At 41.6% G+C, this 70,892-nt stretch overlaps 5 protein-coding genes across 9 annotated transcripts in view; 1 reads left to right on the top strand and 4 right to left on the bottom strand.

Annotated features, from left to right (window-relative positions):
• nova1 (NOVA alternative splicing regulator 1) overlaps nt 1-12,892 on the bottom strand; it is an 18,993-nt gene extending 6,101 nt beyond the window's left edge. Inside the window, exons 1-2 of the mRNA XM_054626505.1 lie at nt 12,790-12,892; nt 4,123-4,266 (exon numbers count right to left, since the gene is read on the bottom strand). Coding sequence (XP_054482480.1) covers nt 4,123-4,266; nt 12,790-12,877 — 232 coding nt within the window. The 5' untranslated portion in view covers nt 12,878-12,892. The remainder of the gene's footprint in view (nt 1-4,122; nt 4,267-12,789) is intronic.
• A 1,432-nt stretch (nt 12,893-14,324) lies between these two features.
• On the bottom strand, nt 14,325-26,098 carry kptn (kaptin (actin binding protein)). 2 transcript variants are annotated; one of them, XM_054625788.1, is made up of 13 exons: nt 26,067-26,098; nt 25,263-25,465; nt 21,692-21,774; nt 21,491-21,575; nt 20,596-20,650; nt 19,840-19,918; nt 18,964-19,037; nt 18,212-18,318; nt 17,052-17,156; nt 16,875-16,938; nt 16,629-16,764; nt 15,615-15,788; nt 14,325-14,994 (listed from the first exon to the last, which is right to left on the bottom strand). In XM_054625788.1, exons 2-13 carry the CDS (start codon nt 25,462-25,464, stop codon nt 14,830-14,832), a joined length of 1,329 nt encoding a protein of 442 aa, XP_054481763.1. In that variant the 5' UTR covers nt 25,465; nt 26,067-26,098; the 3' UTR covers nt 14,325-14,829. The 2 variants fall into 2 exon arrangements, with proteins under 2 accessions (XP_054481763.1, XP_054481762.1); XM_054625787.1 differs by lacking the exon at nt 26,067-26,098 and having other exon boundaries at nt 25,263-25,718.
• Nucleotides 26,099-35,683: 9,585 nt separating this feature from the next.
• On the top strand, nt 35,684-37,849 carry crx (cone-rod homeobox). The gene is made up of 4 exons (XM_054626224.1): nt 35,684-35,771; nt 35,860-35,978; nt 36,911-37,062; nt 37,211-37,849. Exons 2-4 carry the CDS (start codon nt 35,882-35,884, stop codon nt 37,847-37,849), a joined length of 888 nt encoding a protein of 295 aa, XP_054482199.1. The 5' UTR covers nt 35,684-35,771; nt 35,860-35,881.
• A 5,135-nt stretch (nt 37,850-42,984) lies between these two features.
• On the bottom strand, nt 42,985-47,905 carry LOC129113530 (histone H3.3A-like). Its single transcript, XM_054625883.1, has 4 exons — nt 47,799-47,905; nt 44,918-45,061; nt 44,643-44,796; nt 42,985-44,423 (listed from the first exon to the last, which is right to left on the bottom strand). Exons 2-4 carry the CDS (start codon nt 45,043-45,045, stop codon nt 44,295-44,297), a joined length of 411 nt encoding a protein of 136 aa, XP_054481858.1. The 5' UTR covers nt 45,046-45,061; nt 47,799-47,905; the 3' UTR covers nt 42,985-44,294.
• A 5,888-nt stretch (nt 47,906-53,793) lies between these two features.
• The window catches only part of arhgap32b (Rho GTPase activating protein 32b), a 112,471-nt gene continuing 95,372 nt past the window's right edge, over nt 53,794-70,892 (bottom strand). For all 4 annotated transcript variants that reach the window (XM_054625649.1, XM_054625650.1, XM_054625648.1 and 1 more), the window contains 12 exons: nt 70,145-70,294; nt 66,321-66,423; nt 65,222-65,366; nt 63,902-63,984; nt 63,432-63,539; nt 62,841-62,986; nt 62,537-62,738; nt 61,464-61,609; nt 60,663-60,737; nt 59,663-60,496; nt 58,671-59,350; nt 53,794-57,518 (listed from right to left, as the gene is read on the bottom strand). In XM_054625649.1, the coding sequence (XP_054481624.1) occupies nt 55,317-57,518; nt 58,671-59,350; nt 59,663-60,496; nt 60,663-60,737; nt 61,464-61,609; nt 62,537-62,738; nt 62,841-62,986; nt 63,432-63,539; nt 63,902-63,984; nt 65,222-65,366; nt 66,321-66,423; nt 70,145-70,294 (4,874 nt within the window). In that variant the 3' untranslated portion in view covers nt 53,794-55,316. The remainder of the gene's footprint in view (nt 57,519-58,670; nt 59,351-59,662; nt 60,497-60,662; nt 60,738-61,463; nt 61,610-62,536; nt 62,739-62,840; nt 62,987-63,431; nt 63,540-63,901; nt 63,985-65,221; nt 65,367-66,320; nt 66,424-70,144; nt 70,295-70,892) is intronic.

Consider the following 70,892-nt stretch of genomic DNA (forward strand, 5'->3'; position numbering starts at 1 on the left):
ACACAACCTCTCGCGTTTAACGGGTTGAAATGACGTTCAGGTCGCACCTAAACCAGAGAACAACCAGACTTACAAACATTTGAGATGTTATTGAATATAAAGTCATTCATAACAGTGTTATAGAGTACTTTTATTTGTAACCTGTCAAGCCTCCAGCTCATCACAATGCTTGAACCAGCCAGTTACAGTGAAGTGCAACTGAGCTTGGTTACACTGGATTTTGGTGAAAAAAGACAGTTGTTCAAAATACATGCCAGGATATAGATATGGAATCATTTTAAAAGTTGAAGATTGCAAGTTGTGACGACGTCCACGTTGCAACTTTCTGTTATTGCTATATATTTCAAACCCTAACGACGTCTAGGTTTGGTTTAGGTCTAGGACTACGACTTTTTGTTCATAGCCGGAATGTTTGCTGGGTGTCGTTAAACATGTATAGTCAATAACCCCAAGTTAAAATAACCCTAATTGCTCATCATCTTTAGCCACAGGCGGATCACTACTCCTTGCGACGAGTAAACAAAACCTCCCTTAGTAACATCGGGTATTGTGCTTGCAGAGAAAAATAGCATCGTAATGCAGAACAGTACTAATACTACCAGAATACTACAGCGTAACAACTGTTCCTGGTGGTAGTTGATCACCAGGAACAAATGTTGTTCAGCGAGGCACAGACATGATTCTGCAGAGAAAAAGACTGCAGTTCCCATTACTTTAAAATCCCCGCCCATGATGTCATCCCAGAGAGATGTGATACTGTCCTATAGGGAGCATTGGTGAGTACAGCATATACTGCACATGAAGAAACAGCTGAAAAACTGCAAACTGCGCCTTTGCTGTAGTTTGTCTGTCTGCTACTTTTTGATGGAAGTGGAACAGTGGTGTTTTCCAGTATGAGGTAACACATTGCGATTTGGTATTTTAATGATCACATAATGGAAAACATACACCCAGTGTTTCTATGACATCACAACACCCTGATCTGTTCGTGCTGTCCAAAGTAACTCAATACACGTACTTGGTCGGAGGCCAGCTGCACCAAGCGAAGGGTTTGAAGTTTAGTTTCTAAGTTTGTGTGTGAATCGTGAACTCCCACGGCTCTCTCTGCAGCTGCTTTAGTATGCGGATGTGTGTAAGTAGGCGTGAGTAGGTGTGTGTGTGTGTGTGTGTGTGTGCTGAATGCCCGGTAGAGTGGGTGAACGCATAGCACGCTGCGTTGACGGGGGCTCGAGTAGATCCAGTCGCCCAACAGTTGAGGTGGGTTCAAACCGAATAGTGAAAACAAAAACAGTCACTGCCCATGCGTTAGGAGGCGAGCACGCAAACAGAATTTTAAAAGAAGTATGATGTCATCTTATCTGGCCTGAACTCGCCCAACTACCAGTAACCAAATGTGAGAGAAAGAGTGACGGGGAGGAGTAAAGAGGGAACTTGGCCTGCGTCGGAGCAGCTTGCCTACAGCTGGGAGATGGGGTCATGTCCATGGAGAGAGATTGAAACGGGCTATTTCTGGGCCCGCTCCCCCTTGTCACACAATCATGCCTCAACCGCACAACCCTTCACCGTCCCCGCTCATCCATCTCAGCCCGCCACAGTTGCACCGCCCCCATCAAGAACCTTTGTATTCATGGTCTCATCGCGGTTTACGTTGACGGATGGGAGACGCGAGGTGGCTGTCTCAAACCAAGCTGTCACAGAGCGGATTGCAGAGGAAAATGGCTGCATCGGTCGTTGTCCCTTGATTTCTCTAGTGTGCGTTTGTGCTGTGGTTGGAGTCTGCTTGGGCTGCTGCAGGATGAGAGATGAGGGCGTGAACTGTGTGTAATGGCATTAGCATGCTGTAGTAGCCCGAATTGCAGCTGATTCAACAATGATCGGTGGATAAAACAGATGTAGCTGAGAACTTTGACATGCTGAATTGCTTGCCTCTAAAACTCTGTATATCTTACAGTTTCAAACTTCACCAACTTGCCCAATACTTAACAAGGCCAGAGCATTTTTTTCTTTTTTAAAGCTTTAGCTTCTACGGACTTCTCAGCTATTGTGCAGTGTACAGTAGCACTCCTTTCATTTTACAAGTGTGGGCCCGAGCAACCGGCCAATCAAATCATTGCCAGCACCCTCTCCCTGAACTCCTCTTCTCACTCATCACGATAATGAGTAGGGGGATGGGCAGAGCAGGTGGTGGCCTATGAACACATCCACAATCCAAAGAGAGAAATAAGGATACATATTGCTCCTTTTCATTTGTTGCCATGACAATGGAGTAGCCATGTTTTATTCCCCTTGTACATAGTTGGCCTTGTATGTGGAGAATTTCGGGGCTGTGCCCTTTCTGAACGTGCGTCCTTTCATCACGGCTAGCAGAAACATGGTTGGAAGAGAGAAGTACAGGAGAAATATTTGCTCGCACATGCTTCTTTTCCTCTCCCCCGGTGCTCCGTCGGCTACTTCTTAGCCACGATTCTGTCAGTTCAATATATCACACGTAAAACCCTACAGAACACTTCAAATTCAAACCATGTTGTGTTTATTTTTCCTGTAGGTAGCGTGATATCTTGTGCTCTAAATGATCTTAAGACGGAAATTGCAGAGGTCACAAGACATATTCAATAATGAAGGTAGCCATTATGATGGGAAATCGAGTTCAATCTTTCTGTTTTATAGTTATAATAGTTGAATAAGGCAAGAGGACTACCTGTGGACCCTATAAATAAAAATAAACATGTCTATTCCTCTTGCATATTTTGTGTAACTTATATTTCATAGGTCATGTGCACGCTAACTATGTCCTATATAAAGAGGTGATTATATATTCAAAATGTCCATACAGTAAAAACTATTCAACTACACAGGGATTATTCGCTTGCATTAGTTATCACAGAAACATCTGGACCTAATAAGCAGCGAGACGCTCAGCACCTGTTATTTTTCAGCAGGTCGGAGCCTCCTCTGAGGCATGAAGGACAAACGGCCAGACTCCCGTACGGCTCAGGCGTTTGTGTTCGGAGGATAAGATGGTTCGGCTTTGACCTCTGTGTGATGGGGGTCACCAAGCTGCACGAGTGCCCTTCCCCTGTTGCCATTTTTGAGCGAGACTCTCCTCGGCAGAATTACTGCCTTCGATGCATGCCGTGTCCTCTGCGTCACAGAGCTTGTTCTCATTTTCTGGGGGGGGGGAATAAATGGCACCCCTGTGCAATTTTCCCAGAAAAGAGTTTATGCATTCGACATGAAACCATGAATGCTTTAAACAAACCCCGCAATGAAGGAGTGCAATCCAGTGTTTGACACCTGAGAGCCCCTAAAATGCGCAACAGCTTCATTTTGGCTGGTCTCCGTAAAAATTATTTAGCACAAAAAAAGCATTTTAAAAGCGTACTATGTCCAGCAGTCTTCACAAGTATGAATACAGTAAAAAAAAGTGATGTTTTCTCTTATATTGCCATTGAACACCCTCTTTTTTTCTGCTTGACCTACTGTGCATAAGGTAAAAAGTAAGGCTGCCCCTCTTTGTCGACTAATCGGCTGTTTTGTTCTCAGTTGACGAACATTTCTTTAGTCGACTAGTTGTTTTTTATATTTATTCATTTCTTATTTCCAAGTAACTTCTAAGCACATCTCTGGTAAACATGGGATTTAAAGTTTATAACGATATTAGCCTTGGTGATGTTTGTGCGAAGCTTGTATGGTAGAGTTGATTGTCTTGGCTTGGGTCCATGAAATCTAATAGGTGTACATTGCGTATGAAGTCTGTGCAAGACATCTGCATTCCAACGAGGCGCCAGGTAGGGAGAACCGCCCGATGCCACCTGGTATGTCGCACAGTGGCGCAACCTGCTAGCCAAGCAACTTAAAAATGGCCTTCAGACCTAAATGCTGCATCTGACAGCTCTAACATCTGAAGTCCCCCAAACATAAGGATACTCAAGCTCAAGGCATTAACGAACGGTCAATGATTAAAATGGATTGCAATTATTTACCAAATGAAGAGGACATATCAAATACTCCCTCTCACACCAAAGCGTCACCCCTTCAGCAAGGTAATGAGTCGGACAGCTCCTCTCATAAATATATTAATATATGCTCATCGTTTTTGAGTAGTGAGGGATTCATTCTTACCTGGGTAGAAGTCTTTGGATTTGGACAGCTTAATGGTGGCACCCGTCTCTTTCTGCAGTTGTACGATGGTCTGGCCGCCCTTGCCGATTATAGAGCCGGCTGCATAGCTGGGGATCAGCACCTTCAGGAAGTACTCGCCCTCCTCTGGGAGGGGGGACACATAAAGTGGGAAAGAGTCACGTCTCGTAAAGCAGCTCTGCACATCATCATACACACCAAAGTGGTGCCCAGCCCCCCTCCCCACCCCCAATACCCTGAACAAGCAGAAAATTCACAATGGGGACATGTAGCTGGGACTTATATGGGGAAAGGCAATCATATATCTTGTGTCTGTGTTCCCCTGGTGAAGGGAACATATCTGGAAGAAGCCCTTTGAGCAGTTTTCAGTGCATTCACATTTTATCAGAGACTGTGACTGTGACACTGTGACGTTCTGTGTCCTGTCCCAGTTTTCCTCGTAGAGTAAATTATGACCTCCTTTCCAGTTTGCAGAGGTCTAATTTTAACTGTTTTCAAGGAGTTTTAGGAAACATCTGACTGAATACAAAACCAGGGTCCAGTTTTACGGATCGTCCTCCACGCATGACCAGACGAGTTTGGAATTAACGGTCCAATCTGACTGCAAAAGGTAGCCTGTATATTCTGAGACAGAAAGGTACACACAGAAGGCTACATACATACACATGAAGTCATTAACCATGCTACACATGGATGCCAATGCGTAGTGATCCCTCGTAATTAACAGACGTAAGAAGAACATATGGGAACCAATCCCAAAGATTTGTTCATAGGGTATACTGCCAAGATGGTCTAAATCTCCTCCATTTTGGAAGGGGCTTCTGTGGCTTACAGTGGCTTGTAGCAGTCAGTGATTGACAGCCCGTCAGTGTGCAGAATTTGCAGGCAAACATGGTTCTCCCCCTCAGTTTAGGAAAGTTCTTCTCTCCTACGATGCTAATTAAGAATTAATCAGCACCAAAGTGGGAAAAGCGTCCCGTCCAAGAAAACCCTGATCACGTTCAGTGCGCTAATCTAGTAAAAAGCAATCAGCCACATATTGAGCTCGGTCCGCAATATGATTAAAGAACCTGCCAACAATACATCAGAACCGTTTTATTTATAGATTTGTGGAGCGGACGTGATTCTCCTCCGAATTCCGAGTATCACATTGATGACATCATTGTAAACACTTGGCAGAGGTGCGTTCTCAGCACTGGTTACAAATGATCTCCTCTGCATGCTGATTCCGATGCAATGACGTCATGTTTGATCCTTTTTGCAGCTGCCTCAAGGGTGACGTCACTCGAGCGGGCAGAGAAGTGAAAAAGGCATTGTCCATCTTTGCAGGACGAGATCTCTTACACGCTTTTTGAGCGTAACCGGATATGGTTTTCGATCTGAAGCAGCACGGTTCGTCACAGTTTCCCTGCATCTTATGTTTTCGTGGAGGGTATGGAATTGGGGGGGGGGGCTTGACCGGCATGGTGTGGAGGAAAGAAGGATGGATGGAGGTGGACCGACCGCCCTGCACTGAGACCTGTTGCCTCAGTAAAGCACTCATTAGATTCAGATGTGAATGGTGAATGAACATGGCACTGTGACATTAAGCCATTTCAGAGCCCACAAGGAGCTCTTCTCCTTATTGCATTAACATGCCCTTCATGTTGCATTCAGCCACAGGCTTGTTTTTGTGCATGTAATCAATGGCTCTGACAAGTATGCAGATAGTGAAACGATTGTTAATGGAATTTCAGTTTTGATTTGGATTAATTATCCACAGTTGTGAAGACAATCCCAGAACAAATCCTACGTACATTTACCTAAAAGCACAGATATCACCACCATCGGAGGCTAGTAAATATGTCAGGTGCTGGTCAGCATGTTATTTTTCTGATAAGGTCTTCAAAAAATAAATAAAGATAAACCTGTACAAAGACATCAAGCAGCTTTGTTCATCTCTGACCATCTGATCTTTGCATTTCCTGCTATTTTGCAGTCAGCTCTAAGCTTTTCTCACAACGAATAACAATAAAATGACCTTGGTGAGAAAATAAAGATCATGCATGTCTGACACGGTCGCCGTAAAGCTTCTGAGCCCTCGCTCCTATCCCGAGATATCTGATACCGTAGCCGCACAAAGAATATAATTTGAGCGGCGCTGATTGCAGGATGCAAACAACCAAAGACCTGTTGTTGACAGACAAGCAAAAACCTACTGCGTAACTTTCTACTCATCTTCAACCAGAGTAAACCCAGCAGGGGAAGAAGCCACTGAGATTCCCTCCGTTGCCCTCACAGCCACGTTTGCTGTCATTAGTCAATAATTAATTCTGTCCTAGTGTCTGAGATCACAGTAACAGGTTTTAATGGCGTCATGTGGTAGAGTAAACATGGCAATCTGTTGCTGATATCCGCCAGGGAACGGGAGCAGTGGGGCACATTTGGGAAGCCGAGCCAGTGGGGTGTTAGTTCAAACCCCTGCTTCCAATACTGGAAGGATGGCTTGGAGGAGAGACGCGGACGCTGAGCCAAATGTGTTTAGTTAAGTCACTCAAGGGGGGTGGGTCAGGAAGAAAATGCCTTGTGACCGTCCTCCCTCCTTCCCACTACCCCTCCAAGTACCCATTCTGCATTTCAATGGACTAACCTGCTGCTGACAGGCAGCAAGGGCGACGGAACAAAAAAAAAAAAAAAAAAAAAAGCAATAATGGACAAATTAGCCTTTGGTGTATGAGATTGCACGCTGTCGAGCACGATGGATAAATTCAACAAGTCAGACAAAAAGAGTTTGCGGCTTACCCATTCTGAGATCTGCTGCTTCTCAAGTCCTCTGTCAGATCGCCATCAATGCCGGGGCACAATCTCGGAAGGGGATCTGAACGTTAGCCTAGGCATAGGTGCAATGGTAGTGTTGAGGAATGCGGCGACTTTTTTCTGCCGATGTTCTAATTCATCGGTGGGCGAAGAAAAAAGAGATTTCACCGCAGCATCCAAGCCATGCCTGCAGCTGGCCAGAGCCTCAATTGTCTGAGAAAATGCTAATGCAGGCTCTCAGTGTTTTCAGTGAAAGACGGCACGCATTGTTCAAGCCTGCATCGGTTTGAAGGGGGGGGGGTCTTCCCTGCCGCATCACCCTTTTCACTGCTCTCATCCATATTCATCGAGTGGCCTGTCCGTCTGCAGCAGCGCGCAGGACTGACACTGCGCTCGGCCAATGGGTGGCCTCCTTCCTCCAGCACGTCACGTCCCCACCCCCCCCGATGCCGGTCCCCAAAAAATTTAATTTTCTCCTCTACTCCGCCTCTTTTGACGCAGCACTATAAAGTATGGCGGTCCATTCACTCACTTTTTTTTAGTGGCAAATGACAAAGGTGAAGTGGTTGGGGGAGCGGACTTCAGCGGCAAGCGGGCAGGCATGTGGAGTGACCTTCAGCCGAGGCTGAAGAGGTGTACGGATAGCACAAGCAGATGATGGAGAAGGTGGAGGAGGAGTGATCTGAGGCAGCGTGCCTTACGCCACCCACCCTTCCTTCCTTTCCCCCACCCCCAATCCCTTAGACGGCCATGTTTGGGAGGGCGGAGGGGCTCATCAACCATTGCAAATGGCAGTGCCGCAGAATGGTGGAGGGGGGTGATGAAGCCAATCACTACGCCTATAAATCTTACGTCGAGAGGTATCTGAAGTGACTGGATGTGTAAAAACTGCAATGTGCGTGCATGTGAGTGTCTCTGTGTGGATGCGGGGGGTCCAGCTTCATTTAATAGTGCTTTCCAGGGAACCTGTAAAAATAAAAGGGAACTCCTTTTTTTTTTTTTTTTTTTTTTTCTTGGCTGCTGATTAGTTTCATCCACAAATCAAACCCGTAACACCGCGGCCCGTTTGGTTTTTTTTGGAGTGGAATGGCTTCCAGAATATTCTACCAGTCTCATTCACAGAGATGCTCTGGTCTATAGATACAGCCTCCCTGTAGACTCCACTCCCTCTCACGGTCTATCTATCTCCCCCTTTTCTCCCCGCTTTGCGCTGTCTTCGTTTCTATCGCTCTCTCTCTCTCGTTCTCTCTTTCATTGCCACCTGGCAAATTCACAGTCCGCTCACGTCACATCGCTCTGCAAGGGCACCTGTGTCCTTCCCACCAAAAAAAAAAAAAAAATACAGCTACACATTCCTGTGCCAACCTTTCCATTAGCAACATTACGAGATCATACCTAATCCCTTGGCCACGCAACCTTTTGGGGAGGTGCGTGGTTGCCAGCAACATGGGCTCAGAGTATGGGTAATTAGAGAGAGAAATGAATGAAAGATGTTCGTTCTGAGGATAGAGGGGCGATGCTGATAAAAAGAGAGCGTAATTTCCCCCATTCAGTGTCCACAGCTCTTAAAGCACAACGAGGGGGCTCGGCTTTGAAAGAGCACAGGCTTTCTTCTCTTTGTTGCAACTGCCAGTCATGTTAATGATCAGTTCGGTAGGAAAAAAGCGTGATCAATATCAGACACAGTCGAGGGGCTGGTGATTACAGGGAAGGCTGAGGATGATCAGGCTGTCTACCACTATTGCCAGACAGGCCGTGGGTTTCCAACGTTACATGTAGATCATATGAGATGGGGGGGGGGGGGGGGGATGCTGAAACACATCACTTAAATTACAGGGTGACAAGGTATTTATTAGACATTCGGTTTTGTGCAGGAGTCATTTCAAGTGGTTTAAATGTGCATTTCATGTGCAGATATATACGGTGAGCTTCGGTCAGTGCTGCGGACGAAATTGGCTTCAGATACTTATCAGAATGACTGGGAGATTGGCTGCCATTTCACCTCTGTAAATCTAATTTTGGTGAGCTGCTGCATATGCAAACACCAAAGAGATAATGCTATGCTAACGTGCACCAATAAATTACATTTATTTGGACTAAAATGCCTTTGATACATTTAGAGTGATTCTGGGGAGCAATAAAAAGGGCCTGCAGACTAATGATCTTAAATCAACTGGTTCAAACCAGTATTTTGGGGGGCTAACCAGGAAGTAAGCATCGCGCTGGTTCCCTCCATGAAAAGCCAATGGTAGTTTTTCATTGGATTTTGGAATATTGCAAAAAAAAAAAAGGCTCTCTAGTTTTTTGTTCAGCAAGATAATTTCCTTAAACGTACACGACTTTTAAAGCAGATATACAATCACCAGAAGAAAAAGCTAAAGTTAGCTATAAGCCAACTACACCAAGGTCACAGGACCTCACGTTTAGCTAAGCTAAAAGAAAACTAGAAATCCAGTGATGACGTTTTGTAGTCTTATTAAGCCACATGCTAGCAACTGCTTTTTTTTAAGACATGTAAAAGCTTCCCAATTCAGGAGAGGGGTATTTACTGACATATTTTATGTCATAGGACAAAATGATAAAATCTCTTAAGGTTTTGGGTTAACAACTGAACTTATTTCAGGCATCTAACCAAAATCAAATAAAAAAAAACACATTCTTACAAAACAAACCAAATTTCCTGTTACAAATTATCCAATATATGTTCAAAAAATCCACAATAAATCTGCTCTTAATGGTCATTGAGAAAAACATGATGTGGTGACAGTAAGTATAATGCGCAGAACATATGTCACATGTCCACCTGTTTTTTTTCTGAAACACACTAAATGAGGCCGTTAACACACTGATGCTCAAGTGGTATTGTCTGGTTGACTTCTTTGACGAAGTGATCGGTTATTCTACACAGATAAGATTGTGTTTCGGAGGCCATCTGGAACACCTTTGCCTTTGAGGAAAAAAAGGCAGCCTCTTCAGAGTCAGACCATCATCAGCACACGATTAATTGTGTAGCACCGCCGTCGGCAGTGACACAGAGACGCCTTGAAAGAACATGGAGTCAGGCCGGTAAAACAATGTTGATACCATTACAGAAATTACAGCAGCAAGTGAATTATGTATTTTTTGTATTTATTAAGATCCTCCAAATGCAATTTCACACTGTCTAGCCGTTCACATCACCTGGATATTGGACAGGGAAGATCACAGTGGATTCTCTGTGCTACAAATGAATGGTGTCAACTCTCCCAGAAGCAGGAACACCACGTGACTTCTCTGTTCTTACAGTGGCTTTAGAGGTGCTAATGGTGGACACATGGGATACAGAATGTGCTTTAAAATATACTGTCTAGTGGCACGAGGGTCCTTATGTGCCTTACTGAAATGACATTTCTGATGTGCAGCGATGTGCAGTAAAGAAATGGGATAGAATGCTGCTATCATCACATGGCGGGGTGTTTGGGACACAAAGACAGACAAAGCAAATTCAAAATTTCAGTAACATATGGTGCCCGTTCTCCGTGGATGTCTAATTAACATGAAGTTCTTGAATGAGTGTTCTCCGCGAGCTGCAGACCGTAACAATCACAAGCTGAAATAAGATGCGCAGTAGCTGGCACACTGAGTCAGCTGTCATCCCCCACTACCAGCTCCGACATCTTACAGATGAGGCAGGTGTGCACACACCTCTCCCCTCCTTGCTGATGCTTTACTGGCCGCTGCTATTTCTCCTCCAGAACAAGAAATCAGGATCAATTAGTTAAAATGGCACTGCAGTGTCCCCCCCCCCCCCCAAACCCTCCCACAACCACCAAGTAGCTCTCACAATTCTCAGCACTCCCCCACTGCAACAATTTATCGTTCAGGGAGTGATTGTTTTAAAGAAAAAAAGGCTACATATGCTGATTCCAGCTTCTTTAAATGTGAATATTACTCCTCTGTGACGGTTAACCAAATAGATCAAGGCAATTGAGGAAGCCATCTCGGGCTTTGGGAAACACTGATTGACATTTTTCGCTTCTTCCTGACATCTATAGACCAAACAACTGATAAATGAATCGTGAAAGCAATGAACCGATTGATTCACGATTAGAATAATCGTTATTTGAGGGCCTTTATACGTGTCAGAATTGTAGTTTTACTGTCGTATAGTGTGCTGACAGTTCAGACGAAAATAACAAACAGATGCTGAGATTTGGCTTACCCCACAACCTATAAATAACCCGACTTTGATAGGAATCTTGGCTACAAGAGTGCACCCTACTATCTATATTCAGTTGTGTGATTTCCACTGAATGGGTTGTCCCGCCTAGCTCACGCCAACATTTGTGCTTAAACCCCCCCCCACACACACTTAACTCCTCACAGTGCTAAGTTGAAGCATAACCAATAAAACAATACATCTACAAAGTCCATCGTGCATCTAGCATGAACAACATGGCTCTGTTATGTCTTGTCCTTATCTTGTCGGTGTTCACACAAATCAACACTGGACTGTCCAGATCAGAGGGTTGTTCTTTTGGCCTAACAGCCACCTTGTCTCCCGGGTTTTTAAGACATTATATCATTAAGACACATTTGTACGGTACCAAGACTCAAAGGTCAGTGGTTCACAAACTATAGAATGCAAGACTCACGAGACAAGATGATTGACTTCACTACTGGTTCAGCGCTATAACTGCAACGCCTTTTTCTGTCTTATGTTCTACTCCTGTTATGTGTCACAAAAGGCATCCTCACATTGTGTTGTTCAGGACAAATCAGTGGGGTACGGTAGTTAAGGGGGGCCCGAGTGCAGGCTAGTTACTGGCTATTAGGTGCATGCAAAACTTTATCAACTATTTGTTGGATTATTACAGTGGAAAGAGTTACTGAGGCTATTGTGTTGGGAAAGTAGAGAGGCCAAAAGAGAAAGCTATCAGGACTAGCTACCAAATGATTGTATTGTCTTATCACATGACCAATCAGAGACGAACGTTGGAAAAACATCAACAATCCTAATAGCACACCTGAATAGTTTTCTTTTATAGTTTATGTAGAATAAGAGTATAATTTGTTATATATTGCTACTGAATTTACCAGGTGATGGAGGTGGGTTTATATCACTACTAGCTCCATCAGTGCAGTAACTGAACTCAAGGGTCTATTCTCTGCTAAATTCAATGATGGAGGGCCCCCCTCTTCACAGCCTGCCCAACCCAACTGCCCAAGTAGAACTACTTTTTTTACACCCCTGGGGACAAAGAAAACACAGATTTATTGTGTGGCCTCTGCACAAGAAAAGCACCACTAAATCCCAACCACAAAATCCCCACAATAAACCCTGTTACCAGACGCCTTCGCTTCTGTGACATTACAGCATGACTTCACCACTGAATGAAATAGTTGATGTAGCAGCATAACTCCAGATGTTGATGAGCAGCAGCAGCAGCAGCGAGGTGACTGGGTTCACATCCAAAGCTGACCCGAGGAGGCCACTCGGCCTGCTCTCCACAGAAACCAAGTAAGATCCACAAACACAGTCGGTGTTTCCCCAAGTGCCAACTGCACAGGTGCTACATGTTGAGAGAAAACCCCCAAATCTGCTGCATGAGAGAAAAAACCCCAAATCTGCTGCATGAGAGAAAAAACCCCAAATCTGCTGCATGAGAGAAAAACCCCCAAATCTGCTGCATGAGAGAAAACCCCCAAATCTGCTGCATGAGAGAAAAAACCCCAAATCTGCTGCATGAGAGAAAAAACCCCAAATCTGCTGCATGCATGCATTGTTTTGCTGTTCTTTCTGCATGCACAGGCTCCTGCAACAAACAGACTTTCATGTGGATGAGCTGCTTCTTGCTGTGCAGCCTCTCTTACCTCCAGTGTTGGTGCGCTTGGTACAGCCGGCCTCCTCCGCCGGAGTTTCCAGCGGTCGCTTGCGGGAGTCCGGGTTATCAGTGTCCATGTGGGGCTGCTGCAGGCTGTGGAGGTTGGGATTGGAGTATATCCCGTTATGGTCCACGACCGCTCCGACGCCACCAGCCATCATCATCTTTTCTTTCTTGCTGTAGATAAATTCACACACACACACACACAGCTGCGCCTTTACCACCACATAACACGCACCGAGATCCGAATGGCAAGTTTTTTTTGGGTGGCTGGGGGTGTCTCAAAAGGGATCAAAATGTCAGACAACACCGGGATCGTGGTCTCCTCTTTCCGCCCGCTCGTCCCTCCTCACCGGGCTAAATATAAAAAAATCCCAAATGAGTGTAAATGCGACTGGTTTCACCGCCGCTCCGACAGCGTGCTCCTCATTGTTGACGCGCAGAAACAACACAACCCCGCGTCTTCACATGAGAAATGAAAAACAAGAGTCTCAAAGGGACGACCGGCCATTAAAAAACACAACAAGTGCAACAGCTTCTCAGAGGCGAGGTGCAGGAACGCCAGCTTTCTTTAAGTCATCCCCCGCGTCATGTGTCTGTGTTCAGTCCCCGGTGTGATAAGTGCAGCTGTTGTTATTGTTGCCTTTGTAGTGCAAGAGGGGAGGAATTCTAGTCGGAGAGCTCCGGAGAGGACCACAGTGCCACTGACCGGCCGAAAGACGAGGCCGATAAGATCCTTGTGATGAGGAGCAACTATGGACTGAAGACACTGCCTCTCATTACATTACATTACATTACATTACATTACAGTCATTAGCAGACGCTTTTATCCAAAGCGACTTATAATAAGTGTATTCAACATAGGTATTCAAGAGAACTTTTTTTTTTCTGTCTGTAAATATTATATTTCAGTTATTGTGTTTTTCTACTGTTTTTATTGCTTATTTATAATACTTGTTTTTTTATTTTATTTTTTTTTTATTTTCATTTTTATTTTTATCTTGTCTTTCTTTACTATGTCTCTTGTGTGCACTTTAACTCTATGCTGCTGTAAGCCTGCAAATTTCCCCGCTGCGGGACTAATAAAGGATTATCTTATCTTATCTTATCTTATCTTATCTTATCTTACTAGTCACCAGAAGTCATAAGTGCATCTCCTTTCTTAAACAAGCATCTTAAAGCATAAACCAGAGCAAAAGTATAGTGCAGAGGCAAATTACTACGAAAACAATAATTGCAACAGACTAATCCGAATATAATAAGTGCTACAAACTACTACGAATAGGATAAGTGCAGTAAACGAATACAAATTCAATAAGTGCAGCGAACTGATACAAATACAGTAAGTGCAACAACTAATACGAGTGCAATAAGTGCTACGAGGAAGGCTCCCTCTAAAAGAATTCGGTTTCATAGTTCAAATATGTTGTAAATGTTTCTTGCATTTCTATAGTAGTTTGGGTTTTTTTCTTTGACTTTTTCTGAACCTCAAAATAGATAATGTGAGCACTGAGAATTCAAATATGTCATTATATCAATTATGTATTTTGAATATAGATATTAAAGAAATATATAAAAAAAAAATCTCCACTTGTTTAATTGATATTCTCTAGTTACAATTGTTGCTGTCCCGAGACCCATTAGATGAACTAAAAATGGAAGTTTGCACTAAAAGGAGTAAAATAATCTCACTCCATTGGTATCAGTGTTGACTTGTTAAAAAGTAACATTAATGGAAGTGCACAGTAACAACAGGCGATAAATATCCCGACAAACAACAAGAACAGTGATAGTGTACACTTCCAGATGTGATTTATCTGCAAAGGACTAAACACTATCTACAGCACATCATCATGTTTGACCACAGGGCAGAGTGTTACTGTCTTTGGGTGGCTGAGGTGATGTTAGTGTCTATGAATGGAACTGTTGAGGAATACTGAGAAAATCCTCCCTGTTCAACCTGTAAATGCAGAAAAAACACTTCAGTCTGATCCATCAGGAGTCACACGTGGGGAACACGCTGTTCTTCTTAAGTCGATTGTGTCTGAGCTGCACACTCCTCTTTATCAGCAGGAGCGTCTTTCTCCTCGGCGTCCTGCCCTTTGGATGACTCTGGCTCGGAGCCAGCTGTGAGCGCTGACACCCTGAGGGCGAGCCGCTTGAGGACCAGGTCAGCGGTGCTGGTGAGGGAGTGCTGTAAAGACAGGGAGCCAAACAACACAACATGAGCTAAGATATACACAGGTATACAGATTTGAGGAAAGTCTGTTGAATTCATTTGTACAGGAGAAATATCAGCGCAGAAGCTTTTCTTTGATAACGTCTGGGCCTGTGCTGAGCTGGCCTGTGAGGGGGACAGAGCTGAAAAGAGCTGGAGATATTTATTGTTTATTTAGTTATTACTGCCAACTTCACCTGCTCAGTGTCTGAGAATGATGCTGCATCACCCAGTGACTGAAAAAAGTTAACATGTTAATGGAGAAAAGCAAACGAAGAAGGCATTTGATTTTAGTATTTGGTAATTATGTCTTTATATTTGTGTCTGATCAGTTCCTGTACTTCCTCAGAGGAGACAAAATCAGTTCTATCAATCCTGCTGCAGTTTCCTCTGGTGGCCAGTAGAGGTCAGCAACTACTTGATCCTTTAAGTCACTTCTCCATTAGAAATAATATATTTATCTCCAGTTCAAGTCCTGCCTTTGTGTTTGACTTAGTAAGCAGATGATCTATCTGTCATGGTGATAAGCAGAACAACAGTAGGGTGAAGAGCAGAGAGGCACTGGCCCTGATGTAACACAGCTCACTGCTACATACCTGTAAGATATGCAGACCCTTCAGCGTGAGGACAGCCAGCTCTCTCAGACCGTCCCCCGTCAAGTCTAGGTAGATGATGGACAGCAGAGGACTCTTGAAGCTCCGCCTCCACTGCAGCTGAAACTGTCCGTCTCGTCCTCTCCCTGCCGGCTGAAATTTGTAACAAAGAAGTTCCTGCGAGGCAAGAAAGACAGATGACATTGTCATCACCAAGATTTCCCGGTCAAGTCAGTCGGTCACACTAATGAGATAAGTTATACATGGTTATATATGTGTTAAAGAAATATTGCGTCAGTATCCAAATTTAATATATCTTCTTACTTTGTTCCATAGAGTTCCATTGTTGTCCAAAAACTATTAAAAACTCATCACTGTTAAACACTGTAGCACGGGGAGATATTTTCCCTTCATCACCATGAACACACGCACTGTATTTTATTTCAACTCAATCCTACAGCACCCTGCTGCCCCAAATACTCAATAGAGCACTGAATGTGTATTAATCCACCGCTGAAAATAGTCCCACACAAATGCACCATTTCCTCCCGTTGGAGCAACACTTGCTAAAAACTACTTTGACCGGCAGTTTTAGGAATTTACAGAGCCTTTCCAAAAAGATTTATTTTATTAAAAAGATTAATGTTCTCAGTAGGAACTACTATTCTTGGAGCTGAAGCTGCAGAGAGGCTGGGGAAGTGGGAAAGTTGGAACTAAGGCATTGTTGGTTTTGGTCTTTTCACAGGATTTATTGACAATGAAAACATTTCTGGAATATGACCAGCTTTATTGTCGTGGTGGAGGCTTAGCACCTATCCTGAAGTCCCCCCACAGGTAAATCCTGTTAGCTCCATCAGCACTGTTGCCCTTGTTTGCACTGCTAATGCTGGTGTTCGCTATGAGCCTCCAGCTCAGCCATCATCATGAGCCATGTGGAGGCAATAGAAATGCTTCTGAATTTTGAATTTAGCTTAAAGTACTATTAATAAAGTATGTTAGTAAAATAGGAGCTCTGACCTGCCCATATGTTCCCAGCAGCACCTCCTTCTGCCCGTCAAAATCCAGGTCAATGACCAGAGCGCAGAGCACTGCGTCCCACTGGTCGCTCTCAGAGAGGCACACCGAGTGAGACAAGCCTCGCACCTGGACATCTCTGTGAAAACCCACACACACAAATACCTGACTGTACTGGACACAGAGACATTTTCTCAACCTGCAGAAATAATGTCTAACTCCACTGATATCTTCAGACAGTATTTCTACCTGTAGACAACTGCCATTTCTATGGTACTGGTTACCAGAAGATTGTAGCCTTCCATTTCCACACCTAAAAAAACAAAAGACACACACCATCAAAATCCTTTTCAAAAAAGGAGCAAATTGTAGAAGAGACAGACGGGGATACTGGAGATGTGAAACTAAAACAGACCAGTAACATACTTTTCTCTCCGCTGGGCTGGTCGGGCTCAGTTTGGTAGCTCAGAGGGAACAGCAGCACTGAAGAGATCGGACTGTCAAACTGGAAGCGCCAGCTCTGCAAAACCTCTGATACAAAAAAAAAGATCATACATCCTAACACTCACCTAGGAATACTCCTACAGTATTATCAGGATAACTGCATCCTGTGATACAGAATAAGATTTCAATTATACAAAGATATCTATTTTGAAAATCCCACCAAAGAGGAATTTAAGATCAGTTTTCACACTTAAACTAAAACTAACTAACAACATTTATGTACTATTTGAATAGTCCCTGCACAACCACAGTGCAACCACACAGATGGATTTAATTTCCGTAGTCTGATTGGACTTTGGCCCTGTTTACTCTGCAGTTTTTTTAGCATGTACATTAGCTTCTGCTAGGAATCGCATGATGCAATGTATCCCATTGCATAGATACAAAATGTACACTTTAATGATAAAATGGATGGTGGTTTAATTCTAATAGCTACCAGTGTAGGGTCCTGGTATGGCTATCTTGCTAGCTAAATGTTTCACAGTGGCACAGTTTAGCAACTTTTTTGTTATGTGACCCTGTGTTGCTTTGAAGGAGCCCCCCTGTGTCTGCAGCCCTTCGGAACCGCGGGACACTGGCTCCAATCAAATTAAAAGAAAGGTCGACTCGATGGGGTTAACCAAGAGCCAAATTAACCACGTACAAAGTAGAGGCTCTCATTATTCCGACTTCGGATTGTTCATTTGTTACTCCAAGATGGCTGCGCCCATATGAGATGAATGTGGAGGCAGTCCTCCACTTAACTACATCTCTCAGACTCCCCTGTAAGCATGGGACACATTGCACCTTTATCACATTCAAAGTGAAGTAAAGTCCAGTGGCCCTCCTTAGTTCCCTGCATCGCTCCAAAGAGGTCTAATCAGCAACAATAAGTAACACCTGTGCAGGCGTGCAGTGCCTTTAAGCTACACGCATGCTGGCCTCGTGAATAATGCATTAATGCAAAAGGAGCAATTGTGTTCAGCACCCATGAAGGAAGGAAGGGAGGATTTAACTGTATTCCTCAATCATACTTTGGAGGGAAACAGTGTGGAAAGGAGTCATGTGATAGATCTGAACCTCCATTATACTGTGTTTTATACCTGGTCCTGTGTGGTTGACCAGAGCCAGTCCAACGCAGCCATTCTGACAGCCAAACGCTGAGAGTCGCCGTCCATCGGTGATACTCAACATGTCCAGCCATAGCACACTGCATGGAGGGAGGGGAGACACAACAGTACACACAGACAGTTATGGATCTTACATCTATTTAGCTCAGCAAATGTGTTTGACTGCTGGCAACATTAATGCCGGTGATTTCTGACTTCCATTAACTTTATTCTCTATGTTTTGTCTCATTGCGAATAATGTCAACTAGTTTCTCTTTTTTTTGTCTGCAGCACTGCATATTGCTGCTGTCCTCTTTTGATACTTTCATGACAAGCAATGACAGCCACGCTGGTATTGTTTTCAACTTGTGAGTCTGTGTTTGAGTCATCATGGCTGAATGTTGTCCTGGAGACACAGACTGAAGCAGGAAACCCGTGCAAGACCCAGTCACAAACAGATGTGTTACAGGTGTGATGTTGAGATAAAAAAATCCCCCTTTCCCACTTCCCAACCCGCAAATTTCTGGCACCCTTATGGACCACAGCCAACTTTAAAACTCTGTCTTTATTTCAAGTCAATAACACACATGTAAAGTTTTGGGACTGCATGCAACAGAGAGGATGGTGTCTCCCGGACCACATTTTGCCCCAATGATCACACACAGACTCACAAGGGGAAAACAATAGCAGCGTCACTGATTGTAACAGATATAGAGCGGACAGAACCAGAGGGACCTCAGACTCACTTGCTGGGTAGTTGTTGTAGTTCAGGGAAGAGTCTCTCCACTGGCTGCTCCTCAAACTGGTGGAGGGAGGCATTCTGTTGGGAACAGGAGAATCAGGCAGAATGACGCTCCGACATTGCACGATGAATCAAAGTCAAACCTCCTACAGACATGCAAAACTCATTACCGTCTTATTTCATCTCTTTTGCTAAGAAAAAAAATCCTTCCTGTTGCTTTCATCCCTTTTAAAACACTAGTCGTCTCTTTGATAGAACAATAAATCTTGTCCATGTTCCAACTTTGAAACTCAACTTTGAAGGCAACGTGAACGGGGGAGTTCTTAAAGTGAACATCCACATTTTCATAATCCATCTATTGAAGAAGATCATGCGATGTGGATGAAAGCATCACAACGGATTCCAAATTTAAGTAAGAATGTTGTGACAGATGATTCTTTTGTTTTCTACTTTTTTTACAATTTCATTGAGAAGACCATTCTGGTGAAGTGAAGTGGATTAATAATATTCTATAGATTTTTTTTTATGATTCAATTTCCATTCCTCATCTCCATCTTCATAAATACTTTCACAAATAAATGTAATTAAAGGGCTTAATAAATAAGCTATGATAAAACAGATATAATGAAAAGAGTTAACATTAACAACACATAATTAACAACATAATCTACCTTTGAAGTGTCAAAAATAATAATAATACCCACACATATACTCCCATAAACAAACACTTATTTACAGACACACATTTATACATGAATATGGAGATAAAGAGGATGAAAGAATTTACTCTACATTTTCAAGTTTTGGTCAAAATATCAATTTACACACACAGACACACACAATCACACACAGACACGTAGACACACACACATGATCTGACCTCCTTGTACAGGTGGATCCTCTGGTCGTGACCGCTGAGCAGAAACACCGTCTCTCTGCCTCCGTCATCACACTGCACTCTGTCAGAAAGAGAAAAGGCCGCTGACATTCACGGTCCAGACGCACTCACTGTCATGTTTTCTGTCAGACACTGTCTGTACAGACGCTGTGGACCGACAACGTGATGACCTTAACGACACCAAAACCCATAAAAACCTATTCGGAGCTACAGCACTAATAAAATATAAAAAGTTAAAAATTATACTAAAACTGAAAGCCGTATGTTTGAGTGGGACTGTTGTTGGCCTGTTTATATCTATTATAATCAATAATCACAACGTGTTGCTGATGTAGAAAAGAGTAAGTGTTGAGAAAACATAACTTTTTATTTATATCATATCATTGAGTCTACAAAAACATGTTCTACTCACAAAGTTGCATCCTAAATTCAATTGTAAATTGATAAACCATGTTTTATATTCATATTGGGACACTGATTGGACTATAAACATTTACTATTTTTCCAGTAGAACAGATTGCCAAACAGAGCAAAGTCTTCCCTTTGCTCTGTTGTACAAAACCTGCTCCTTGCCGGTTTGGCCTGCAGCAAGGTGGTTAGTTGCCATGCCAACCGAGCTGTGAACCTTCTCTTTGTGAGACTGAAAAGCTGGGGCGAGCCCCTGAGTTAAACTGCTAAATACCTCTGCATAATTTGGGGTACACAGTGTTTCACGGCTCTCTGCAGCAGCAAACTTACTCTGTGTGGTAGAGATGGAAGGGCGTAAACTGCAACTCCAGATTCAGGCAGCTCTCTGTTCAGAGACACACACTCACATCAGCATGTGAAACATCTGGCAGAGTAAGCTCAGTACACTTCAGGATCATGGAAAGACATGTCATTCAATATCAAATGACTAACTAACTTACTAAACTTACTAACTAACTAACTAACTGAAAAAAATGTGCATGTGAAATAAATAGATATGGCTGTGATATAAATCCGGAAATAACTAAAGGAGGCAATAAATATGTAAATGAGTCAATACAGTTAAATAAATACATTTTCTTTATTCAAGCTGACTTTAAGCACCTTATACCACAATTATTTCCCAGCTCTTTATATTTCCACCTGGTGGTTACCTGACGGCTCAAATCAATGCATCAGCACACAAATTAGCCATCTAGCGCTCCTCGGCGCTGCCTTTGCTCTCCTCAAAGCGATGTTACTTTGGCCTGAATCCTTAAGATAACCACAGCCAATTCATTTGAATATTAAAGATAAAAATAGAACAAAAAAAGGTTGGTGGCGGCTGTAGACCAGTGGGAAGAGCGGGTTGGCAGGTTCGATCCCCAGCATCTCCCATCCGCATGTTGTGTTGTTTTACAACAGCCCACTGCTCATAAATGGTTAGGATTGGTTAAATGCAGAAGTAAAATGTCCTGTATGAACCTATATGTATATGATGATTCTAATAATGTTAAAGTTTTTCTAAATAGAATTAAAAAAGAGCTGGGAAATTAATAAAAAATGTTTTATATTTATTTATACATTTGTTTATTTTATAGGCATATTCATTAATTTATCCATCCATCCATCCATCCATCCAATATTGAATCAAATATCATGCCATGCAGGAATCTGCTTCACTCACGTGCGATGGACTCCAGGTTGAACTCTGATCCCGGCTCATAGTCACAGTAGATATTGAGGAACGGCGTGGCTTTGTCACCAGAGTCCTGCAGGAGTTCAGCAGTTATCAACAACGCTTCTAGAATTGTAGGAAAGTACTGAAGACCCTTAGAGTAAAGTATGCACATACTATAAATAGTATGCCTTATATATGCAAACTTACCTTCACGAATGTGATGCCCACCACCAGGCCTCTTTTGGGTGGAGATTTGTTGAAGGCGTCTATTGACACAATCTCTGCATCAACTACATAAAAAAGACAGCTTCAACCAACAACCAACAACCAACATGAACAGAACACAACACAGCTGCAGTACCCGTTTTTACTAAAGTACAAAAACTGCATTACCGAAAGAAGATCTGATTAATATAGATAATACATCTGAAATTTGAATGAAATATTTCATAGTTCCACCTGTTGAAGATTAATAATTGCTGTTAAAAATAATAACTAATGGATTAATAATTATTATTTTTAAATAAAAAATAAAACTAGGCTACAGATTCACTTTTCATCATGTCATGTGGATTTTTTATTTTATTTTAGCATGCCAGTGTTTAGGACTAGAGAGGACAGAAGCTGTCACTGGTCAGCACATCTGGAAAAAGACATCCAAACATGACGTTATTTGGGCTTCCTGCAGCAGAGGAAGGAGCCCCACTAAGAGTCACATGAACCCGGGCTCTGATGGATGGTCTGCTTTGGAGTTAAACGTTGCTCTTCAAGTTATGTGATGATACAACCTTTTTTTGTACACAAAATGAACTGGACAGACCTGGTTTTTATTATTCTTTTTATTATATCATACAACAGCTGAACTGATTAGTTAGCTTTGCTTCTTTTATTGTTAATAGTTCAATGGCTTTAAGCCTTTACTTTTTTTGTATACCTAGGAATTTAGTTTCTTCTTTTACTTTGTTTTTGTGTTTATTTGTACTTCTTTTTTGACGAACAATTAGTATGTCTGCAACGTAGGCTTGTATATGTGTAGTGGGGGAGGAAGTATTCAGATCCTTTATTTAAGTTAAACTAGAAATAGAAATAGAAAACAATAACAAAAATTATTATAAGCAACATGTAAGCCTTGTAGAGAAATGCTTCCTGTTACTGTTATGCTATGTTATAGTACATTACTGATGCATTATTGTGAAAGTAGCTTTTACATTTTACTGTTGGCGTGAGGTGGAGCTATTGAACTATTTAACCCTCTATGGCATGAGTTTTTATTTTTTGGGGGAAAAAAATATTCAATCCCAATTTTTGGGAGCTTGGGGGTCCCTGATAACATATCAATCATAAAATGTGTGTGTGTGTGTGTGTGTGTGTGTGTGTGTGTGTGTGTGTGTGTGTGTGTGTGTGTGTGTGTGTGTCAGCTAGATTTTGGGGTTTTCTTTTGTACATATGATGAAGTTGAATAAGGAAAACAAGCAATGTTTGCATTTAGAAAAAATTCACTTTGATAACATTAACCACAAATGGTTCCAAACAATGATTATTAGAAAATATCAAACACTGTATCCGAACACTGTATGTATAAAATCAACATAAAAAACATGTAAATTCATGATAAACCAACATCCAAATGACCCAAGTGTGTGGGTGTGTGTGTGCTTGTGTTTCAGTGTGTTTGAGTCCGTGTTTGTGTTGGTTATTGTTTGAATCAGTGTTTCTCTTTTTGACAAAGAATACATTTCCTATTCTGTGTGGAACCGCAGGAAGCAGTTGTTGGTGAATGTGAAGCAGATGTGGACATCTCATTTCCTACACTTGGCTTTTGGTGTACCTGTGCACCCTGGTACTTTGCATATCCCCTTCTTTTCAGCCATTATCATCCAGATAGCTGTGGCATCAAGGCGAACATCAGGGATTGGGATTGGAGCAGCAGGCCCTGATCTCCTCTTCCCCTCATACTCGCCAGCAATTTTGGAACTGGGACAGTGCTCCAGACTCTTTCCACTTCTGCATAGGCCTTCAGCGATGTATGATTTGAAGGTGTACAGCTTAATTTGTTCTTTCTTTGTCATTCTGGTCCCTTCACAATCTCTTCGGTAGAGCAGCCAGGCAGTCACAATGGTTAAACCCTTGAGGTGGAACACCAGTTGGTGGTACCATTTGTATGATCAGATTTTTTGTGTCGTTCAGTGCAATATAAGGGAGTCCAGAAGATCCACTCAACCCATATTTTTGTTGTATAACTTCACCACAGCAGGGCAGGGGACTTTGAGGAGCATCTTTTTCTTGCGATCCCACCTGTCAACCTCTGTGACTGGGTGGGCTCCAGTGTAGACACTCAGAATAGTGACTGAGCGGTTGTCATACCACTTGACAAGTGCATGGGGGTTTCTCCAACCATGGCCACTGCTCAAAGGATCCACGTCCTGCTCTCTTCAACTCAGCATCGCTTATCAAGCTGACAACTGGTAGTCGGTTGCCACGAAACATTACCAGTGCAGTGAATTCCCTGCTGTGCCAGTGTGAGCCCAAGAAGGACACTCGTGAACCAGTTATCAAAGAAGAGCTTGTAATTCTCTTGCTTGGGTATAGGCTGGGCCAGGCTGAGGACAACAATGCCACTTGTTCCCACATCTGCTAGCTCAGGGGTTGCACAACTCTTCCTGTGTAGATTTCAAAGTTATGCAGGACACCATCAGAGCCGGCCAAGACGAGCATCTTATAGCCCCATTTCTTTGGTTTTGATTGCAGGTATTGCTTCAGTCTATTTCTTCCTTTGAATGGAACCATCTGCTCATCAACAGCCAGATTCTCGCCCTTTGGGATTGACGTCAGTTTGGAGGTTAGATGAGTGACCAGTGGTCGGATCATCATTTCCCTCCTGCCTCTCTTCATTGTTACTGAAGTGCAGGGATTTTTTGATGGCCTCCCATCTATTCAGTGTCATGGTATCGGCTACTTGGGACACTCTGCATGCTGGTAAACCAAACAATGACATGTACACCACAGTACCCAGGAACTGCTCGTTCCTTTGTACTGAGGACATGATTTCATTACAACTGCTACAGCCCTGCCATTCTGGGCGAGCATTGTAGAATGCATTGTGGGGTAAGCGTGGATTATCAACCTCTTCAACCCTAAATGCTCGATCCTGTTCCTTAAGCACATAAAATGTTCCTAAATATCAGTAGATAATGAAGCAAAAACATTTACTATGGTCATAATTATGCATCTGAGCACATCTCCACACTATTGGATAATGGCCTGAACAAAAGTGGTCCAACTGCACAATGTTGCCCTGAGGCAACGAACAAAAAACACAATGTTAGTATAGAAATAAAAACAAAATAAGTAATTAAACTACCAAACATACTTCTTTAGATACTCATGCAAACATTTTATGAATTGATTTAAATTTAAACAGGTTAAAAAGTTATATTTATCTTAGAGATTTGTGGCACTGTGTCCCATGTAGCTTTGCAGCCTGAAAAGACTGCTTCACCCCAAGAGAAAAGGTCACACCCACTTTGGGCCCTCATTTCATTGGACACAGACATGTCTGGTGACTTTATAAACATTATTTTTATTTTAAAAAATTAAGGGGGCAGTGTAAGGTCCAACAGCATGCCATAGGGGGTTTTAATATACTGTTTTGTAGTTTAATCTATAAAAATGCAACAAAAAAAAGCTCATTCATTCTGTATGAAAACTATGTGGGGAAGTAATAGTGTCATTGAATGGAGAGACTCGGGTGAACTGAGGGGGTTTTCCCGGTGGGTACCTGGGATGTAGGTGAACTGCACCTCCTTGGCCACAGGTCGGATCTTCTGCTGCAGCTCCTGGTATCTGAAACACACCACCTTCCCTTTGAGAGTGGCTGCTAACAGCTCCTGCTCCCCGGCCTGACACAGCCCGTAAATGTTGCTCTGCGACGGGAAGCGGCTGAAACTGTCCTCCGCGAAGGGATACGACTCTCGAAGCATTCTGCAGGATGAAACTCTATTTATATGTATCAGAAATGACAAGAATTAAGACTGTTGGTGGGTTTTTTTGTGGCTGCTGGACCCCATCTAAGTTCAATTTAAATGAAATGAATGAAAATATAGGCTAGCTAACACTGAAGACAAGAGTGTTGATTTAATGTAACGCTCGTTCATCACTTATTACTACGTATATTTTGTTTTAACAACAGCTCGGTAATATTTCTTGATGATTCTTCAGGTTGTCATGAAGCAAAACATCCTGGTTCGGAGAAGGTGCGTTCAAATCTATTGGATATATAGGATTTAGTGCTCCTCAACGATCCAGTGAATAGAAAAATTAGGCTGTTTGTCTGTAAATTCTTCTACGCAGGCTAATACATCTCCCATTTCATCAAATTCATTTTTTCCGTTGTTTTTACTGCATTTTGGTTCAGTTTTTCTTGCGAATGTCTAAATTCTGTCGCAGAAACGCATTGCCCCGCTGTTTGATTTATCTATTTTTATTTAATTTGATTTATTATTTCATCCACCCAGTTACAAAGCAATTCTGGTCGTCGTTTTCGAGCTCACACAATCAGAATTTGTCAAATTAAACTACTCACTAGGGAGTTCTGGACTATATTTCCTTATTACGCACCGAATCTAGGCTCTTAAAGGCATCATGGCTTAATTTCTACTTCATGTTGTAAATTAAAGACTGACTCGATGCATTACATTCGTTATCCTGCCCCCCTCCGGTACTGTTTGTGTATTACATCAAAATTCCAACCTCGCAGCTTTTTCTTTTCTTCAAAGGGGATTTTTCCATTTTCTGTTATACATCCACTCCACTACTTTTCAGAGAGACATCTAGCACTTTATTTACTCCACTACATTTATTTGATACCTTTAGTAACTTCTACATTGAGATTCATTATACAAAATATAATCAACACATAAATTAAGATCTATCATTATGGATAACGATAGGACTATATTGATCCCTTGGTGAAATTCACAAGTTACCCTACAGGATATATAGCAATAAAGAATTTACCAGCTGCAACACTTAGGTAATGTACACAGGAATGCACCAATAATCATAAACCAGTGATATCATATAGTTTGTATTATATTAAAGTTCGTTTTGATGGCAATACTTTTGTACCTGTTTTGTGCATATTCCAAATTTTCAATGTAGGACTTTTATCTGTGACAGTGACTTTTTACAGCATTATCCACAGTTTTCAGAACAATTACAACGGCGTCACATTAAAGACAGTTAATGATGTTTGTCCACCAGATGTCAGTGAACACTCACTCATCAAGTTGTTGAAAGCCTTTTAAAAAGGCTATGGAGAAAAATACCTCCTACCCCCTTTTAAAAAGCAGACAAAAATAATAATAAAACAAATAACACACTTTTCTTTCACTTTCTAATATCACTAGATTCCTCTCATCTGTGCTTTTACCCAGTTCTAATAAGTTAATAAATAAAATGGTGTCACAAAGGGTTTTGGGTGTAGCTTGCGCTCCCAGGTAACCTACTGCTAAATCTGAGATGAGTGTCAAGAAGGAGTTTTTTTGACAGCCATGGAGAAGCACTAAAATAATTGTTACCATCTCAGAAGCTATATCTAGCTCTCTGGAAAATACATACATATTTTGAAATTGATTGGTTTCTACTTTTAAGCTTTACCAATGCAGAGCAAAAGAATGTCCAAAAAGTCTGGCAATGAGAGCTGCACTTATTTGTAGTACACATTTCGTTAAGGCTTTTATTGCCTTTATTAGTGCAGCTGGAGCATGATATGAAACGGGAGAGAGAGAGGGGATAACAAATAGCAAAGGGCCACGGTTCAAACCTGGGCCACTGCAAAAGGATTTGGCCTACATGGTCCACACACTCCACCAGGTGAGCTAGACAACACACCTGTGTCAGTCTATTTGTTATATGTCACTGCAGCATCGGTAAGAGGACCAGAAAGCCCTTCTACATTCACATGTGATGCGAAATACATTTTCCACAGAACAAACTATTTTGCAGCTATCAGTGCTCGCTACGTCTGATGTGATCACTACTTGCATTATACTAAGAAAACATAACGTTTGTAAAAGAAAACAGAAAAACCTAATAAAGACAAAAGATATCTGATGCTACTTCTATTTTGTGACCAGCACCCGAGAAGAGAATAAAATTATAATTTAGCCCTGGACATTTTGAATGTTAAACTGAAACATCAAATCAAATCTTCCATCTGCATATTCTCTTATGATACATAACATAGTGTTCACTTAGTAACTCCAACCCTTGCATACTTTATACTTTCAATAATAAAATAGATCTACATAAAAAAAATAAAAAACTAGGAGTTATTTAGGGACAGGGAATATTGTTGCATGTGTAATTCCTCAGTCTAAATCCGTATTTCACCATCATAACAAATCATCCTCATATAGTTTCAACAAAGAGAACATTTCCACTCATGTAATACTTTTTACAAAGTCAAAGTTCACAATGGAGGAATGTAGAAGCCCGTTCTGAATGGGTTGTAAATTAGATTTATGAAACTAAGAAGCTATCTAAGAAGGTATGGGGAAGTAAAAACTTTTAGACATTTCAGAAGTGACAGTACAAGTGAAATAACACAAGGAAACCATCGGCCACAGGTGAGCAACGCACAGCACATTTTGGCTTTCTTAATTCAGTAAAATCATCACAACCATGATGATAAACAAAAAAAAAATTGCCTGGTCATCATCAAGCTAAAGATGAGATTTCCTCTGTGGAGATAGACACAGACAGCAGTAGATGCTGTATCAACACTCTATAGGCCTTGGTGACCCATTCGGCCGCCATCGTTTGTGTGTGTCACAGGTTCCGGTGTTTCTGGGAGGAAGCAGAAGGAGGTTAGGCCCTGCGAGCTGTTGCTCCATATTGTGACAGTTCGGAGGTGGCAGTGTGTCCCCCCCCCCAACCCCCCTCTCTTAATACCACCTGCTAATCCATCTGCAGGATTACTGTCCACTGTAATCACTCATCCTCCACACTGACACACCTCACCTCACTCTGCAACTCCTGACTCATTACACACACACAAACACACATGCACGCACGAGGGTATCTTGCATAAGAAGTTTATTATGGCTGTAGTTTTTTATGTAACGTTAAAGGTTTTTTTTCTTTCAATTGGAAACACACATTTCTCTTTGCCAGTGCAGCTCAGCACATGCAAAATGTAATCTCACATCCAAACTGCATTATGCATTAGTGAAATCACAACACCTGGAAACATTTCAGGTTCACTCACGGACCAGAACACTGACATTAGTCTCCCAACAGTAACACTCTCAGTGCACAATGACCTAAGACCCTTACAACAGGCAGCATTACAACATGTATCACTGCTGCCTTTGACGTAGCTTTTACAGTTCTTGCCACAACACAAAAACTAGTAGTTGTGGCACAATTATAGAAACACAGCACATTGTCTGCTTTACACAGTTTAAAAATTCTAAAACACACTTTTTGCAAAACCTACACACATTCAGAACTGAAAGCCTGTGTTGTTGTTTCCTTCACCAATAAAAAACCACACTCAATTAGTAATCACCTGTACCCAGAATTCACCTGTGAAAACACCTGTAACCTATTCAGACACTTAGAAATCGGAGCTTGAACTCTATGAATAGGATTCAGGTTTGCTCTTTGTTGTGAATCCCCAATGGATGCCAGTTTTGGAGAGATAGTCAGAGGACTGTAATTACAATATACTTTATTCAGTTTAGAGTACAGCACCGTAATATGTTCTTGTCATCTTCAGTGAAGGGGAGACACTACAGATGCATTGGGTTAATACTAACAGATATATACTGTATCACCATAAAACTTTCTCAGTTGATTTCTTACATTTAGACAATTTTTTTTTTGTATCATTAGTTTTCTGAAATGTTATGCATAAATATGCAAATGAGGTGTTATCTAATGGTAACTTTTGGTGAATTTAGGAGAAATCTACAGATGCAAAGAGACAAAGTAGTGAAATAAACATAGTTTAGCATAGTTCAGCTGTCACCTTGGTGTAAGATTCACTGACACAGGACATGACATGGGGCGGCTGTGGCGCAGTGGAGGTAGTTCTCCAATCAGAGGGTCGGTGGTTCGATACCCAGCTTCGGCAGTCGATGTGTCCTTGGGCAAGACACTTAACCCCAAGTTGCTCCTGAAGGCTTGCCATCGGTGTGGACTGGATGATGAATGTTAGTTAGAGTCTGATGGTGGCACCTTGATGGTAGCCTGTCATCAGTGTGTGAATGGGTGAATGATATGTAATATACTACTGACTGTAAGTCGCTTTGGATAAAAGCGTCTGCTAAATGACTGTAATGTAATGTAATGTAATGTTAAATCTGCAGATCATATTGGGCTTCGTGGTGACATGGCGAAGAAGAATCTCAGTCTATCTCCCACATGGACTGTCTAATAAATCAGAAGTGATGTTGTAACCTCAATATAATAAGTGTTTTATATTGTTTTTTTAGTCAAGAGATGGGGACTTGAACTGAAGTCGCTCTTAAATTGCACACACAGCGACTTGAAACTCGAACTTGTGATGTTTGTGTTAAATACAGTAGTTTATAATCTGCCATCAATTGGATACCCAGTGTAATCACACAATACGGTTGTACACTTACTGATATAAAGAAATAGGTTGCGGTTATTATTGCAAACTAAAAATGTGAGCAATATTTCCCTGTTACCCTGAGTTACGTCAGACTATATACATTTTAGTGGCAAAATACTGTTATTTGCTTTAATAGGAAAGCTAACATTGTGTTTTTATTTCATGTTCAACAGCCTGTTTAAAGTGATCATTCACCAAACAACTGATCAATGCTGATACTGTATGCTAATAGATAAGGAGTGATAATACAGTATATGCTTTGAAATCCTCAGATATATCTGTTCTAAGCAGACCGGGTGGTATGCAGCAGATCATTACAACCGGAAGAAAATGAATAACTGACTTGGACTTGCAAAAAATGTACTGTGTGTGTGTGTGTGTGTGTGTGTGTGTGTGTGTGTGTGTGTGTGTGTGTGTGTGTGTGTGTGTGTGCGTGTGCGTGTGCGTGTGTGTTTATAGTCTGACAGTATGGAGCTCCATCTGATACTAGTCCTAACCGGACAGGAAAGGGGGATGGTGGTTAGTGGAGGTCTGTGCTGAGCTGCTGGTGGCACCTAGTTTGCACAGAGGAGATTATTACAGTGTGTTTCTGTTTTTGTGTGTGTGAGTGTGTTTGGGCATGTGTGTGTATGTGTGCAGGACGAGTGATTGGGACTGACAGCAGCCTCTGTATTGCTGGCTGGCCCGCAGATTTAGCCGACCTGTTTTAGACGCTCTAATCTGGATTAACTGCACCAGTGTGTTAGTGGGGACGAGGACCGGAGCTCCCCCCGCCCCCTTCTGCCCCTTCACCTGCTTCTCCCCCATCCCTCTCACTTCCCCTCCTCCCCCCAACCTCCTCCCTCCGTTACATCTCTCTTATTTCCATCTCCCTAAGTTTTCAAGCCTCAGTCGGGCCTACGGTTTTAACGAACAACAGCTCTGTTCGGTCTTAAAATAAAAACACACGGGGGGGGGACAGTCGGGCAGGGATTAAACCAGCTCAGTCCTCTTCCCTACTTCCCTATTGCTGTTTCAGCTGCAAGAGGTTCAACTATTGGGTTGGATTGAATTACCATCTTCAGTATCATATCATCTGGACAGGGTTCATGTAACATATACAAATAAAAAAATAAGTCACAGAAAAGATCTCTTTTTTTTTTTTTTAAATCCCACCTCAACAACATTTCGGCTTGTATTTGCAATGCCTCATATAACTGTTATAATTCAACAATATTCAGTTATAGCAGATTTCTCTAATGCCCTAATGTCCAAAATGAAAACAGTAATTTGCGATTAAAACTCACTATTAAGATCCAAAAAATCATTAAAAAAAAAAGTCTGTCCAAGGCTTTGAGAACATAATAGATACCAAAAATGTGCACAACAATGCATCCTCACATACAGGGTTCCCTTTCAGGAACATATGTGTGTGTATATAAGAATCATTCCTAAACAATATTCTTTAAGAGGCAACACTGTAGTCCAATAAACAAATTATTCCTGTAATTCCATGTTTCTATATATCCGTGTCTATATTCAAAAGTGTCCATAAGCAGGTTTCCATTAAATGCCGGCCATCTGTCTACTTGCTTTGAATCCTCTGTCCACGCTGCTCTCTCTGCCCTTCCTCCCTCCACCTTCTAGTCTCCTGTCGATACATTCTCTATCTTCTGCAGGTTTCTGGTCTGCCCTTTTTCCCCCAATCTATGCAGAGATGCCGTCCATTTCCCCCTCAGCTCGACTGTAGTTCCCTCCAGCCTCCTTTCCTGCTCCGCCACTGAACGGATTGCTCTGTCTTTCCTCCCTTTTATCTGGAGATAAGATACTTACTTTTCAGATAAAGCATATTATGATAAATCAAATGAGCTTTGTCGGTTTTGTGCATCTGGGTGTGCATATGTGTGTGTGGTGTAGAGGGGATTGAACGCAGCATGTGTGTTTCGCAGCTGTTTTGGTGATAAATGTAATCTGTCAATTATGTTTGAATGCATGAACTGCAACAGCAGTTAATTGATCAGCAGGAGGAAAGAAGCAGGTGAAGAAGGCTCTGAGAACTGAAAGGAGACCGGCATTTTCATAAATAATGTAATATTTATTGGAGATTGCCATTTATTTTCACTCAAACAGTTATACAGCGGGTAAAATAAGTATCAACACGTCACCATTTTTCTCAGTAAATATATTTCTAAAGGTGCTATTGACATGAAATGTTCACCAGATGTCGGTAACAACCCAAGTAATCCATACATACAAAGAAAACCAAACAAATAAGTTCAGAAATTACGTTAAGTGTAATAAAATGGAATGACACAGGGAAAAAGTATTGAAATTTATTTAATAATTAGAAAGCAATTGGTACAAATTAATATCAGCTGGTTCAGCCTTTGTTGGTAATGACAGCTTTAAGAACCCTCCTGTATGGAGAAACTAGTCGCATGCATTGCTCAGGTGTGATTTTGGCCCATTCTTCCAAGAAAGGACCACTTGACCTTCAGAAAGACCTGGAATTAGCAGGTACAATTGTTTCAAAGAAAACAATAAGTAATGCACTCAACCACCATTGAAGACATTGCTGAAGAAAAAGCTTGTTGAAGCTCTTTTAAAGTTTGCTGCACAACATTTAGACAAGCCTGTGAAATACTGGGAGAATATAGTCTGGTCAGATGAGACCAAAATTGAACTCTTTGGATGCAAACAGTCTTCACATCTTGAAGGTTCCAATTGGTTTCAGGGGCCCAGCCTCTTCTATGAACTCTGATCTTTAGTTCTTTCCATAGATTTTCTATTGGATTCCAAGTCAGGTGATTGGCTGGGCCATTCTAGCAGCTTTATTTTCTTTTCTGAAACCAATTGAGAGTTAGAAAAATAGAAAGGTGCGCTCAATAAAGCGCAGATCTTCACCAGGTGTGTCTGCAAAGACAGTTGTTTTATTGTGTGATCGCATGCAATTCCAGCCGATAAATACCAGCTGATGGACAGACAAAAAAATGCAAAAGAGGAAATAATAGAGTCAGCAAACTACTTAATGTAAAACATTACATTACATTACATTACAGTCATTTAGCAGACGCTTTTATCCAAAGCGACTTACAGGAAGTGTATTCAACATAGGTATTCAAAAGAACTACTAGTCACCAGAAGTCATCAGTGCATCTCCTTTCTTAAACAAGCATCTTAAAGCATAAACCAGAGCAAAAGTACAGTGCAGAGGCAAATTACTACGAAAACAATAATTGCAACAGACTAATACGAATACAATAAGTGCTACAAACTACTACGAATAGGATAAGTGCAGTAAACGAATACGAATTCAATAAGTGCAGCGAACTGATACGAATACAATAAGTGCTACGAGGAAGGCTCAGGGTAGTACTTCTTGAAGAGGTGAGTTTTCAGCCTGCGCTGAAAGATGGGCAGCGACTCTGCTGTCCTGACGTCAGTGGGGAGTTCATTCCACCACTGAGGGGCCAGGACAGAAAAAAGCTGTGACCGGGTGGATCGGCCGCAGGGACCTCTGAGCGACGGGGCAACCAATCGCCCCGAGGCAGCAGAGCGAAGTGGTCGGGCGGGGTGTAGGGCTTGACCAAGGCCTGGAGATAGGAAGGAGCTGTTCCTTTCACTGCCCTGTAGGCTAGCACCAGAGTCTAAAACTGGTTGCGAGCTCTTACAGGGAGCCAGTGTAGAGAACGGAGAAGGGAAGTTGTGTGAGAGAACTTGGGGCGATTGAACACCAGACGTGCTGCAGCTTTCTGGACAAGCTCCAGAGGTCTGATGGCCGACGCGGGGCTCCGGCAAGTAGTGAGTTGCAGTAGTCCAGGCGGGAGATGACCAGAGCCTGGATGAGCACCTGCGCCGTCTCCTCAGTGAGGAAGGGGCGAATCCTCCTGATGTTGTAGAGGAGGAATCGGCAGGAGCGTGTGACCGAAGCAATGTTTGCTGAGAACGACAGTTGGTCGTCCAGGGTCACACCCAGATTCCTCACAGTCCGAGTTGGCGTCACCACGGCATCATCAATGGTGATGGACAGGTCTCGGTGCGGGCAACCCTTCCCCGGGAGGAACAGTAGCTCGGTTTTGTCCAGGTTGAGCTTCAGGTGGTGTGTCGCCATCCACTTCGAGATGTCAGCCAAGCACGCAGCAATGTGTGCCTCCACTTGGGTGTCACCGGGAGGAAATGACAAGACCAGCTGGGTGTCATCGGCATAACAATGGTAAGAGAAGTCATGCGAGCGAATAACAGAACCCACTTCATTCAAACTGAAAAACAAGTGGTGATGTATGCAGGCTATTGGCTCGAAGTCGTCATATAATACGCATAAAGTAATCCTGCTAAATTCCAAATTAAACGCACAAAGCTGCCTGCTGGCGTAGAAGTGGTGGAGAGTGGCGATGTACTCAGCAGTGTGTGTAATGGTAGTTCTGTTAGCATGCTAACAAGTTTGAGCCAAAGACACCGTCCAAAATAGTAAAAGAGAGCAAACTGTTTCACCTTAACCACAAGAGTTCGTTTAGCATGCAGCCATGATTGTCCTTCCAACAATATAATGTTTGCTGCAACAAAATGCATGATTAGCCGTGGACAGACACAGAGGTGCACATTCACTCACTGATGCACACATGCCAGCAAACGCCTGATTTTCCTGCCGGGGATAATAAAATATGAAATATTGTTATCTACTAATGTTATTATTATCATCATACAATATTCACTTGAACAACTCTCTTTTAAGAGACACTATAGGTAAATAATCATTAATTTTTATTAAATTTGCAAATGCATAGTTAAATATGTGCTAATTAGTATACATTTCCAGAACAGAAATCTGAACATTGGATACAGCCAGGTGTTTCATTTTGTTGACATATTAGGTTTAAAGGTTTTTACAGAGGGGATTTTGGATATTTCTTTGCATCACTTGATGAATCAGAATGCACTGTCAATAGCCATAAAAACAAAGAAAATAAAAATTGCCACGTTTTAGTCATACCAATGTTGTATACATTCTGCTATGAATGATATATGAGATTTCTGGCTCAATGTCTGAGATTAAATTAATTTAGAGAAAACAACCTTCAAAGATAGGTACTGTAAAAGTCTACGGGTAAATTGGGTAAACAAATTATATGCAAATTGGGCATTATCTAATGTTTTGGTCAATTTAGGATAAATCTACAGACGCAAATAGACAAAGTAATAAGACAAACACATCAATTTGTATTTTGGATGGGTCTGTTTTTGCCTGGAGTGTCTACCCTAAAGCTTCAATAAATGTATTTAATCAAAATGAGAAATCAAAGCCTAGAATCAGGCCAGTCATTTGAAATATATGATTATAAACTTTGTGCTGGTTTGTCTTATTATGTAGCCTGTTGCTTCGATCTGCCTTGTAGTGTGTGTGTGTGTGTGTGTGTGTGTGTGTGTGTGTGTGTGTGTGTGTGTGTGTGTGTGTGTGTGTGTGTGTGTGTGTGTGTGTGTGTGTGTGGGGGAGGGGTTTGCTGGAGCCACTCTTCCCTCTAATTAGCAGCGTGTGCCGGTAAAGAAACTCAGTAGAGAGACCTCACCAAGGCGCAAAGGCATCCGGGGGCCACTTCACCTGTGTGATGACTTCACTGTGAAGAACCTGCAGTTTGCTCTGCTGCTTTAGCTGGACGACAGGAAAAGGTGAAGAGAAAAAAAAAGAAAAAGAAAAAGAAAGTTTGAGGTTTCTCTGGCTTGGATCCGGCTCGGAGCTCTGTGTCTGTGTCCACAGGATTTAAAAGCCTGCTGCAAGGATGATGTCCTACATAAAGCAACCCCATTACACCATGAACGGGTTAAATCTGCAGGGTCCCGGGATGGATATGCTGCACACGACCATCGCTTACCCATGTAAGTATGAACTGTTTTCTTTAATTCTTTTATTTGAATGTATTTGTCTGCTCTGCTTCTCTTGTGATTTAGAGTTTATTCCACCCGAAATGATGCTTAAAGACGTGAATTAAAGAAATGAATAGGTTAACATTTTGTTATTATTGATAAAAAGTTTGGTTAATAATAATTTAGTAGTACGATTTATCATAAAAGTATCATTTCTACACTTTAAAGCAACAGAAAATAAAATATGTAACGGCAACTTTTCGTTCCGAGTGATTGATGATTTAAAGTAAAAGTTTATATTTAAATGTATGCACGAGTTTATGCGGTGGTAGATATAATGTTTTAGTAGAAATGAGTAAAGACTTGTTAATACGTAGATACAATGAGCCCGTTGAAAGCGTGAAACACAGATCCAGGGTCTGTCAGGAATCAGACATAGATGTTATTATGGCTTTTTTATGCTTTTCACTTTTCCCCCTCAAGGGTTCTCAAATGTTCTCACTCTGATGAATACAAATCGACTGCCTCTAATGATTCCTCACTTTATTTGTTCTGAAACAAAGGCACCTATTTGTCTGAACACCTTAGACATGACTTTGACTGTACAATTTAAGTTAAATGAATAAATAAATAAAAAGAATGGGTGACTATTGATATAAGCAGCAATCACACTTTGTCTCTATATTTGTCACAAGCAGGCTGTAGAAAAACAAGTGAGGATTATAAACAGTATCATAATCTACAGAGGTTTCCATAGATATTTATATCTGCTGTCATCCTCACTCATATAGCTGGAAATAAAAAAAATACCCGAATAATCAGTTAAATGGCATGTCGCTTTAAAAAAAAAAATGTCATGGGTCTGAGTTGTGCTCATAATTCAGGTCAGCTCTTTATATTGCTGCCAGATTAATAATCCCCCTCTCTGACTCCTGGGCCTGCAGCCACTCCCCGGAAGCAGCGCAGGGAGCGCACCACCTTCACCCGGACACAGCTGGACATCCTGGAGGCTTTGTTCTCCAAGACCCGCTACCCGGACATCTTCATGAGGGAGGAGGTGGCCCTCAAGATCAACCTCCCCGAGTCACGTGTGCAGGTACTGGAGAAGTAGGCCACAGCTGAGATGGAGGCCATACTTGTGTATATGGCTTACTGACATCTCAACAAACTTCCTCCAGAAGTATAACAGAATGTTTATACTGACAGTTGTTTTCAGTCCTAACATTTCTTCTCCGCGCCTCCAGGTTTGGTTTAAGAACCGCCGCGCCAAGTGCCGTCAGCAGCAGCAGCAGAGCAGTGGCCAGTCCAAGCCCCGCCCTCCCAAAAAGAAGGCCTCCCCAGTTCAGGAACCCACCGCACCTGATCCTGTCCCTAACCAGTCTGGCTCCTACAGCCCCTCCTCCGCCCAGTCAGGCCCTGGCCTGGTCCCGAGCTCCAGCACCGGGAACACGGCCGTGTCCATCTGGAGCCCGGCCATCTCGCCCCTGCCCGACCCCCTGGCCTCCTCCTCGGCCCCCTGCATGCAGCGGCCCTCCCCTTACCCCATGAGCTACGGCCAGCCGTCGGCCTACACCCAGGGCTACGCCAGCACCACCTCCTACTTCACCGGCCTGGACTGCAGCGCCTACCTGTCCCCCATGCACTCGCAGCTGTCGGGCACCGTGGGCGCCCTCAGCCCCATCACCGTGCCCTCGATGGGGGGCTCCCTGAGCCAGTCCCCGGCCTCGCTGTCCTCGCAGGGCTACAGCACGGCCTCCTCCCTGGGCTTCACCTCTGTTGACTGCCTGGACTACAAGGACCAGCAGGCCTGGAAACTGGGCTTCACCACGATGGACTGCCTGGACCACAAGGACCAAAACTCCTGGAAGTTCCAGGTCCTCTAGAGAGGGGTGGCGTTCATGTGCGTCGACAAGTTATGTGTGTCAACAAGTTCCATGTGAGATAGTGTGAGGCGTGTCTGCTGGAGGACTTTTTATCTTTGATTTTATCTCTCTTGTCTGTAAGATTTTTGTTTTACTTCTAAAGGTGACCTCTGTAGAACTGCATTTTATTTAAATGCCCTCAGAGATAAAGGGACCAGTGACCGTCATCAGTGCTGCCTGACTGAAAATCACCTGTTGTCATCATCATGCCACGTTAAATAAGGGAACAAAAGCCTTTGAAGAGTTAGTAGGAAAGTACAGGAGTCATCATATGGAACCACACTGAGCCATCTCTTCTTTCAACATGTCCGTCTCAGACACATACACATTTTGTTTTAATCTTGCATTGTCTTAGAGTGAAAGGGGAGCTGCTGTGATGGGACGGCGCTATGAAGTCCCTATAGGTCACCTCCTTCTTTGAGGTTAATCATTTTAAGCTATTATTTATTATTTTATGCTACATTTAAATATGTCATTTGTTTGCGTTTAGAGTTTAGTATTTGTGTTGCGTGTTGCAGTGTTAGTCTTCAGTGTTATCATCCCAATCTGTTTGATGGAGAAAAAAAACGTTGTGACATATTAAAGTGATCTATTCTTTACACTCTGTGCACTGACAATCATTTAGACTCTTTGAACTGTATTTTACATTGGAGACCCTGGACACAGTGGATGTGTAGGGGCCGTGTTGTGGTCGGGTCTGGACCGGTCATGTTTGTCATATGGCCTACATGGCTCTCACTGGTCCATCTTGGTTATTTTAGTTTATCTGATTCTGGGAGTGTCCCAATCCTCTTAGCCTCCCTTCTGCAATGCCCTAAGTGAATTAGTTAGGATTATTGCCCTATCCCCCTCTGTCTCTCTCTGTCTCTCACCCATCTCACCCGCCTTGGCCTGCTCTTCCTCCCCTTCCTTTCCTGGCTCTCTCCTCGTTTGTTTCCCCCTCCACCTTTCCTCATTCTTTGACCAACACTGAAGTATTTATTTTCTCTCTCTTTCTTTTTTTTTTTTTTTTTTACCTCTGCCTGTTTTCTCGCAGGTCGTCTTGTCTTTTGCTTAGGTCCATGTGTATCCCTGTCATCCTACTTATCACAAACATTTAAAATCAATGACAACAATGCAGTTTAATAAAGCATTTTCACTACAGTTGTTTTCATTGATTGCTCCAGCACTGAGATATGTCTCTATCTGATCAGTGGTTCCACTTCTTCCATCCCCTCCTAGATCCCACCCCCCTCACCCCTCCATCAATCTCCCCAACTCCTCCAACAATTTAGTAATCCCCACATGACCCGAATACTGCCATGCAAACTCGACTATGACATCAAATATATGTCATTTTTTTTATGGAGGTTTGTGTTGTGAAGGAGGAAGAGAGGATTGATACCCTTTTACTTAACAAAACGCCGTCCTTCCAAAACGAGTCCATAACGTAATGTGCCTTCTTTTTAAAATGTAGGTTTGTCACTTTAAAACATTTACCATAAGATTTCCAACACATCTAGCCTAAGGTTTTAAGGTATTGTTTTAAATCAAGCCTTGAGAAAGTATCACTCCTGAGATATTTCTGGTGTAATATTGATAGAAATGCTAAAATCTCCTTTTAACTTGGTTGCTATGTAAATCATATTTGATCCTCTGGTCATCAGCCATGTAAAATGTCACAACATTTTGATCATAAATTCAGATGTGCTGCACTAAGAGACATTTCAAGGCATTTCTCTGCACTCAACGCTGCCCTAATCCCACTCTGTGCCGGTTTTAATCCCTCTGCCCTCCCTCTCCGTGGTGTGATTGGTTAATCCCTGCGTCCGACCGCCCTGATTGGTTAACCTCCCTCGGAGAGTGCAGTGCACTTGTAATCTTCCCCCTCAGCACTGAGAGTTTCAGACAGACATTTGCGCTGTAATCCCAGGGAGGAGCAGATGTGATGGGGGATGGACGGCACCGGGCAGACCTTGAGGAAGGTTAATGCCCGGAAAAACAAAAACCCGGCACGCGGTCTGAGGAAGAAATCCTCGGGCTGTGCTTCCTGCCACCAGTGATGGAAGAAGTACTCCCATCTAATACTTAAGCAAAAGTAGCAATACCACAAGTACCAAAAGTAAAAGTACTCGTTATGCAGAATAATATATATTGCATCACTGAAATATAATTTGTGATACATTAATGTTTATCTATCCACAAATGTTGCTGTGAAGGTAGTTAAAAAGGGTATAGTATAATTTCAGAATCAGAAACAGCTATACAAAGTGTTTTATATATATATATATTTACATATATAAAAAACAATATATATATATATAAAAAATATATAGCATTCTGTAATTATAATGTAACAGGTTGCTTTATATACATGAGGTAGGTGGATATGACAGTATATACGGTATAATATGTACAGCAATGTTTACATTCATATTGATAGTGATGATATTAACATGTTAAGAAACTGTATATTTAACATGTCAGTATTTAAACATACAAAACGAAATATGTAATGTGTTGGTAACATGGATGTTTGCTGACTGGTGTTAACTGTTCATCAGAGTGTCGGCCTGCACTAAGAAGCTGCTCCTGTGTCTGGTTGTTGTGGCGTACAGTGTTCTGTAGTGCCTCCCAGAGGGGAGAAGCTTTAACAGGTTGTGTCCAGTGGTGTGGAGGATCTGTAGAGATGTTTCCTGACTCCTGGAGGTGTATAAATCCTGGATGAAGTGCTGGCTTGCACCAATGATTTCTTCTCTGGAGCCCTGACTGTGCGTTGTGATCTGGTCCTGTCCTATTTGCTGGCTGATTCAAACCTCACAGTGATTGTTGAGCAGAGAACAGACTGGATTAAGGCAATGTGGTCAACTTTAATCTCCACCGTTTTTAGAGAGTTCAGCTGCAGGTCCTTCTGACCGCACCAGAGGGCCAAGATGTTCAACCTCACATGTCTGGAGGAGGCCGTGTTGGTCTCCTGAGGTGCAGTCGTTGGTGTCATTATATCCGACATATCTGCGTTCTCTGGGAAGGTGGGAAATAGTTATAATATTTTGAGACGAAAATTGTAAAATTACGAGAATAGAGTCATAATATTTTAAGAAAAAAAGCTACCTGCCCTAGAAAACTGATACTAACAGAAAACCCTTTTGATAAGGCATAACTCCCACTACTGTGTCTTATTGTCCACACAAATGTAAACTTCAACACCTCTGATAAAGTGCAGGCTCTACATTCACGTATTCATAAACATTCAAACCAGCAGTGTTATTTTTACTAGTGAGACATAACTATTCCATAAGCACCTTAACATTGTAAAGTTATAAACCAAATCAAATATTGAATCAAATTCCATATGCAAACCTATGCCCTTGGTTTAAAACAAGAAAATAGTGAAAGAAATGTGTTTAAACATTGGTTGAGAGTTATTGTTACAGATCAAAGGTTTGATTTCAGAGCAGTGGTAATAATCCTGTAGAAATCTGATGGACTGATGAATATCTACACTGTTACTGGACATGCCTCTTTGAAAATCAGTAAAATGTCACATTAACTTATGAAACAAGCAGAACTGACCCATGTAGCAGTTCTTGATTACTGGTGGGCTATTATTATTATTATTATTATTATTATTATTATTATTATTATCATAGCTAGATTAGCAATACTGTACTAAATGTATTGTAATTTGAACCTGCTCTTTATTGTTGATACTGAGATCCAAGTGTTTCTGTTATGTCTTTGTTTTTGATTCTCCAGTGTTCACAAATAGATTAACCACAACATGAATTAACACGCAAGTAGCTTTTTATTTTTTGCTGATGGCTGTGGAGGAATTTTACTATTTTTATACATCACATTTCATAATGAAATTTCAGATTTTTGCACTAGTGGGACAACAAAATGGTCAGGGTGTATGAGATGTGTCCACTAGAGGGCGTATATTGACCCATGATTGATTACTTTTGAGCACAGGCCCAGGGGCCCAAGTGTCAGGGGCCCCGAGGCCTTTATTGACAAAATGCCACTGGTAGAGACACGCATCAACCGGGACAGGGGACTCAAAAGGACCACAAACTGCCTCATAGTTGGCCCATGGATTGGCCCTTCCCTCCTTTTTGAATTTGAATTACCTTTAAAACAAATGTCTGCATCCACTGACAGTAACGCATTGCTTTACTTACATCTGAGCCATTTCTTTCCTACCGGAAGTTGTCACAGAGCAATATAAACTGCAGGAATTTATATCAATATACTAAAACACCAAATAGATTTGAAAAGATATAATCTGCCATCTTTTATATGTTTCACCATAAGAGCTCTAACATGAGCCTGAGTTCTCTCATCCTTCTGGTCTCTATTCATTCCCAATGACAGAGCTGTGTGAGGAGGACGGTTTGAAGAAGAGCCTGCACTTTTTGGCAATAACATGATTTTGAAAATTTGAAAATGATTTGGCATGTTGAGTCATGGCGTTGCTGTTACACATCACCATGGTAAAATAAACACTACACACCTGCAGACCATGAAGGAATTATTACAAGTTATATTTCTAGTATGAGAGTCAGGTTTGTTTCCTTTAAAAACGTTTTCACAGTTCCAGATCATTCTGACCCAAGCATAACTCTAGATGTGAGCAAAAAATATAATTGATAATAAAATTACTTTTTAATGCATCCTCATCTGAGAGTATCTGCGTCCTGGTTGTTAAATTCCCTTTAGGTGAGCTAGGTGGAACTGAATTTGACTAATAGAAAACGTCTTGTTTAAGGTTAAGTTTTCACTGTCCATGAGAGGTTATTCCAGCTGAAGATAAATTCTTATTAAAGGAAACTCCTGTTGAGGCAGCATGTGGTCTACTTATGTTATTAGTACACCATTAAGCAACACACAATACAGTACACATCCTACGTGAAAATGTGCCAAGTTATACCATTTGTCATATTAGTTTCCAGTTATTGAAAGCTGAAGTATATCTGTCAGTTTGGTTCTTAAACAACAATAAAAACTGTGGTTACTCATATCAAGAATTTCTTATGGATGACTAATAATATACACATGTGAGTACCTTCACAGTGAAACACTGTAAAGCAAATAAATCAAACCAACCACAGCATCAGTTTGTTTTAACACCTATTTATTACCACCATAATATGAGAAATTTGGAAAATACAAAGATCGGCTTATTTAAACGTCTGAAAATCTCGAGGAATAAGAAAAATATAAAAGAAACAAATATGAGGTTATATTGTGTATCACAAATTTTGAGAAAGGGACAGATTATATGTTCAGATCTACAGAGAGCAGGAGACACACAGACCCTAAACATGCAGAGCGTAACTTGCACTAAAATGTCTGCAGTGACAAGCCTATCTGTGGAGATAAAGATAGAGAGACAGAAGCATAATGTGTGATGACTGATCTACAGTGAACAATTGAACAGAGGAGACGGTGAACCACCGCCCCCGTGTGGCTGCCATTAGAACTGAAGTTGCCTTGGAAAATAGAGAAGCCCTTGCTGATTTTCTATAGAAGATCAGATCACTGCAAAAAAAAAAAGTTAACCATGTTGTCATTATTAATTGTTTTTTCTTTTTTCTTGATTTGATGGTTTTGGAAGTGGTAAAGAGAAGAGATGCTCATCCGTGAACTAAATGCATTAAAAAAAAATAGACACCATATCCACAACGATAATCAATATTCTTAAGCAAACAAAAAAAAATACTTGTTTGTTGAGTACAAGTGGTTTGAAAGATCAGAGCTCACACATCCGCACAAACAGCCCAACAGAGCGCCATCCCCTCCCAGTGCTGATCACAGAGGTGAGGAGGTGGTCTGAGGAGGTACAGCGAGCCGTCTGGCTGCAGAGCGAGGGGGGAGTTTGGGTGTAGAGGGAGAGGGGGGGACTGGGTGAGGGGGAGGATGGTGTGCAGATGGGGCAGAGGCCTCAGGGCTAGCTTTAATAGCACCCTGCTGTGGAAGTTGCAGCTCCCCTTAAGCAGACTAGCCCCTCGACCACGTCCCTCTGCCTCAGCTCGGTTTTGCCACACTGATGGCACCCGCTGGCCTCCCACCCTGGAAGAATCCAGGTGAGCTCAAAGGTAGGGCTTCCCAAACTCAGTGACGCACGATTGAGTTATGTGTGCATATGTGTGTCTGATCTGTAAAACCTTTTACATGCCACGAAAAAGGTACCCTAAAAAAAAAACATTTGGTGAAGACGAAAAAAACCTATGAGACCAGACTTCCACATATTTCTATCTCTTCAGAATCAGGATTACTCTAAAGTCTACTGAGAAGCTGGGCAGGCGGGGGGAGGGAGTGACGGGGAGGGGTGAAGGTGGGGGGGGGGTTGGGGTAGAATGAAGGAGTGAGGGCAGGGACAGGTTAAGAAAAAACAGGACAGAGGTGAAACATTAGGGAGGGCCGTCTAAGCGCGCTCTCCGCGGATGCGGCGTGCCAGCTGGATGTCTTTGGGCATGATGGTGACACGCTTGGCATGGATGGCACACAGGTTGGTGTCCTCGAACAGACCCACCAGGTACGCCTCGCTGGCCTCCTACAGGGAGAGGGGGAGCAACACATATTAGCAAGAGAAGTTTGCTAGTTTTAGTGATTACACTGTTAGCTTTATCAATACAAGCGCACACACACACACACACACACACACACACACACACACACACACACACACACACACACACACACACACACACACACACACACACACACACACACACACACACACACACACACACACACACACACACACACACACACACAGGGCTCCAATGGCGGCGCTCTGGAAACGCAGGTCAGTCTTGAAGTCCTGAGCGATCTCCCTCACCAGGCGCTGGAAGGGCAGCTTGCGGATCAGCAGCTCTGTGGACTTCTGGTACCGACGGATCTCTCTCAGAGCCACGGTACCGGGCCTGAAACACACAACAAAGATCCAGCAGGTTAGTTTAACCTGCTACAAGCTAAACAGGACTTCTACTCTGAAGAATAAATGCCAAATAAGTCCATTTTGTCACGGGGGGGTCAAGACGTTACCTGTAACGATGGGGCTTCTTGACCCCACCAGTAGAGGGGGCACTCTTGCGGGCAGCCTTGGTGGCCAGCTGCTTGCGAGGAGCCTTTCCTCCTGTGGACTTACGAGCGGTCTGCTTGGTACGAGCCATTACGACGAAGTATCACCTGTGGGGAATATCAAAAAGTATAACAGAATGATGAGTGTTGTTCATTCTATACCTCGTACTATTTCTCTGAGACATTTTTTAGAAATGCTACTTTGTACACCTTATTGACAGTTTCAATGTTATGCACTTTGTTTATTTATTCATTTCCACTCAGGTCATTGTGGGGTTCAAAGATCAGTGTTATCATAGGCCCAAATGTTCCAGTCAGTTAATGATAAAGTTTTGCAAAAATAAGTAGGCTAAATGAGTATACTAATATGTTTTGAGCCCGGAAACTCAGAAAAAGCTGTGAAAACGTATGGAAAAATAGAGCTCAATACTGAATCAATCATTATATTGTCAGTTAAATAGACTCATGAACATTTTATTGATGCATGAATGTAGAAAATGTCATTATATCACTACTAACTCTTTATTTTTGGACATACTATACTATGACTTTTTTCGACATACTACTATTATTTTTTTGACAAAATATAATATGCCTTTTTTTTCTACATACTATACTATTACTTATGACTTTTTGTCATAAAAAAGTAATTACTTTTTTTGTGACATTTTCTACATACTATACAATGACTTTTAGTGATTTTTTAGAGATACTATACTATGACTTTTTAGTATTTTTTATGACAGACTGTACTATGACTTTATTATTACTAATTTGGAAATACTATACCATATTTTTGGACTTTTACCACATACTATACTATGACTTAGTTTTTTACTAAGGAGAGATACCACCGGTACTTCTTTCCTGTTGCTGTCAGATGCGCTACCATACTGTACATACTAAAAAACTGGCAAATTACTCATTAATTCACAGGCATATCAATGTATTCCACTACAATATCAATACTCAACATTTAATATTTCCTACTTCATATGTGCAATAATGTAAACTCAAACATTCAGTCCTATTGTACCTTTTTTAAATTTTTGTTAGTTTTAAGGTTTACTTATTTATCATACCTTTACTATCACTATAACCCACATATCTGCACAAGAGGCGTTATAAGATCTCCTTATATTTAAGTTTCCCTGCACTACCACGCAGCTATAGATCTTGCTCAGAGTCCTTGGTGGTCAATGGCGGCTGTGGCCTAGTGGAGAGCAAGGTAGTTCTCCAATCAGAGGGTCGGTGGTTCGATACCCGGCCTCGGCAGTCGATGTGTCCTTGGGCAAGACACTTAACCCCAAGTTGCTCCTGAAGGCTTGCCATCGGTGTGGACTGGATGATGAATGTTAGTTAGAGTCTGATGGTGGCACCTTGATGGTAGCCTGTCATCAGTGTGTGAATGGGTGAATGATATGTAATATACTACTGACTGTAAGTCGCTTTGGATAAAAGCGTCTGCTAAATGACTGTAATGTAATGTAATGTAATTTCAATTTACTAATAATACAGTATATCATAGAAAATCAGTTAGTGTGAAAGAAATGCCATAAAAATGTCATTGTATGATAAGTCATAAAAATGACCTAAAATGATTGTTGTATAGTCTGTCTTGAATAGGTCATAGAATGGTATGCCATAAAAAGGTATTGCATTTCAAAAAGAGTCATAGTAAAGTTCTATAGTATTCCATATATAAATATAGCAATAGTTGTTAAAGTACATTATGTCAACAAATCGATAAAAAGTCATAGTATAGTATGTAAAAATAACAATAAAAAGCCACAGTATAGTATGTCAAAAAAAGTAAAAGTATGGTACATCAAACCAATTCAATAAAAAGTCAAAGTATAGATTGTCGAAACAAGTTGAGAAAAGTCAGACTGTAGTATGAAGAAAGTTTATAAAAATAATAGTAAGTTTACTAACTCTTTCTTTTTGGACATACTATACTATGACTTTTTTCGACATACTACTATTATTTTTTTGACAAAATATAATATGCCTTTTTTTTCTACATACTATACTATTACTTATGACTTTTTGTCATAAAAAAGTAATTATACTTCTTTTGTGACATTTTCTACATACTATACAATGACTTTTAGTGATTTTTTAGAGATACTATACTATGACTTTTTAGTATTTTTTATGACAGACTGTACTATGACTTTATTATTACTAATTTGGAAATACTAATTTGGAAATACTATACTATGACATATTTGGACTTTTACCACATACTATACTATTACTTATGACTTTTTTTGTCAATGTCAATCATATTGGGCCGCCTGGGAAAACTTTTACCCCGGTTTGGCAGCGTCACAGACACACCGTGTCTGGGTTATATTTAGTGACCAATGGGTCTCAGTCTGCCGGGTTTCAGGGCGGGACCAGCAGACTTAAACACGCCTTAAACACGCCTCAATCCGCAAGATTATGGCCGCAGACTCAAACGAACCTACCAACACACAGACAACGATTGGAGACGTAAACTTTGCGATATTTCCCCTCAAAACCAAACAACGTGTTCACAAAAGACCACCAACAAAACGTAGGAGACAAGTGCAGCTACACAATAAGAGTCCAGGAGGGAGAAACGATGGTGTATTGAAGCGAAACGACGAAGTAGAAGTAAGAAGAAAGTGGAGCAGCTCGGCAGTGGTGGTGCTGAGCTGTTTCTCTCAGGAGCACCGGGGTAGCTGCTTCTTCCTCCTCTCCACCGTCGAAATAACACGTTATTTCAGCACAAAAACAACTTTATCCCTGTCGTTTTGTTCACAAAAAGATGAGTACTAATATATGATGTAAAAATAATCACATCAATTTGACTTACCAAGGCTGAATTAGGGACACAAGTGAGTTGTGGTTGTCTGGCAGTGTCAGATATTTACTATCTCTCACACAATGGAAGCAGAGAGCAGGAAGCAAAATGGCGGCGGTGTCAATCATCCATCTCCCACAATGCAACCTGCCAACATTTGTAAACATTGCCTGACTTCATGTCCTCAACTGTAACTTTTTTGCTACAAATGTTGTCAGTGTTCAACGGCCTGATATTAGAAAAGCAGCACATGTTATTAAGTTTTTAGGCCTATTGTAATGCAGTAATATGCAATAATGTGGGAACAAAATGATTGTTGTGAAATCAGGCCTAATATGAAGCATAACTATGCCTGAGGAAAAAAAAGTAAAAATCATCACAGGCAATGCAATAAGATAAGATAAGATAAGATAATCCTTTATTAGTCCCGCAGCGGGGAAATTTGCAGACTTACAACAGCGTAGAGTAAAGTGCACACAAGAGACATAGTAGAAGAAGACAAGCTAAAAATAAAAAATAAAATGAAAAATAAAATAAAACAAGTATTATAAATAAGCAATAAAAAAAAAAAAAAAAAAACAACAATAACTGAAATATTATATTTACAGACAGAGAAAAAAACAACTATTTTAACTATTATTGCACAGTGTAATGTGTAATGTATTGCACAGGTTTTTATTGTCATGTTATTATTGTCATGTGGTCATGTGGTCTGCTGGGAGCCTAAACAGTAATAAACAGGAGCCTAATAAAATGTAAGAATACACAAGAAACAAAGACAATACAATATATTTTGACCAGTTTTGGAAAGTAACATACATTGAAAGGTACATTTAATCTAGTACTGTACTTGGTTATTTTGAATGCATGACTTTGTAACATTATTTTGAGACTGTGGTATTTCAACTTTTACTTAAGTAAAATATTAGAGTACTTCTTCCACCACTGATTTAAAATGTTTTTGCCTGATGTCCGATACAAAATTTTATCATTAATATGATGATCAATTAAATTCGACAACAAGTTGGTCAAGTTTCTAAACAGAAACCATACATAACATATTATACTTTGTTATACTATTATATTTTTATACTTTACCTTTCAAGCAACTTTTTCCACTTGATATTTGGAGAGAAATAAGCAAACAGTGGCAACAGTATTGGGATAGTGTGCCAAAAAAAGACACATGAAATACCAAATAAGGTAGGTGGGGTAAGAATAAAGACTAAATCCAGTACGAGGCAGTATGGCAGCTTAAAGGATGCCAACAGCTGGAAAACCCCAAAGAATGAGAAGAAGTGATGAAAAAGGAGAGAGCTGGAGTAAAAAGGAGGAAGTGGAGTTGGTTATGCGGCCGGCCAGAGGCTTAACTGCCACGCAAACAAACAAAAACACATGAATGCTTTAGCTGTTTCTAGCTAGCTATGCAGTAGAAATGTCATATTACATACTAAGCCATGAAAATGCAATAAAATATGCCATAAGATGTCATAGTATAATAATAAGCCTTAAAATGGCATAGTGGTTTTCCATTTAAAATGTCATAGTATAGTTGGCCATTATTAATTAATATTATGCTATTTCATAAAAAAGTCATAGCATTATATGCCATATAGAAGTGTATATAGAAAATATGTCATAGTTTAGTATCCCATAAAAAAATCATGGTTTCGAAATAGCGTGATAAAAAATAATAATGTTGTATGATGTGGTAAAAAAGTGATAGTATAGTATATCATGAAGAAAACATTTCTTAGTATAGTAGTTTATATAAAATTGTCTTAAAAATGTCAAAGTATGGTAGGCCATAAAAGATTAATATTATATTATGTCATGAAGAAGTCATGGCACAGTATGACATTTAGAAGTTTCATAAAACATATCATTGTATAGTATGTCATTTAAATAACATTAAAATGTCATAATTTCCAATGCCATAAATGGACATACAATTGTCATAATACTGCATGCCATAACAAATGTCAAGTATATATCATATCACGAAAATTTCCTGAAAAAACATAGTGTATTATTCCATGAACATGCTGTTAACAATGTCATTGTATAGAATGCAATAACAAATCAAAAGATATATCATGATATACTTTTGCCATGAAACAAAGACATAGTATAGTATGTCATAAAGAAGTGGCATAAAAATGTCATAAAAATATTGTTAAAAAGGGCATTGCCATATTCAATAACAATGTCAATATATAGTGGGCCAGTAATAATATAATATGTCATAAACAAAGTCCTAGCATAGTATTGCACACAGAAGGTTTATAACATATGTCTTAGTATAAAATGTCATAAAATATCAGAGTAGAGAATTCCAAATATATCATAAAAATGTCATAATATAGTTTGCTATAAAGGTTTCATAGTATACCTTAAAAATAGTAAAGGATGTCATTAAAAATGTTAAAGGATTTCATAAAAAAGTTATGAAAATGTCAGAGTACATAATGTGCCATTAAAAATATGATGGAAGATTATTTATTACACCATAAATGTATAATAATATAGTAAGTAATGTAAGATACTATATGAAATAGTCATAGCAAAGTATACCATAAAAAAATATAATATAGTTTGTCTTAGTATAGTGTAAAATATAGTCAGTCGGAAAATAAAAATAATCATAAATCACGTCAAAAATCATATCATTTTGTCAGTAAAATATTTCTAAAGGTGCTCAAAATAATTTAAAAGTCAAAGAACATCATTGTAAAAGTGATAAACCGTCACCACAGTACCAAAATGTCATAGTAAAATTCTTGACAAAAATCATAGTAAAATATTATCAGAAAGTTGTCCAAAGTCATAGGACCAATCGTCAAAAAAACCTAAGCATATTCAAAAGGTATGTAAACAGTCACAGTTTAGTATTGAGAAACAGTCATGGAGTCTCTTATATCTGTGGGGTTTGTCATACAGAGGGCCGAGCCCTATTTCCTCGGTGACTAGATTCACTGAAGCTAAATAATTTTCCCATTTTTCCTAAATTCAATGTTTTTAATAATATGGGGAAGAAGAACAGCTATGATCACTGAAATGGCATTTTTCAGACAGACAAATCCTGAGGAAATTTACTTTGTTGGATGTTTTTTTTTTGTCTAAGTTTATACTGGCAAAATTATTGCCAGATCAGAAATGCTATACCATACTTGTTTTACATACTAAAAACTATGGCAAATTACTTATTAATTTACAGTTTATCAATGTATTTTTGGACATACAATATCAATACTCAACATTTAATATTTCCTACTTCATATGTGCAATAATGTAAACTCAAACATTCAGTCCTATTGTACCTTTTTTAAATTTTTGTTAGTTTTAAGGTTTACTTATTTATCATACCTTTACTGTTTGATTACTTATTTATTTGCTGTTGTAATACTGCATAGTTTCCTGCTGTGGGACTATTAAAGGATGATCTTATTCTATCTAGAGCTTTTTTACTTTTTCCGACATGCTATACTATGTCTTTTTTGACATAGGAAAAGATAATATTATACTGACTTTTCAACATACGGGTAAAATAAGTATTGAACACGTCACCATTTTTCTCAGTAAATATATTTCTAAAGGTGCTATTGACATGAAATTTTCACCAGATGTGTAATAAAATGGAATGACACAGGGAAAAAGTATTGAACACGCTTACTGAAATTTATTTAATACTTCGTACAAAAGCCTTTGTTGGTAATGAAGCTTCAAGACGCCTCCTGTATGGAGAAACTAGTGGCATGCATTGCTCAGGTGTGATTTTGGCCCATTCTTCCACACAAACAGTCTTCAAATCTTGAAGGTTCCGTGGGCCTCTTCTATGAACTCTGATCTTTAGTTCTTTCCATAGATTTTCTATTGGATTCAAGTCAGGTGATTGGCTGGGCCATTCTAGCAGCTTTATTTTCTTTCTCTGAAACCAATTGAGAGTTTCCTTGGCTGTGTGTTTGGGATCATTGTCTTGCTGAAATGTCCACCCTCGTTTCATCTTCATCATCCTGGTAGATGGCAGCAGATTTTTATCAAGAATGTCCTTGGCTCTTGGACAACTCTTCTGATAATTCTTTTCACTCCTCTGTCAGAAATCTTGCGAGGAGCACCTGGTCGTGGCCGGTTTATGGTGAAATTATGTTCTTTCCACTTCCGGATTATGGCCCCAACAGTGCTCACTGGAACATTCAGAAGTTTAGAAATCCTTCTGTAACCAATGCCATCAGTATGTTTTGCAACAATAAGGTTGTGAAGGTCTTGAGAGAGCTCTTTGCTTTTACCCATCATGAGATGTTTCTTGTGTGACACCTTGGTAATGAGACACCTTTTTATAGGCCATCAGTTGGGACTGAACCAGCTGATATTAATTTGCACTGACAAGGGGCAGGATTGCTTTCTAATTACTGATAGATTTCAGCTGGTGTCTTGGCTTTCCATGCCTTTTTGCACCTCCCTTTCTTCATGTGTTCAATACTTTTTCCCTGTGTCATTCCATTTTATTACACATAACTTAATTTCTGAACTTATTTGTTTGGTTTTCTTTGTATGTATGGATTACTTGGGTTGTTACCGACATCTGGTGAAAATGTCATGTCAATAGCACCTTTAGAAATATATTTACTGAGAAAAATGGTGACGTGTTAAATACTTATTTTACCCGCTGTATGATACTAGGAAACTATGACTTATTGACTTTCTTTCCTCACAATTAACGTCTTTTCAGTCGTTTTTTTACTACGGCTTTACTTATTTTGACATACTATTCTTTGACCCTTTTGAAATACTATACTAGGAGCCTGGTGTGAGTTTTTGACATTTTGAACTAAATACATATACTTTGACAATTTTTGAAAATGTCACTCTACTATGATGTTCTTTGACATACTTCTCTCCTACTTCTTTTTTACATAACACATTATTACTCTTTAGTAATACTTAATTTTGGCTTTTTTCTTTCAAAATTTAGACTTACTATACCGTGACTTTATTCAGCATACTATACTATGGCTTTTTATGACATATTATCACATACTATACTGCAACCTTTTTGTCTTTTCTTAACATGCTCTAGTATAACTTTTTCATGACTTTGTTGAACATACTAGACTCTTACTTTTGAATGATGTATTTTGACATTTTATATGATGATGTTGTCATAATCCTAAGTAAGTTATAGTATAGCGTATCATAACGCTATATTATAACTTTCTTGCATTGATATACTATGAACGCAAGTCAGAACAGGTGCGTTTTAGTAGACATCGACATCGTAGGGAAGAGAACAAGTTATTTAGGCCAGGAGCTGAAACGCTTCTGGTCTAAAAAGTGGAGTTTTAAATCATTAAAGGTATCGTTGCAGCCAGTCAGAGGACAGCAATGAGTCATTTGTTATTTTGAGTGCCGTTTTAGTGTTCAGGATGGAATCCTTATTGAAATGGTTTATAGATGTTGTTTCAGAGTCTATTAACATTGTTTATATTAGAAAGAAGTTTCCAACTTAATTAAAAACTATGTAGTCTTAGCAGAGGACTTAAAAGGTGCCCTGTGGAGTTTTCTAATAGACAAACGTTCAGTGTTACTCACACTGTGCGTATCTTTAGGTCTGACAAACGTGTTTAATGCATTTCCTTCCTCATAAAATATTTGTAAAGCTGATCACTAGTCCTTAATGATATAGGACAAACAATGAAATATGTTTTGACTCAGAATGACCAAGAAAACATTTAAATAAAATGACTGTCTTACAGCTAATTTGTAAGTTGACATAAGGAGAAGACCCTTCACACACAACCATTGTTATACCATCAATGTAGAATTAATGACAACTACTCATGTTTTGTGCAGCTGTCCCCTAAACTAAATCATTTTGTCCTTAAGGAATCATCAGACTGAACCGAGCAGAGGTGAATCAGTAACATCACGCACATAATATTAGACATGGGTTATAGCTATTCCTGAACAGTTTTATTTATTATATATCTAACTGTAGATACCTCTAGTTTGAGACAAGAGTGTTTTTCACATTCAAGTACACTGTGCCTTGCTTAAGCTCCCCATCTGAAAAGATAGAGGCTTTAAATAAGGCGAGGAGGAGAAACACCTGCAAGCGATATAGAAGTCAAACAGTTGGAGTACAACCTGGATTTAGACATATTGTAATCCATACATTACGGTGAACCCAAAGGGCATGTAGCATACAACCTGATGATTGTACTATACATGGATTTCCAGCCTGAAAATAAATGGCCCCAGGTATCTAAAAAATATACACTCCCTCCCAAGTTTTAAATCCAGAACCAATGAGGCCAATGGCACAAAATTAAATAACCCAGGACTGTCAATCATCAAAGGTGATCTAAAACCTAGATATCACAATGTTTGTGCATTATGATAAAATGGTTAAGTTAACAAAATATGGTCTGTTGTAAGAAAATTTAAGGCTCATCACCAAGAAGTTGCTTTTTTTGCTCCACAAAGCAGTGGTAACATGTTCTTCACCCCTTTGTTTGAGAGGACATTGTTTTCAGCTTTATTCAGTTAGTCCAGTTCATGAAAGTACCGTCAACATGATGGAAAAAGAAAAGGAAAAATAACCTCTTACACATCAAGAAAGGTACAACAGACATTCATCCATCTTCCCCTCTTTTATCCCATATGTGCAACATCTGTGCCGAGCCGCTTGGTCCCCCATCCGATGAAGAACAAACAAGTACCAAAACATTCCATTAGAAGTCATAGAAATCGGTTTATAGCAAAGGTACATAAAAAAATGGCACAGTCACACAGAAAATAAGACATTGATAAACCAGTATATTAACTGAAAGTAACCCATTGCAGCTCCTAATCAAACCTCACACCCAGCCGGATCCTTGGGAGACAGACCGTCTCACCGTGCTGCCTACTTGAGTACACATTAGCAGGGGTGTGTGTGTGTGTGTGTGTGTGTGTGTGTGTGTGTGTGTGTGTGTGTGTGTGTGTGTGTGACCTACTTGTATATCCTCCTCCAATAACTTGTGCTGTAACATCCAGAAAGAACGCGATGGATAGTGTAGTACACAGAACTGTTCTGTAAGATAGAGTGCATGCATTTCTAAAATGCAAACCTTAATCCCAGTTAATGCTCGTACCCAGCACCACACCTAAAAAACAAAATCAACTAAATCCCTTTTTTACTAGTGATTCTAGTCATATATTTTTAATATATATAGTATATATATATATTTTACATTTTTGTGTTCCTGTTAAAAGTACCTTCCGTCTTTCATATCATATACATTTATGACTGCTACTGTCTCAATCGATCACAATTATATGACCCCTTGGACAGTAAATTCAGGTACATTCAGGACTTCCAGTAAAAAGTCTTACAATTTTCTTTACAATTCATTAAAAATACAGATGAGCAAAAATATGGTGATATGACAGTCCACTGTCCTGCAGAGGCTGCAACCGTAGCTCGATAGTCCTTCTTCTACATGGATAAAGAGAATTTCACACGTCCTCCCCTCCCCCCCTCTAAATGCTTCATTCTGTACGTATCTCTGTCTCTGGCCTCTGCATGAGCAGATCAGTCTGGATAAAGGCTCCCTGGCCCAGTGCTGTGGAGTACGCTCTGTTACTGTGGCTCACTGTGAACCCCGGGCCGGGATAGGAGCCGGGTCCTCCACGTTTTTGAACGGGGGCCTGAGGCTGAGGTACTGGGTGGTAATCGTCCAAGTTGTCGTAGTGGGACAGCACCGGTTTAGTGCCGTGTTTCTGATACGAGTAGTCTCTGTCCGGCTCCGGGTTGCCCTGGCTGTAGTGCTGCTGCTCCCGGACGCTGTGCGATCGCTCAAGTTTGGAGCGGCCGACTGCTTCCCTGGGGCCCGATGGCTGGTCGTCTGTACTGTGGTAGCCGGTGGGTGTTTTCCCTTTGCTCTGGAGGTGGTCAGAATCAGGACAGTCATAGCGTGGTTGGAAGCTCCTCTTGCTGGGATAGTCATGCTGCCAGTGAGACCGGCTGCCGTCGTCTCCGGTCTCGTACTTGGCCTCGTGTCGGCTGCTCTCCTGCTGATGGGACAGACTGTGGCTCAGAGTAGCTGGAAGGGAGTGAGAGGATTGGCATTTCTTGGAACCGCTTTGCTTGGCCAGCCCGTCGGACTTCTCTCCGCCCTGGACGTGCTTGTCGGTCTCCATGTACATGAGGACGTCAGGGTCGGACACCATGTGTCTGGGGAGGTATCGCCCGTCTTTGCTCTCGGCTGCAACCAGCACAGCTTTCCCTGGGTCAGATTTACTGCGCAGGTGCAGGGTTTCATAGCCCGATATATCGGCCGGTGCAAACAAGCCAACGTTGTCATACTGAGAGAGGACGGGGCCTTTGATCTTCTGTCGGGCCCTGCTCTCCCTGCGGATGGAGTGCATGCGGAGCCTTTCTGACTCCTCGGGGTCCCAAGCCAGATAAGCAGCGGCCTCTTTGGTCCCGTGACCGGGGGGCATGTCCCTGCTAACAAAGCTGTGCTCCTTCCCAGGGGGGAGAACATGGCGAGCGAGGTAATGGTACCCAGTCGCCTTTCCACCCGGTCGGCCGGCGGCGGCTCCCGGATCTCGGCCGCCATGTGAGTGGACGTGCCGAACCCGGATGGTGCCGTAAGGGTCAATGTCATAGAAAGGCGCCTCCAAAGGGCTTGAACCAGAGTATGGGCTGTATCGATACTGAACCCGTCCGTTCTCAAAGTAAGGCTGCAGCTGGGTGACGTGGTAGTCAGCTTGTGAGGACTGCTGGGGGGGCTGCTGGTACGCTTTGCACTGATACACGGGCCGATGGTAGAAGAACAGTTCGTCATCTGGAGGAACTTCGGTCCTCTGGATGGGCACTGAGCGGATAGTCGAAGGAACGTGGAGTGAGTGCACTCTGCGGATGGTGGGATAGCCTTGGTTTCTGTCATGGCTGTAACCCTGATGCCCCGGCCCCGGAGACACGTACACGCCGCGGGGGTTTCCTCTAGACTTCATGGAGTGGTGGTAGGACCTGGGGCCTAAAGTGCTGTATTTGTTTTCCAGTCGGGCACTGTAAGGGATCTGAGGCTCTGATTTGGACACGTAGGACAGGTGTGGGGGGACGCTGTCTGGCCGGAAGTGGTGCGGCACGGACTGTGGGCCTAGCTGAACCGGCCTCTGGTGGTAGTATGCAGCTCCAGGCGGCTCAATTAAGACAGGCTCTCCTTTAGCGTGGTACAGGTAAGCCGGCTGGTGCGTGGACGATTTACGAGGAGAAGGAGGATGGTGAGGCAGAGCGTCCTCTGGATGGCCAGGCACAGGGCCCTCACCCAGGACATGGTAGGAGGCTTCACTTTGGCAAGCGGTGAGAGCTGCTGTGGCCAGTTTGCTCTCTAACGTGCGGACAGGAGGGGCCGGAGGTTTGGGCACGTACGCGTCGTGGTGCTTTGCAGGCTCCGTACAGGGCTGTACCGGCTTTATGGCCTCCCAAGGCTTCTCCACAGGCTCAGCAGAGGTGGGGGCCACTCTCGCGCTGGCCTTGGAGGGGAGCTGAGGCTGGGTATGGGGCTGGACCTGTGTCTGAATTTGATGCTGTGGTGAAAGAGGAGTCTGTATCTGAGCTTGGCTCTGCTGCTGAGTCTGTGTTTGATGATGGGGCAGTGAGACGGCCTGCCTCTTCGGCTTCTGAGGTGGCTTTTCTGAGGGTTTTGGAAGGACTGGGGGGGGTGCAGTCTCCTCTGGTTTGACCTGAGACAAAACAGAACAAAACACTCTTATTTGCTGAGGAAAGAAAGTCGGGCATTGCTGCAGTGGAACAAGAGTTTATTGTCTCATGCTGCACAGTGTCACCAGTCTAGTTACAGGGAAGTTTCACCTCAGCAGCAGCATGACATAAATTCCTAATGTGTGTTTATTATATCTCCATATCTATGCAGGCCAAGATAATTAAGAAATAATAACAGAATATCATAGAATCAAATAAACTACACAAACATTTTGCATGTCATACACAAGAAATACCACATTCTAAAAATACTCCAATATAAGTAAAAGTCCTGAATTAAAAATATTGTAAAAGTACAAAACTACTAGTTAACAAGTTAAAGTAGAATATTTGCAGAAGCTCCATAAAACGTAAATAGCTATGTTCCACCACTGTACATTATAGTTTGCGTGTATATAATACAACAGTTATATAACTGACAGTGGTCAAAACACTGAATTTCCTTTAGTGAAGGGAACAGATCATTCCTAATCATGAAATTGAGACCTAATTAATCAGAAGATATATGCTATATATATATATATATATATATATATATATATATATATATATATAATATATATAATATATATATATATATATATAATATAATAATATATAAATATATATATATATATATAAATATATATATATATATATATATATATATATATATAATATATATATATATAAAGGTAGGGCCAAGAGACACTTAGCTTAGCATAAAGGCCGGAAATAGCTGAATGTTAATGGTAAAATCCAACTAACAGGTCTTCTATAGCTACAACTAATTAACAAGTTACACCTTGTTTGTTTAATTGTTTCTTTTTTTTAAACTTTTGAACCTGGCTAGCCTTTTTCCCCCATTTCCAATCTTTATGCTAAACTAAGCTAAGCCAAGCATCTACTGGCTTTAGCTTCATATTGAATGTACAGAGATAAAAGTGAAATTTATCCTATCACCATAAGCGTTCTTCTCAAAATACTGCACTCTTCCATTAATGATAACTTGCTCATGTTGTACTGCGTATGCATTATTAATCAATTTGGATCGTGTCTACTGCAGCTCAATATCACAACCCTTAATAATGTATAAATATATCCTAGTCTACATCTAAAAGTGATATGACACTTACCTCAGGAACGAGCTCTGGCAAGACTCCAGGCTCTGTACAGCTGCCACTGGGTAAGGTGGCTGGAGTGGTACTAGATGAGCTGGTATGGACTGGGACCAGTCCTGCGACAGGCTGCTGCCGCTCTGGACTTTTCCTGATGGGAGAAGTCAGGCTGGTTGAACTGGGGAGTGGGGCACACTTGTAAAGAGGAGTGTCCGGTGGGCTGGAGTCTGTTCCTGGCAGCGTTCCAGGTGGGGTTGTAGAGGACTTGGTGCTGTCCGATGGCTTGGTAGTCGTGCTGGTCACCTCAAGAGGCTGCTGTTTGATTGGAATGATAGGACTGGAGGCGGAGGGATGAGATGAGGCTTGGGTGACAGCCGGAGCAGTGCTGCTCGGTGGCGGAGAACTCCCTCTCCCTGCTCCCTCCTCAGAAGAAATAGTCTGGAAATGTGGGAACATTGGAAGTTTCGAGTCCTGGGGGTCAGAGGCCTCCTGGGGCTGCAGAGGGGAGGCCGGCGTGGAGGGCTCAGAGGACCGCGATTGAGACTGAATGGAGGCTTGCTGGGCGGACTCGGCCAGGGCCAGGGCCAACATGCGGGCAGCATTTTTAGGAGGGGGAGGAGGAGGAGGGGCAGCAGTGGGGACTGTAGAGCTGAGGGAACGAGGGGAGAGGTCCTTTGAAGAGTCCGGAGCTACGACTCCTAGCAGGGACACAGAAACACAAGGGGTCTACAGTTGAAGAACGAATAAGCAGAAGGTGAAGAGAAGAAATGAAAGCAGGCAGGCTGGTCTTAAGAGGGGAAACGTCAAGCCTGGTGCTAGGGCATCACATGAAAAGGTTTATTTAAGATGAAATGCATGCAAACATGGGAAACTAAACCTGGAAAAAATGTCAGAATTAATATCACAGTTTGTTACCTTATTCTTATTTCAACATAGTGTAAACAAAGCAGTTTCAAGTCAGAAAGGTGCCAAACACTACACTTAGAAAAAGGTCATTCTCTGCTCCCTACCTTGGTGCTCTTGGCTGCTGGCAGCCGGCGCCTGCTGCACGCCGTCCTCTCCCTTCAGCTCTCGACTGTCCACGCTGTCAAAGGCCACCAGCTTTGAGTGCAGTTCCATTTGGAAAGCTTCGCTTAGCGACGGCTCGGCCGCCCTCAGCAGCACACTGCCCATCAGGGGAGGAGAGTCTTTGACTGCGGAGGGAGGAGGTAACCGCTGTGGAGAGATGAACTGTCCAGCTGTATTCTTGTTAGGCATCTCTGGAGAGAAAAGCTCCGAAGTGGCAAACGGCGTCAAACTAGTGGTCTTTCCACATTTGATAGGCGACACAGCCTGTGTGGGTTTATCGGTGTAAGAATAGGAAGTGGTCAGTTTCTTGTTTGCCACCTTCTCTCCAGCAGCCAGGCTGAAGTCTGCGGACGACAAAGGGGACATCAAGCTGCCCAGGAAGCTGGCGGAGATGAAGTCAGAGCCGTTAGTCTTTCCACAGACGTTGGCGGGACTCCTCTTTAACGTGGAGCCCTCCGCCCCAGCAGGCGAGTCGTCTAGGGGGAAGGCGTAAGAGGTGTCGGGGACACTGCACTGGAAAGACATGGGGTCAAAGTCCAAGGAGGCCATGCCGATGTCCGGCGGGCTGAGGTCCACGTCCTCACCCGCTGAGCGGGGAGGCGAGATGAGGGCGGGCACACAGATAGGGCCGTCGTCTCCGTCGCTTTCCTCTGCGGCGCCCAGGTTGTCGTAGGAGTTGCAGTGCTGCCGGCTGTCCAGCAGCTCGCCATTGAAGGAGGCCGACAGGGCATCACTGCTGGAGCGCGGCCGCCGAGGACGGTACACCTTGGACTCTCCTGAAGGAGGGACAGAATAGATTCAGAAAACATTTATTTTAAGTATAACAGTAGGCTACACTGTAGAGCATTTGAAAAACAATATACATAAACATGTTATTGGCAGCACTGACTGATTAAACTTGTTATGCTGAGGTAAAATGAACCAGATGACACCAATGATTACCTTCAACATTGTGCAGGGAACTCAGCGACTCTTCACTTTTGGCTGACCTCAAAGTTGCATTGTCTCCTCTGCCTCCTGAAACAGAGTGATGAAAAGAATTCAGCCTCGTTTAGTCATAAAAGCTCTTCTTATTGCACAATTGAACCTTTGCTAAGCCCCGTCCCCCAAATCCGACTATCCAGCCAGGGTTTAACAACTATCCGTCTGTCCTACATAGACTCGTTTTCAGGCTGTGTTTTGTAGATTTGGAGCTAGTCGTGGTAAAGTATTGTGCAATATTGATACTCGTTACCAAGAGAGGTTGCAAGGAGATATGCTGACATCAGCGTTTCTATGCTTCGCTAGCTACTAAATGAATAATGCATGAAAACACATGCTGCTTTTGCTTTTCTATGATTGCAACAGTAAATAAAGACCTACCCGACTTAACAGGAACAATGTTGTTCCTTCACTTTAATTGTGTTCTGTCTTGATCTCAAGGCCATGTTCTGGTTCACTTTTACACTGATCTGTAGGCTTTAGCTTTTATCTTTGTCTTTTAAACCAGTTTTCATATATATATAATATAGCTTTAAAAAGCATTATGTAGATCCTGTTGTCTGCTATTCTCTGAAATCACCTATTTGTTTTTTCAAAAATAAGATAACACTCATTCAAGGAGTGCAGTTAGTGACAGTGTGGGCTATATGGTCACTCTGACAGCTCGACGGTGTAGCAGCGGGGGGGATGTGGTTTAGCAAATGCTCAATTCCAATGTGAGAGTTAGACATATTTCATTCCAATTGTGGAGGAAGGACTCACCAGCAAGAGCCATGGCCTTCAGTTCATTGGGTTCACTGGGATTGCGGTGCAGCTTGCGCTTGGACATGGAGGAAGACTTGCCGAGGTTGAAGAAAGAACGCCAACTACCCACAGGAGACTTCTTGGATTTAATAGGAGGCCTCTTCCTATGATTAGAAAATGGTGAAGGACAAGCGGGCAACGAAAAGTTAGTTTCACTGAATCACATACACAATACTCAATGACAGATTTAGAAAATTATCAGAGACATTTGTCTCCTGGCCATGGTCAAGCCCTACACCCCCGCCCGACCACTTCGCTCTGCTGCCTCGGGGCGATTGGTTGCCCCGTCGCTCAGAGGTCCCTGCGGCCGATCCACCCGGTCACAGCTTTTTTCTGTCCTGGCCCCTCAGTGGTGGAATGAACTCCCCACCGACGTCAGGACAGCAGAGTCGCTGCCCATCTTTGGACGCAGGCTGAAAACTCACCTCTTCAAGAAGTACTACCCTGAGCCTTCCTCGTAGCACTTATTGCATTCGTATTAGTTTGTTGCACTTATTTTATTCATACAAGTTTGTTTCTGCACTGTACTTTTGCTCTGGTTTATGCTTTAAGATGCTTGTTTAAGAAAGGAGATGCACTTATGACTTCTGGTGACTAGTAGTTCTCTTGAATGCCTATGTTGAATACACTTATTGTAAGTCGCTTTGGATAAAAGCGTCTGCTAAATGACTGTAATGTAATGTAATGTCTGTTTTAAGCTGCTATTATAAGCCATCTCCATTTTTAGGATATCTGCCTATGTCTGTAACTGGAGACAGCAAAGATCCTCAGAGATACTGGCAACTGGTTGCAGGAGGTAAATGACGGCAGTCCTAACAGGAACCAGCAGATGGAGACACATCCCAGCATTTTTGTTATCTCAGCTCAACTGGCATTAAAATGAAAGTATTTTGCAACAAAATTGACAGTAGAGTCTGTAAGACTGTAAGATAAATATCTATGTCTCTGTGTGTCTACATTAGATTTTACTTCAATTGATCTTTTGAAGGTACAGTCATCAAATTAAATACCAGTAAGAGGGTTTAACGAACCTCTCAGTTGGAAACTCGATGACAGTGTGGAACTTTCCCTGCAGGGCAGCCGGACCTTCGCCCACCTCGATGTACTTGCTGTCTTCAGTGACCGGAGAGTTGATCTGAGCCTGGGTCCTGGCCTGGGCCTCCTCCAGAGTCAGAAGTTTAGTGGAGGGTGATGAAACCAGCAGGGATTTGGGCCGCGACAACGAGTTGTGACCTGGTGATGTGAAACAGTGTTTATTGCTCAAGTAGAAAGCAGCAGCGGGTAGTGGAATGACAACGTGAGCAGAGGTCTCATCAACCTGATGCCTGTACGTACCTGCTCCCTCTCTGATTAGTGAGCTGAGTTTGGTGCTGAAGAGAACATCCACGTGGTTGAGGATGAACTCAACCACCACCGACTGGATTCGGACTTCCATGAAGGCCGCTGTGCCGCTGAAGCACGCAGACTCGATCTGTTTGGATCTGAAGAATTGTATTTGATTTAGTTAAAGTCTCCACTTTGAACAAGCGCAACATTTTAAGGTAGTAAATCAAATGTTTACGTGTTTAGAATTGAAGTTACTATAATGATTTTGGGATGCATTTCCAGCATTTGATGTTGTGCTTATCAGTGTCCTCCCACAAACAGCTGCTTTAAAATAATTTTCATTCAGGCAGAATGACTCATTTAAAGCAGGAGACACCGCCCATTATCACAGCTAGTTTAAGTCTGAGAAATCCTTAATGTGAGTAGTCTGAAAAAACAAATATAGCTCCCTTAATATGTCAAAATGTGAAGATCATTAGAATTATCTTGAGATGTTCTCTTTTGATAAAAATATCTCAAAGATCAGGAAACAGCCAATGAAGACGGCTTTTAGGTGATGGTTGACAGTGCATTCATCACATTGAAAATCATATATCTCACCTGAGCAGGTTGGGTGCCCAGACGATGGCTATGTTCTTGCTGTGCATGTTGGTGATGTAGCTGAACGCTGCCAGGCGGGAAAGGTGCCTCATGAGGAACTCCAGGGTCCTAGGAATCATATAATATTCATTTATTCAGATTTAATTGGCTTCCACTAGTGATGTGCAGACTAATGGCTGTAATGGAGCTCCTTCTTCAGAGCATCAATATTTCACTGTGTGCTAAAGCCCCAGAGGAATGTCACTTAGAAATCTGCATTTGTATGCTTTCACAAAAGGACGGGAAATTCCATTCATCATCATCAACGCAGACCAGCTGGGACCTGTTAAATGATTCCACTCTATGCAGTGTGGCAGTAGATTTTAACGTTAACAGACACCCGACTGATGTGAAAGCTCGACATGAGTGCGTGTCTGCATTCTGGCGGTTCCCGAGCCCGCCACAGGGCGGCAGTGTGCCTCTACACTGACCGGTAATGCGGTGGAGGAAGCTGCTGGATGACATCATGGATTTTGATGAGTCGCTCTTCGTCCGTCGCCGCTGATACAGCATCCTTCAGGGTGAATACAAAAAGGGAGAGATAGTAAGATAAATGGTGGGATGTATCAGCTTATCAACAATGTTAAGCTCATTCATTTGTCATCCCTGGTTCGCGCTGCTACATGGAGCACGGAGGGGACATCAGTCTGCAGCTACAGCCTCTACCCAGCTGCCATAACAACCAGCAAACATTTACTTCTTCCTCAGGGACAGCTCTGTTGTGCTTGGACAAGGTTTTCATTCCAATTGACTGAGAGTGGTTTGCTACATTTGTAATGATAGGGTGTGTCGAGCACAATGCTATTATTTCAAGGGTGTCTGTGACTCATAACTACAAGATAAATTTGCTGAATTCCTATAAGAGAAATCAGAGGTATTTCCTTTTTTCGATCGGGCAGTTGGTCGCACACAATCAGTGTCCATTTTGGACATCGGCAACCACTGAACAAGTGTTAATTTTATTATTGAACTAATTTGAAATATGTTCATCAGCCACCTTTATTTCCATATCTAAGACCATGAGGCACCAACATCAATTTAACTAAAGGTGGCGATATGAGACATGCAATGGTGTTAAAGTCTCAAACTCAATCAGAGCTTAGTCTGTCTTTGTGCTTCTTGTCTCAATCCGGATGATTGACTTCAATGCATAAAGTTTAAAAAAAAAAATTTCAGGTGGTTTATAAACACACATTGTGTTCCATGTTGGGTGGTGCAGATTGCTTCTCATAACAAGCAGGTGGGTGTGACTGGACTGACCTGCACATCACTAATGAGCACAGTCAGGAGGACTCTGATAACCAAAGCTGCATTCCTAATCATTCAAACTGTGTTTTCATTCAGATAATGGAATAAAATATAAGTTGACATAATTTGACTTAATGACAAAACTATGGGTTTGTGCTAGACTTGATTGACTGAAATGTTAAAAAATAATCTGATGACTAAAATGAACATTTTAATGAATGGAAAAGTAGCTGCCAAATTAAAAGAGAAAACATTTAGACTAAAAGTTTACTAAAATATAATGACTTCATCGACTAATAAATGACTAAAAATATAGAAAATAAAAATGACCTAAATGTGACCTAATAAGCATTTTGGTTTCAAGACTAAGACTAAATCTATAATAGCACCCAAAAAATACACTGGCACAGAAACTCAAACCAAGTTAACAATGACGTGCTGTGATAGCAGAAGCAGGAAATCGGTGCATGAGAATTGTTGTGTCCCACTAAGGCTTGGCTTACGGAGAATTTCTCGTAGAGCTGGTAGGTGAGCAGGGGGTTGGGCAGCTCTCTGAAGTAGAGCTTGCACAGCGAGCCGACACAGTGGATGTCCTGGATGTAAACATCTTTGGTCAGGTCGGGAATCTGCTCAGAGTCAAACTCGTGCCTAGTGAAAGAGAAAGAGGGCAAAGGCAGAGTCAACAAATGTTCTTCTTCTGAACAAAGGTGCATCAATAAACGACTGCTGTGGTTTGGTGGATGGATACGGGGAATGGAAAAAATTCCATCAGCGTTTAAGTTGTGTTACTGAGCTTCCCCGATGCAAACTGAGTTGTTTTTCCGCTTTCCTGATCTGCATGACATTAATGCCACAGACATTCTGTTAATTCTTTTTTCTTAATAGATTTTGTTTATTTTTAAGTGCAATGTCAGGGGAAAAAAGGATTCATAAAATCCTACTTTTTAAGACTTTTGAAAGATTGTTTCAAGACATTTAAATACCAATTAAGGTATTTGTTTGGGTGTTCAGTTCAAATATTTGAATGGCAGACTCCACCTTTAAGGGCATACAGGGTATGAGAGGTCAAGACCAGTGTGAAAAAATAAAAATAATACTTTCTTGATGAACTTGCCTCTGCTAACAAAACTAATATTGCTTATCTTTTTCTAATAATTAAAAAGTGACATGCAGAGTGTATCAACATTTGATGAACTCCTGTCATATTTAAATGTTGGCAGCTTGACAATTAGGGGACACTGTTTTAGTGAGAGTTTAGTGAGGAAATTACACCCCTGCATATGGTCAACCCCACATCCAATCCTACATATTAACATGTAAACACAGCATTGTCCTTACACACCTCACATAATTTCAGAAATAAAACAAGAACTCCTAAAAAAAACACATTTGTTGCCTCTTACAAGCCATCTGTTGTAATAGCTCATATCACCAAAGTCCAAGTTCTTATCTTGCTATGACAACATTATAAAGGAACAACTGCTACACTGCAGGTCATCCTGATGCTTTTCTTTCTTTTATAATCAGCTTAAACAGTAGGTGGAATTCACGTTATCAGCCAGTGAATCAAAATCTGTATTAAATAGGCGGCGAGACTCCTACCGCAGCTTCTGGATGTTGGAGGCGATTCCAGAGAGGCGGTAGATGCCGTCCACCACGCCGTGCTTCTCGATGAACTCGGTGCAGCTCTTGAGGACCTGGGGCACTGCGAAGAAATTAAAAAAAAACCTGCGTGTCATCACATATCACATCTTTCAATATTTGTCCAGTCTTCACTGAGTGCTTCAAGGTCAAGAGTACGACGACTTTCCTCTTTGAGGAGCCAAGTACAGAGCGGTCAGGCTGGAGCTCGGGGGCTAAGAGGGATTACTGAGTGTGGATAACTTTCTAGTGCTTGTGGAAGGAAAAACATGGAACTGTTTGACCCATGTAAAGGAGAGACCAATATATCCCGAAGAGCTTTGAAAAATATTAGTCTGCTTTCTTTGGTGCGTTTGGTTCCCTTTTAAACACATTTTCTACATTGATGCATTTCTGTGTGTTTGAATGAGTCAGACAATCACATACACTTAACTTTGAACACAGTGATTGTCTGTTAGAGCTGGGAGAGACTAACACAAGAAAAACCTCAGAAAAATAGAGATTCAGCTGACCATGAATCATGCAGACGTGCTATTTATCTGTGTGTGTTTCTGTGTGTGTGTGTGTGTGTGTGTGTGTGTGTGTGTGTGTGTGTGTGTGTGTGTGTGTGTGTGTGTGTGTGTGTAGATAAGGACGGTGTGTACGTGCATAAGGAGGCTCCCAGGCCTCTCACAGCTCACACATCATTCAGAGGATGACACAAAGTGGGATACACTCCGGAGCAGCTGTTCAGACGAATTCCGCACATAGCGAAAGAGAAAACAAGGCCGAGGTTTGAGGAAACCGCATTCTGTGGCAGAGGACGGTGGGGGGGTAAGTCCTTCCCAAGGCCTTCACGTAGGAAGATTTTTTGTTATGACATCCTCTTATCACAAAAGACACACAACACATGTTTGAAATGTGGAGTCAGGGTTGGACACAGAAAGAATTAATGTTCTAGTTAAAACAACTGCATTCTCTCGCCCCATGAGACCACAGTTGTCTTTAATTTCTTACAAGTCGGTCATAAACCCCGACTGTTTGACCCAGCAAAGTGCGATGGAGTTTTTTATCTCTCCGTGTCAAGGTAAGGCAGGATTTATGGCGGTCAGGGATTGACTCCTTCACCCATGAATGTGTGCCTGAGATGCAACACTGTCCTGTGACCAGACGCTTGTTTAAAAGGACAGGACTGATTGCTGTGTGCTAATGTGCTGGTACGATGAGAACCATTAATATCCAGACACAGAAAGAGGCCCCGTTGACAGCTGACATTAACAAGCGTATTCGGTGATTTGATCTCATGTGGACAGATCGAACCCTTCAGTTCACACCTGGCATTAGAAAGCATCTCCTCATGTGTCTCGAGAGACAGCTTGGAATCGGATATCACCGCCTTGCACTATATGCAAATAAGCACGTAGCCTAGGACTGCACAATTAATCAAATATTAATTGTGATCATGAATTTGGCTTCCCTCAACTAAATAACTAAAATTAACTGCAGTTTTCACGTGTAAAATGCGTGCTTAGCTCATAGAAAATCAATGGGGGGCAAATTAGATGTTTTGGCTCCGCTTGTTGGGAGCCGTCATGCTGCCAACCATACAGCGGCAGCCAATGAGAAACTTTACTGAATATTGCGTCTGCAGACCAGAGTAGACAAGTCATACACTGTACATTACCTTTTGAACCCGTCTTCTGACTCTGTTCTCACTAAATCCAGGTGAAGCAGAACCTTATTTTTAAGTCTTAATTTGATGCAAAGATTTGTTTACTAGCAGAAATGTAGCACAACATGGAAGTAAAAGTAGTGCTCTGTTTGATTCAATTTGGGGTAAAAGTTTTGGTACAATTTTATTTAGCTTCCAAGCAGATGCACTGTGAATAAGGACCAGAGTTATTTTAATGCAAAGTCTTGTAAATTAGCAAGAATGTTGTAGAACAACATGGAAGTGAAAGCAGTGCTGTGAAACATGAAACTGAAATATGCACTTTTAACCAGCTGGAGACAACAGCAGTTGGTAATATCCAACATAACTGTGAATTCTGGTACATTTTATGAACCTAGAAATATTACGTTATTGTCTACCAGTCCCCGGGGCTCTCTGTACTGCAGACACAACACATACTATATATTAACTAACTATATATTAAGCTATTTTGTTGATTTACCTCTTGATGCAGTGTTCATTACTTGAGCTTTTATTGTGAAAGGTCAGCACGGAAGGAGCTCCTTTGCGCTGCTGTTGACCATGTGGGAGTAATAAAGTGTTTGCCATTATTTGATCACCTTCATACAGTATAGGGGCAATGTAACCTTCCGCTACAAGAGCTGTTGTGGATCTTCCCTCTCTTTGAGAAACGCCCACACGTTAGCTGGGTTGTCTTCTACATGGACCAGGACACATTCACAGACACACTGCTGTGTGAATGAATGTGTCCAGACCACCTCTGTATGTGGTCTGAGGGATCATATCTCACTGCGTCTTGGCTGCATTCACACCTGTACTTGGGTCTGTCCACCTGTGATCTGATCACTCAATATTGCATTTAAATGTCATCGAGCAATATTACATTGTACATTTAAATTTCATGTGCAATATTATTATATTATAATGTGTGCAATATAACTTTTTACTTCTTTTCAAAATATTAAACTTTATTTTATTTATTAACCTTACTCTATTTTACTTTGCAATGGTGACAGTATTACTTTTATAAACTCAATAATTGTTATTCTATTGTTCATATATGTTTATATTATTATCCTATTGTAATCCTTGATCAAACTCTGGCACAACCATTTCCTTCTTTCTATCATATCTTAGCATGTTCATACCGGTTGTGAACAAGGCTTGAGATCTATTAACATCATTGAAAGGTTTTCTCAAGTTGGTGTCAACATGAACTGAAATGAGGTTATTGATCGTGCTCGAACAGCAGAGCAGCATCATTACACTGGTTGGAGATTATGTTACAATGTAATGAAGACACCATTATCCCACCGCTCTCCCGCCATTGAGACCATCACGTTAGCTCGACCACCGGACACCGTGCTGCTGATGAGAGCTCAGGAAATCAATGTAGCTACAGCACATAAATGTATGTATGGATTTTAGCCCAGCAAATATCTTCACTAGAACCAGATATAGCTGGAATGAGCTTCTGTTTACAAACAGTGAGTGGTGTGTATTTCAAAAGGTTCATATTGCATTTTTATATAAAAACCATCAGCTCATAGATTGGAATGGAGGGAAAAGCAGGTGTGTTTGGGGCAGCAACAAATGTGCAACAAATATTTAACACTGGCAGTCATGATGTCACTGGTATATGGTAAACATTATTAAGTTCATTATTTTTCATAATTTGACTCTAATGGTTATAATGCTCCATTGTCTTGGGCTCCGGTCATCTGGTCAAAAGTTACATGACTTTAAAATGGAGAGTTTTGTCCCTTCTTTCATGGCAGCCCTGAACCAACTGCCTTGCTGACACTATTATGAGTTGGGTTACTGGACGTATTATCAATGTGTTCATAATGAGATTATCTAGTGTTTATCTGAATGTTTCTGTGTTGCACTGGCAGTGAAAACAAATCTTCCTGTTGGACAATGAATCTAATCCAAAGAACCCGACTGTGGTCTTGCACTTCTGAATCCCATCAATTCCCAAATCAAAGCTGGTATTCACATGTTGGCCAAGGGCAGGGGGGACTACTTCTTGTCCGAGCTCACCCACTACCACGAGTCTGGTCACTGATCAAAGAAACACTGCTGCTTTCAGGTGTGTCTGCATGTATCTTACCATCATGGCCCGAGTTGAGGAGGTGCTCTCCCAGGTCGCAGCCGAACACCCTCTCCCGGAGGATGCCTCTCTGCTTCAGCTTCTGCTTGGTGGGCCGGGACTTCATGAAGGTTCGCAAGAAGGTGATCAGCTTCCCGTGCTTCTTAGACACTGAGGGACGAGGGAAGGAAGGAAGGAAGGAAGGAAGGAAGGAAGGAAGGAAGGAAGGAAGGAAGGAAGGAAGGAAGGACACATCTTAGACGTCTTACATGGCTGTTTACTTCCCTACAGTATATGTGGGTTTGGAGCTGGTACTAGCAGACTAGAGTGAAACCCCACACAAGCTGCTCAGGCTTGTCCCATTGTGCATTTCAGCTTCATTATAATGCAAACCCTTCCTTTATGCATGTGTAGTTTCCTTGAGGCGAAGGCTCCGTTCTTAAATACCACCTCCCAGGCAACTACAAAGGAATCCTCCACATCCAATACCAGTATCCTCCGCTCAGCTTCAAAACAAGAGAAAAAAAACAGAAAGGGGCAGACCTACTTAGAAACCCAAACCGCATTAATCAGATACGATGTCTGGGAAAGGGTCGTAAGCTTCTTAACCTAGCATGTTTCTTGTGGAGTTCGTAGGACAATGAGGCTGGCTGAAAATATAAAAGAGTGAAAATCACACACTGGTGAGGTGACAAAAGCAAAGGGTTTTCCACTCTTTGGTCAGTTTACTACACTTTCAGTTTATGTCGTCTATCAGTCTTAGCTAAAC

Source organism: Anoplopoma fimbria, chromosome 24 (assembly GCF_027596085.1).
Source record: "Anoplopoma fimbria isolate UVic2021 breed Golden Eagle Sablefish chromosome 24, Afim_UVic_2022, whole genome shotgun sequence".
NCBI classification, from domain to species: domain Eukaryota; kingdom Metazoa; phylum Chordata; class Actinopteri; order Perciformes; family Anoplopomatidae; genus Anoplopoma; species Anoplopoma fimbria.

What these genes read in the sequence shown, in the direction of transcription:
- kptn (XM_054625788.1), bottom strand. Translation starts at nt 25,464, where the DNA reads ATGCTTCGAGAGTCGTATCCCTTCGCGGAGGACAGTTTCAGCCGCTTC. An exon ending in CAACCTGGAGTCCATCGCAC is followed by an intron (nt 20,651 to 21,490) that starts GTGAGTGAAGCA and finishes GTCTCTGAACAG; the next exon opens with AGAGCTGCCTGAATCTGGAG. An exon ending in TGCTGGGAACATATGGGCAG is followed by an intron (nt 15,789 to 16,628) that starts GTCAGAGCTCCT and finishes CTTGCCTCGCAG; the next exon opens with GAACTTCTTTGTTACAAATT.
- crx (XM_054626224.1), top strand. Translation starts at nt 35,882, where the DNA reads ATGATGTCCTACATAAAGCAACCCCATTACACCATGAACGGGTTAAAT. An exon ending in CACGACCATCGCTTACCCAT is followed by an intron (nt 35,979 to 36,910) that starts GTAAGTATGAAC and finishes CTGGGCCTGCAG; the next exon opens with CCACTCCCCGGAAGCAGCGC. An exon ending in TCCCCGAGTCACGTGTGCAG is followed by an intron (nt 37,063 to 37,210) that starts GTACTGGAGAAG and finishes CCGCGCCTCCAG; the next exon opens with GTTTGGTTTAAGAACCGCCG.
- LOC129113530 (XM_054625883.1), bottom strand. Translation starts at nt 45,045, where the DNA reads ATGGCTCGTACCAAGCAGACCGCTCGTAAGTCCACAGGAGGAAAGGCT. An exon ending in AAGAAGCCCCATCGTTACAG is followed by an intron (nt 44,797 to 44,917) that starts GTAACGTCTTGA and finishes TGTGTGTTTCAG; the next exon opens with GCCCGGTACCGTGGCTCTGA. An exon ending in CCGCCATTGGAGCCCTGTGT is followed by an intron (nt 44,424 to 44,642) that starts GTGTGTGTGTGT and finishes CTCTCCCTGTAG; the next exon opens with GAGGCCAGCGAGGCGTACCT.